This window comes from Phalacrocorax aristotelis, chromosome W (genome assembly GCF_949628215.1).
Source record: "Phalacrocorax aristotelis chromosome W, bGulAri2.1, whole genome shotgun sequence".
NCBI lineage: Eukaryota > Metazoa > Chordata > Aves > Suliformes > Phalacrocoracidae > Phalacrocorax > Phalacrocorax aristotelis.
In genome coordinates, this window is record NC_134310.1 from 31,228,217 (window position 1) to 31,296,825 (window position 68,609).

At 56.8% G+C, this 68,609-nt stretch overlaps 3 long non-coding RNA genes across 5 annotated transcripts; all 3 read left to right on the top strand.

Moving 5' to 3' along the window:
* The first annotated feature begins 17,027 nt into the window (after positions 1-17,027).
* LOC142049420 (uncharacterized) lies at positions 17,028-31,093 on the top strand. Of its 2 annotated transcripts, XR_012657712.1 has the most exons (10): positions 17,028-17,189; positions 17,569-17,678; positions 22,185-22,376; positions 22,641-22,750; positions 23,283-23,375; positions 23,626-23,744; positions 23,835-23,938; positions 26,442-26,548; positions 29,816-30,120; positions 30,235-31,093. It is a non-coding gene; the product is annotated as an uncharacterized LOC142049420 (long non-coding RNA). The 2 variants fall into 2 exon arrangements; XR_012657711.1 differs by having other exon boundaries at positions 29,816-31,093.
* A 4,766-nt stretch (positions 31,094-35,859) lies between these two features.
* On the top strand, positions 35,860-39,501 carry LOC142049421 (uncharacterized). The gene is made up of 3 exons (XR_012657713.1): positions 35,860-36,445; positions 36,718-38,338; positions 38,949-39,501. It is a non-coding gene; the product is annotated as an uncharacterized LOC142049421 (long non-coding RNA).
* An 8,608-nt stretch (positions 39,502-48,109) lies between these two features.
* On the top strand, positions 48,110-55,464 carry LOC142049570 (uncharacterized). Of its 2 annotated transcripts, none has more exons than XR_012657759.1 (3): positions 48,110-48,183; positions 52,633-53,016; positions 54,864-55,464. It is a non-coding gene; the product is annotated as an uncharacterized LOC142049570 (long non-coding RNA). The 2 variants fall into 2 exon arrangements; XR_012657758.1 differs by lacking the exon at positions 48,110-48,183 and adding an exon at positions 51,637-52,360.
* Positions 55,465-68,609: the final 13,145 nt, after the last annotated feature.

A 68,609-nucleotide genomic window follows, 5' to 3' on the forward strand; every position in this document is an offset into this window, starting at 1 on the left:
CAGCCGCCAGCCTGCGGACAGGGGCTGGGGGGGCTGCAGCTGTTTGGGGGGCTGCCCCACCTTTTAGATTTTAGCAGAGCTCCCCCTTTTCTGGGGGGTGTGGGAGGGGTGTGCGTGTACCTTTGTAAATGGCACTATTAAAGTAATGAGCTGCAGGTTGGAGCAGGTTCCCTTGTTTAGTGCCCTTCTTGGGGGTGAATAAAATTGGGGGAGTCCTGGGGGGGGTGTGATGATGTCATGTGGGGTGCCCCGGTGTCACTGGGGGAGCTGATAATGCGTCAGAGGAACAGGTGAGTGGGGGCGTCATGTAGGGGTTCCCCCCCAAAAAGGGGGGTTACAGCCCCAAAATGCCTGAAAATTCAGGGGGGCTATTACAAAAACCTCTTATATATATTGACATGTGTAATATTAATTTATAGATGCATAAAGGGATTTTGAGATAAGAACTTATCTCTCCTATATTATATAACGGATTTCGGGATACAAAAATTCTGCATCGAGATGCAGGGTTTTAAAACACAAAAGTAACTCGACCGTCTATATATCTAGATCAAAAAATAAAGGAGTTTAAAGTGAAAAGGATAGATGAAGGAATTCAAAGCAGAAGAAAGTCTGACTAGAGCGAGCATCTACGCTTAGTGTGTGTTACATAGTCTAAGTAGATGTGTAATCTAAATAGAGGTTATATAGGGTGAAATAAGCCGAGGTATAACTGTAAGTAGAGGTCTAAATAGAGAAGTCGAAAAAGATTGAAGTGTCAAAGGGTAAGTAAGCAGATAGCTAGCCTAAATAGCTGTTTTATGTACGTGTTAATATGGAAGTCTAAACAGGTATGTGTAAAGAGATATTCTGTGTAAGTGTAAATAGCCTAAATAGGTGTAAGTGTAAATATAATAGCTAAGTCTAAACAGATGTTGTATGTAAATGTAAAACAGATAGTATATATAAAATATAGATGTACTCCGTAAGGATGTGTAAGTAGACACATAGTGCAAATGTCTATGCTATGTAAGGTTTTAAAATGCAAAGAAACCACGTTGATAGAGATGTTTATAGAGAAGATTTAAAAATTAGACACACAGCCCACCCCCCAATCAACTGAAGGCACAAAAGCGCTTTCAAATGCTGCCCCTTCCCCGTTCTCCTTCTCCCATCCCGATTTGGGGCCGATTCCCCCAAATGGGGACTTTCCCCTCTGGGGCTGCGTAGGCAGCCTGGGAGCTGCTGCCAGGGCAGACACACACTCCAAAGCCCCTGAGTCTGGGTCTGCAATGGGGGGTGAAAAACCCCAAACAGGTTTGGGGGAAAGAAAACAATTCGGGGCTCTTGGGAAAGCCCACTCCTGCTGGGTTTGTGCAGTTGGAAAGGAGGGGGGTAAAAAAAGCGGGGGTGGGGGGGCGGAACCCTGCTAACCATTCTCATGCACAAAAGCAAAAAATCGCCAATTTCAATGTTGTGGAAAGGGTGAAAAAAACCCGGAAGTGAACCGTTTGGAAAAGCAATCCCAACTTTTACCTTATGGAAAAGCAAAAAAAACCCCAAACGGACAAAACCAAAGTAACCCGAACAACAACAAAAAAAGCCAAACCATCCAACCGGAAATCACCAAAACTAAATAAACCCACCGAAAACCCTAAACTGGGAAAAATTTGGGGTGAAACACCGGCAGTTTGAGGGGCATTGCTGGGGCTTATCTGGAATGGATTCGCCGGAGCGGGTCAGTTATCTGGAGCGGATCATCTGCTGCAGGTTAGCCCAGGTGAGTTGCCCGTTGTGGATTATCCTGGGGGGACCCCCTGGTGTCAGTCATCCCCATGCATGTTCCCCGTGGCGTGTCTGCCCAGACATGCCCCTGTCCAGCGGTGTCCGCCTCCTCCCCCGCCCTCCCTCTGCGTGTGTCTGTGCCCTCCCAAACGCTTTCCCCTGACATGGCCCCCCCGCATGACTCTTTTTTTCCCCGGTGACGTCCTCCCTCTCCCTGGCCTCCTGTTCTGTGCTCGCTGAAGCCTTATGCTTACGCAGGATGAGCAGAGCAGGGTGCTGGCAGTGCAGAGGCGAGGCGAGGCGCTGCCAAGCCAACGAAGCCCAAGGCTCAGCAGCGCACAAGTCCTTTGCAGGTCAGCCACTGGCACCTGGTCTGCCTGGCTGCCCCGTGCCCTGACGCACAGCTGCCCCCCTCACCCCAGGCAGCCTGCCTTCGGAAGGGCAGCTGTGTTCCCCTGATTGATTTTCTTCTTTAACCCTCTAGGACCTGTTGACTTGCTGCTCTCCCTGTCACAGCCCTGATGCCGCAGGCCTACAGCAACTGATGGGGCTCACTCCGGGGGGGTGGGGGGTGGGAAAGGGGACCTTTCTCCCCAGGTCGTTTGTGCTGCTTCTCCTCCCTAGGGCGTGGGGTGGGGGTGAGTGGGGCAGGAGGGAGGACGGTAACGGCCACCTGATTTTTAAAGCAGTCGAGACGGAAGGACTAAAATGCCTCGAGGAGGCAACGACTGACACTGCTGGGGCTGCGGGAGTGGGGAAGGTGCAGAGAAACATGAGCTCTGCGCACGCAGTAACAGTTCCGTTATCCCGGCGAACGTGACCCAGAGCCGGCGCGGGTCTTGCCCCAGAGAAGAGTCACGGACGTCGTGCCGCTGCCGCCGTGCTGTGCTACGGCAGCCGGGAATCGCGCATGCGGAGTGGCGATGGTGGACCCTGCTGACACCGTGCGGCCAAAGTGCGGTACCGCACCCGGAACAGACGCATGCGCAGTGGCGACGATGTGTCACTGCTCGCTGCTGCCACCGAGCGACCGAACCGCGGAACAGCGGGGGCCAGCTGCGCTACCCTGCTCGCGGCAGTCACCGAGCGCTCAAAACCGGGTACTGCAGACGGGCAGCCGCCCGTTCCCGACGGTGAAGTTTTTCCGCTGGTCGCTGCTGCCACCGTGCAAGCAGATTCCGGTACTGCAGCCAGGCAGTTCCGTATGCACAGTGGCGCTTTACTTTCTGCCCCTGCTTCCACCGACCGCCCAAACGCTCGCAGTGCAGGTGGGCAGCCGCGCATGCGCAGTGGCGCCTTTTTGTGCTCGCTGCTGCCACCGAGCGATCAAACCGCGGTACTGCAGGTGGGCAGCCGCGCATGCGCACTGGCGCCTTTTTGTGCTCGCTGCTGCCACCGAGCGACCGAACCACGGAACAGCACGGGGGGAGCTGCGCTACCCTGCTCGCGGCAGTCACCGAGCGATCAAAACCGGGCACTGCAGACGGGCAGCCGCCCGTTCCCGAGGGTGAAGTTTTTCCGCTGGTCGCTGCTGCCACCGTGCAAGCAGATTCCGGTACTGCAGCCAGGCAGTTCCGTATGCACAGTGGCGCTTTCTGCCCCTGCTTCCACCGACCGCCCAAACGCTCGCAGTGCAGGTGGGCAGCCGCGCATGCGCAGTGGCGTCTTTTCTGCTCTCTGCTGCCACCGTGCGACCAAAGAGCGGTACTGCAGGTGGGCGGCCGCGCATGCGCAGTGGGCCTTTTTGCTCTCTGCTGCCACCGTGCGACCAAACCGCGGTACTGCAGGTGGGCAGCCGCGCATGCGCAGTGGCGCCTCTTTCTGCTCTCTGCTGCCACCGTGCGATCAGACCGCGGTACTGCAGGTGAGCAGCCGCGCATGCGCAGTGGCGCCTTTTTGTGCTCGCTGCTGCCACCGTGCGATCAAACCGCGGTACTGCAGGTGGGCAGCCGCGCATGCGCAGTGACGCCTTTTCTTCTCTCTGCTGCCACCTTGCGATCAGACCGCGGTACTGCAGGTGGGCAGCCGCGCATGCGCAGTGGCGCCTTTTGGTGCTCGCTGCTGCCACCTTGCGATCAAACCGGGGTACTGCAGGTGGGCAGCCGCGCATGCGCAGTGGCGCCTTTGTGCTCTCTGCTACCACCGTGCGACCAGACCGGGGTACTGCAGGTGGGCAGCCGCGCATGCGCACTGGCGCCTTTTTGTGCTCGCTGCTGCCACCGAGCGACCGAACCGCGGAACAGCACGGGGGGGAGCTGCGCTACCCTGCTCGCGGCAGTCACCGAGCGATCAAAACCGGGTACTGCAGACGGGCAGCCGCCCGTTCCCGACGGTGAAGGTTTTCCGCTGGTCGCTGCTGCCACCGTGCAAGCAGATGCCGGTACTGCAGCCAGGCAGTTCTGTATGCACTGTGGCGCTTTACTTTCTGCCCCTACTTCCACCGACCGCCCAAGCCCTCGTAGTGCAGGTGGGCAGCCGCGCATGCGCAGTGGCGCCTTTTCTACTCTCTGCTGCCACCGTGCGATCAAGCCCGGGTACTGCAGGTGGGCAGCCGCGCATGCGCTGTGGCACCTTTTCTGCTGGTCGCTGCTGCCACCGTGCGATCAAGCCCGGGTACTGCAGGTGGGCAGCCGCGCATGCGCAGTGGCGCCTCTTTCTGCTCTCTGCTGCCACCGTGCGACCAAACTGCGGTACTGCAGCCAGCAGCCGTGCACGGGCTGTAGCGACATTTTGCCGCGCTCACTTCTCCACGCCACTTAGTGACCCCCCGCACGCTACGTGGTGACGTCACCGTGGGGGCCGGAACCGTGTAGGCACAGCCCCTAGCGACAGGTGTTGACCCCTTGCGATAGCCCGTTGAGGGCGGTCCTGATACCCCTCGCCACGCTCTTAGCAACGGGCCCTGCCCCCGGCGATGGGCAGGCGGGCCGTCTGATGTCCGACCCACCTGGCCCCACCCACCCACTTTGGTGCTGTGTGGTGCACTTTGCTCTCTGCTGCCACCCTGCGAGCCTTCATCCCTCGGGGGGGCTCGGCCCGCCCCTTTTGCGGGGCGCTGTGGGAAGGGCGGGGGCGGGGCCCGGGGGTCGAAGAGCCCCAGCCGGGGCTCGGGCAGCTCTTGCTGCCCCTGGGCTTCTCTGCCGTCGGTGCTCCCGTGTTCCCTCGGGCGGTCGCAGCTTTGGGGCTGTCTCAGCCCCCCGGGCAGGCGTGCTCTGGCGTTTAGAGAAGCGGAGGCGTTGCCTGAGGTAAGGATTCCAGAGCTTGGCACTCTTTGGCAGCATCTGTACTAGAAAGGTCCCTTGTGGCCTGCTTTGCTTTTTTTCTCCCGGGATGTTGTTTCGGGCGCTGAGGGGGCGGTGAGACGGTTTAGTGGTATGGTGTTCTGTTTGGGGTTTGTTTTTTGCTTTGCTGGTTTTCTTCCCCCTTGTGAGATCATTTCATTCATTTATCATTTCATATTATCATTTACCCCGCGCCATTTCCGTCCCCTTTGGGCAGCAGCGGATCTGCTGCCGCTTCAGGCGGCCGCTTTCTCGAGGGCGAGGAGCTGGGACGACAACGGGCCGCTGCAGCCTCTGGTCAGGGTAAGAGGCTGTTCCCTGGGGAGCCGGCGCAGGGGGAGCGGAGGTACGCACGGGCACTTGTCGGTGCCCCTGGCCGGTAAAGGGAAGGTTAAATTGTTAGAGTGCAAATAAATACATTTTATTTAGGGAGGAGTCGTGACTAAATTTAATCGCACCTATTACTGAGCAAACCAGGCAGTCATTATTCCTAATCTGTAATTAAAAAAAAAATAAAGGCAGTCCTTTTTTATGCCATAAATAGAGTTGCGAGTCATTAATAGCTCAATCTAAATACAGCCGTTATTACATCAACTGCAGGCATTAATGACTCCTGATCAGAAACAAAATAAGGACAGTTTTAGAATCTACAATGAAAATTGAACTGGAAAGCTAAATTGGGAGTGGGTAATACTGAAATTGTAACAGGGCTGTTAGAAAGTTCAGAGGCAGCGACAGCTCCTGCTTCCAACCCAAGCAGTAAACGAAGCTTTAGATTCTTAAATGAACAGAAATAAAGGTGAGCTGTTAAACAGTGGCTGGGTTCAAGCGTAGGCATTAAGAAAATTTGCAGGTGCGGGTGATTCCTGACGAGAACTAACAATTCCAGAAGATTTAGATTTAAAATGACAAAGCTAATGGAGTGCCACAACCGCCCGGATGTAACTGCAGCCGCTTTGGGGGAATGCCCCAGCCCTCCCCAACCACCGCTATTAATTACTGCCAAGGAGAGCGAAAGTGAAAGTAGAAGCAGTGCAGGTGAAATGCGAGCAGTACGCTTTTCCTAAGTCATCTCTTCGTGTCAGGAGAGGAAAGAAAATGGAAAGAAGATGTTTGCAGGGGGTCTGTGCTGGGTTGCCTGCGCGTCTCTTCCGTGCGTCCTTGAGGAGACATTTAGCTCCTGTTGGGCGCTCGCAGGTGGAGACAGGGCGAGCTGGAGGCGGGATCGGTGCCGGCCCTGAAAAAGGGATGGGCAACGAGCTGAGAGAAGAGGGGGCAAGGGCTGAAAAAGGGTCTCCAGTTCTGCAGGGAAGGCAGCGGGATGTGACTCGGCAACCGCTCTGAGGAGTGCAGGGTCATTCGCTGCGATGAAGTCAGGGTCTGCGGCTGGCCCGGAGAGGCAGCAGAAATCCCAAACTCTTTGCAGGGGTACCGGCCAGATTAGGGCAACACCTGAACAGTAAAACCATTTAGGGGAAGCAGAGCTGGGCTGCACCGCGTGGCCAACCTCCCTCTTCTCCGTGAGTCCCAAAGGGGCAGCTCCAAGAATGTGCTGAGAATTCATCCCTTGCGCTAAAAATGAGACGTAAGTAGCACCCACCCGTGAATTTTATTTTCTCTCTCGCTCTGCGGCTCCTGCCTGCTTGTCTCTCCTCAGTGCTCACCTGCACCCGTGCTCGGATGGGGCAGCTGAGGGAAGGTGCTGCCATCTCCCCAGCCCCGGCGGACCGCCCCTCAGCTGTGTCCTCTGTCAGGGAGCGTCGTCATCTCTCCTGCCTCCCAGAGCGTGTCCTGTAGTGGCAGACGCGCGGGCTTTTCCCTGCACGCGCATACGGGAAGGGAAGCGCAGTGAGAGCTGGGCTTGTCAAAGAGTAACGGGGGTGGTGGGAAGCGTAGCTAGAACCGGAGAGCTACAGCGCAAAAGCAAAGCAGACGGGACACAAAAGTAAAATGGTGCACAGGAATGCTGAGGCGAGAACTCCCGCAGCACACAGGAAATCAGTGTCGGAATCTATTTTCTTCTGACTGCCAAATTAAAAATAATGGCACGCTTTGCAACGCTAAGCTCGCTCTGATCGTCTGAACTGTTTCTTTCCAACTCCCCACCGCCCCCAGCACACCGTTCAGCCTCCTCAGCCTGAAATGCCTTGTTTTCCTTCTTTTTTTTTTTTTTTTTTTTTATGACAGGGCAACTTCTGTTCCCGAGGTGGTGCCCACAGTACAGCTATCTCTTCGAAGGCAGTTTGGTTTAGGTCAGAGAATGTTTAGCCTGGACTGAATCAGCCTCTGTTTCTATTTCTGGAAATCATCGGTCCTGTGCATAAAGCCCGGAAAAAAGGAAATATGAACCAAAGGACGTGGGGCCTGCAGGGGTAGGAAAATATTTGAGAAGAGGTTCAGTGGGGAAATGACTGTTTGTCTGTGGGGCGTCCAGGCAAGCAACCCAGCTGCTAGAAAGCGGCGCTGTCCCCAGGATGGCCTCAGCGGTCCCGTCGGAGTCGGGGGAACAAGGACAAGGCAGGGTGAAGCATCTGACCTGCCGTGTGGAACGTGACTGTACAAAGCACGTGTGATGCACTGCAAGTTCATTTGTTTAAACTGTGAGTTAAAGAAGGTGTGCAGTTGCTTTGTAAACAGCCGACGCTCTAAAGCTACACCCGTCTAACTGCTAGCTGTATTAAATCTATCGTATTGCTGTTTCTGCATTAAAAAAAGTAACAAACCAACACACCTATGTAAGCACGTCTAAGTACAATGGAAAACCACTGTTTAACGCGTGGCATGTGTGGGTTGTTTTTTTGGGGTGGGAGGGTGGGGTGTATGACAAAAACCTGCGAGAGACACACGCGCATATGCACATGTCATGTTTAGCGCTCACCTAAACCCAAAAAAGAAAATCCACTCTTTATTTTGCAGCATTAGCATTAGCTTCCAGCGCACAGCCTGAGCGCGTACCTCTGCTCTCACCATCTGCTCCCTCTTCAACCGTGTGTGGCTGTCATCATCAGCTTGCACAGGCTTTCCTCGTGCAAGTTTCCGCGACAGCTTACGAGAAGGCAGGGAAACAAACCCAGCAAGACGCGTAGTGCCTTCCTCTATGGGCTCCGTCCAGCCTTTGTTAAAATGAGCAGAAAAGAAATCTGCTGCTGCCTTTACCCTGACTCGCTCTTACAGAGAGCATCTGACTTGACCCGCAGCAAAGCGATGCCCCAGGCAGCAGCACGTATTGGCGCGCGCCGCGGTTTCACCCACCTGTTTTACTGCGCCGGTCCTTTCCCACGGCCGATGCCGCAGATGTGGCGCGCCCCACCCCCAAACCTCTTTACGAGGGTTCCCTGGGCTCTGCAAGTCGCCTGCTGGACGTGTTGCTGATTCAGGCACGGGCAAAGTCAGCTTCTTCGCTGGCCTCGGGCCAGGGCAGCCACGTACTCGAGGGAAACTGAGAATATCTCCAGCGAGATCTCACCGGGAGGCTGGGACCTCGTCAGTAGGGGAGAAAGCCAAGCGACTGACACTGAAAGGGAGCTCTTTGCTAGGCTGTAGATCGTAAAGTTAAAAAAGAAAACAAACCTGCCTTTTTAAAAATGCCCTCTTTTGAGTCTGCCACGTTTGATACAGATTTTTAAAATTGCAGGGTATATCTCCTACAGGCCTCATGCAAAGGGAAGTGAGTACCTCTGGCTCTCAGGACAAGGGGGTCCCTCAGGAGCCCAGGCGCTCACGCCAGCCGGCATCTGGCACAGCACAGGGCAGGAGCTTTGGCAGTAGTACGTGAGCTGAGAATGAGAGTCAGGCAGCACTGCACGCTTCTCCTGTGAGCCGCCGAGGCTCGCGCGCTGTACCTTCCACAAATAAAAGGCCAGAAGAGTCAGCATTTCTGCTAGTTCCAGCCTCATCCGTACCCTCGTTAGTGTAACTGTAAGCGAGCGTCCCGTAGCGACTGGGAGCGTGGCAGCTGGGCTTCCTGCGCTGCCTTAGGTTGTGCCCTTGGAGAGACCCTTCTCCGAGCCCCGGGCTGGGTGGGCTGCGGTGCCGTTCAACGCTGAATAGGCACGAAGGCCTATAAACAAAATGTATTTATATTGCACCCATACCCGGCAGCCAACCGCCGCTTTATTTACGTATTCTGCACCTCCTGCCGACGCTTTTAAACTTAGCCGATATTGCCGCAGTTTTCTCTGACGGGGCAGGGGACTGCCACGCAGCAGGGGGAGTTTCTGGGTGCCTCCCACGGACACAGACGTCCTCAGCTGGGTAGGGACAGGGTGAGAGCTGGAACAACTCTGCTGACATGTAAGGGCCGTCCCAGGGCAAGGCTCCTCGGTCTGGGGGCTGAAAGGCGAGCCGCGCTGGGTGGTTGGTGTGGGAGTTGTGGAGCAAGTAGGGGAAAAAAAAAACAACAAGAAAAAACCATCCAAATGTTTCACAGCAGGTAGAAAGCTTGGCAGAAAGCAAACTGAATGCTGTAAAGACAAAAGCCGAAAGCCGGCTATGGACTGTACGAAAAGAGTCAGTGCCACGGAAAGAGGTTATTTCTTCAACTGACCATAGGAGGCTTTTTGTGAGATAACACAACACCTCTTCTTTCTGCTACAGCGCGGCACCGCAGCAGTAATGGGCCAGAGCGTGCGAGCGCCTTTGGCAGGATCGGTAACGGCCGGGGCACGGCCGACCGGCCAGCCCACCTTCCGCACAAGGAAAACACCATTCCCCTGGAACGCCACGCAGACCCAGGACGGGTAAGGCGGAGGCCGAGCCCAGGCGCCCCCATTGCCAAGGACCACCTTGGCCTTGCAGCGTCTCACGCTTCGGGGTGTTCTGCTGGCCGTGGCTAAGCTCAGGCCCTCTGCTCGTGGCTGCCCCCGGTCCCCCGGCGCCGGTCGGGCCCCAGCCCCCAGCGCGGTGCGGCGCAGGGCAGTGACCCAGCAGGGCGGCCCCACGGGCCCCAGCCCCCCACCCCCCGCCGTGCCTGCGGCCAGGGCCCCGCGGCCGCCGGCCCCTTCCTCCTCTGCCCGCTCCCGTCGCGGACGGCTCGGTATGTGTCACGAGGGGCAGCCCCGTTGAGCAGCTCTCGGAGGGCGCGCGGCTCTGCCCGGCCGTGACCGGGGCCCGCAGGGGTTTCCCGCTCGCTCGCTCGCCCCGAAAGGAGCTGGCCCCGAGCCGGCGCGTCCCCCCCCGCCCGGCCCACGGCGCCCTCGCGAGCTGAGCGCGGCCCGGCCAGCAGGGGGCGCTGGCGCTCAACGGCTGGGCGCGGGGGGCGGTCCGGCGCGGGGGAGGGGCCGGTGGGGGCCGGTCCTTCCGGCCGCCCTCTAAGGGCCGCCCCGCGGGGCTCCGGCTTTCCGGTGGCGCAGCGCGGCGGAGCGGAGGTGGGAGCGGTGCGTGGGGCGGCTGCGCCGCGAGGTGTCTCTTTGCGGTGCCGGGGCCCCTCTGCGGCCCGGCGTGGGAAGCCCGTGGCCGGCGGAGACTGCTCGGAGCTGGGCGGGGAGCGCCGCGGCAGTCCGACCGCAGGCAGCCATCCCCTGCGGTGGCCGCCAGCTCCTCAGGACTCCTGGAGGCCTGGCAGCGCCCGACCCTCGCCTGCGGCAGCCGCCTGGGAGAGCAGCGCGGCCGTGGCCAGGGGCCGGAGAGCGCTGGTGAGTGAGTTCGGGCAGCGGTGGAGGCTCCGTGCCGGGCCCGGGCCCGGGCCGGGGTGGGGGGGGGGGGCGGCTCCGTGCCGGGCCCGGGCCCGGGCCGGGGTGGGGGGGGGGGGCGGCTCCGTGCCGGGCCCGGGCCCGGGCCGGGGTGGGGGGGGCGGCGGCTCCGTGCCGGGCCCGGGCCCGGGCCGGGGTGGGGGGGGGGGGCGGCTCCGTGCCGGGCCCGGGCCCGGGCCGGGGTGGGGGGGGCGGCGGCTCCGTGCCGGGCCCGGGCCCGGGCCGGGGTGGGGGGAGCGGCGGCTCCGTGCCGGGCCCGGGCCCGGGGCGGGGGGCGGCTCCCTGCCGGGCCCGGGCCCGGGGCGGGGTGGGGGGGGGCGGCGGCTCCCTGCCGGGCCCGGGCCCGGGCCGGGGTGGGGGGGGCGGCGGCTCCGTGCCGGGCCCGGGCCCGGGCCGGGGTGGGGGGGGGCGGCGGCTCCGTGCCGGGCCCGGGCCGGGGTGGGGGGGGCGGCGGCTCCGTGCCGGGCCCGGGCCCGGGCCGGGGTGGGGGGGGGCGGCGGCTCCGTGCCGGGCCCGGGCCCGGGCCGGGGTGGGGGGGGCGGCGGCTCCGTGCCGGGCCCGGGCCCGGGCCGGGGTGGGGGGGGCGGCGGCTCCCTGCCGGGCCCGGGCCGGGGTGGGGGTGGGGCGGCGGCTCCCTGCCGGGCCCGGGCCCGACCCCGCGGTGGGGGGGGGCGGCTCCGTGCCGGGCCCGGGCCCGGGCCCGACCCCGCGGTGGGGGGGGGCGGCTCCGGGCCGGGCCCGGGCCCGGGCCGGGGTGGGGGTGGGGCGGCGGCTCCCTGCCGGGCCCGGGCCCGACCCCGCGGTGGGGGGGGGCGGCTCCGTGCCGGGCCCGGGCCCGGGCCCGACCCCGCGGTGGGGGGGGGCGGCTCCGTGCCGGGCCCGGGCCCGGGCCCGACCCCGCGGTGGGGGGGGGCGGCTCCCTGCCGGGCCCGGGCCCGGGCCCGACCCCGCGGTGGGGGGGGGCGGCTCCGTGCCGGGCCCGGGCCCGGGCCCGACCCCGCGGTGGGGGGGGGGCGGCTCCGTGCCGGGCCCGGGCCCGGGCCCGACCCCGCGGTGGGGGGGGGCGGCTCCGTGCCGGGCCCGGGCCCGGGCCCGACCCCGCGGTGGGGGGGGGCGGCTCCGTGCCGGGCCCGGGCCCGGGCCCGACCCCGCGGTGGGGGGGGGCGGCTCCGTGCCGGGCCCGGGCCCCGCAGAGAAGCCCTGGTCGGGCATCGTTCGCTTTTGCACAATGTAGGGCTTTCCCCGTCTATTTTCTGTGTACTGTGTTTTGGGCCACCTGAAACCCTTTGGCCGGGTAGGTTTGGTGCGGGGAGATGGCAGGTCTGGAGCCTGAAAGATCTCGGGTGGGGGGCGGGGGAGGTATTTTTGCCTTAAAACTCTGAGCCCACCTCGTGTGTCATGTCGTGTTATCACGTCGTGAGTCTGGTGACTGTGGCAAATGGCTCAGTTGGGCGTTTTCTGATAACTAACTTCTGAACGTGTGCGTGTGTAGGCACGGGGAGATTTGTGCAGGGTGACAGAGCCCCTTGTGCTTCTGTGCTAATGTCTACCTGTTCTAGACCTCCAGTGTTGGAAAGCCTTTGTTTAGTGCCTAGTTGTGCCTGCGTAACAAATGTTTTAGCTGCTGATGTGTTATACCTCTGCTGTGAACTTTTTCCTGGGTGGCTTGATTGTTTCTGGTTGTCCGTGTAAATCTAGGCAGATATTTTCTGCCCGGTGGTGAAGCCTATCGCTTTGGATAACAAAGGGCAGGAGAGCAATAAAGAAAAAGGTGATTCGTCTGCTGCAGCTCCTTGGAAACGATTCGTTCCTTATTTTCTGCCGTTGGGGAGGTGTTGTGCTTTCCAGATAATGCAGCCTCTCCTGTGCCTGTCCACGCCGTGCATTTTTGTCCTGCCCTTGCTTGAAAAGGCTCTCCTTGCCTTCTTCCTCTGTGCTGCAGTTGGCTTAATCTCTCGCTGCTGCTGCTGGAAGAGGGATAAAGGGAGTGTTGTTGATCGGGTTGTTAAAAGCTTTTTCGCGGGCTGTAACGCGCGGGAAGGGGTGGGCGGGGGGGGGGGCGACTCAGTACGGGGGAGGGGGAGGATCAGGCTGCGGGGAAAATGGGAAACCAACATCACCCTTCCCTCCTACGGCGCAGCCCGGCTGCACGGCTCCCCGGGGATGCCCCTGCCCCGCGGGTGTACCGTGTGTGCGCCCCCCGCGTGGGGCGGGGGGGGACGACACACCCCCACACAGTCGGCGGCACTGGGGCAACCCCTGCCCCAGGGCTCCGCGCTCGTACCCGGCTCTCCCCGCTCCGGCACGGCACGGGGCTGGACGCACCGAGGAGACCCCGGGGCGGCTTCTCGCGGCTGGGCGAGAACAGGGCCTGGCCCCGAGCAGCCGAGCGGGCACCGCCGGTAGCTCGGAGGAGCGGGGCCGGCTCGGCTCGAGGCGTCAGAGCGAAAAGGGACGAGAACCGTCCCGGAGCGTTGGGGGGGCGGCGGATGGTCCGGTGGCCGGGTTCGGCTCCGTGCCGGGCCGTGGGGCAGCCGGAGCCGCGCCGGGGGGCAGGTGAGGAGCCGCGTGGCCGGGCGCGCTGTGGGTCGGCGGGTTTCGGCTGTGGGGTCTCCCGGTCCGCGGAGTCCCCGGGGGGGGGTTGCGGGCAGCAGTGGCCCCGGGCCGAGCGCTTTCGTGGGTCGGTGGTTGTGTTTTGGGGCCGAGCCCGTGCCCGGCCGTGGGGAAGTAGGGGCAGCCCCACCCGGCTCTCGGCTGCTCCTCGTCGGGGTCGGGCGGCGGCGGCGGCGACCCCGGCGGGGGCTCCTGTGGTGCCGGGCGGGTCCCCCCTTGCCCGCGAGGCAGGCAGGGACCCTGGCTGCTGCCGCCGCGGTTTGCTGGAGGCGGGCTGGGCCCGGCCCCCTGTGGGGTTGGGGTGCGGGCCCGGCGCTGCCGGGGAAACGAGGCCTGCGAGAGCAGGAAGAAAGCGCTGCCGGGCCGGCGCTGGGCTGCCCCGCCGGGGTGCGGGGCCGGGCCCGCGCAGTTCAGTTCCCAAGGCCTCCCCGACAGTGCGCGCGTGGGCCGTGGGGGTGCAGGGCTGTGGGGTGGCTGCGCTCTCCGCGCCCCTGAGCGTTGCCCGTGGGGACTGCGGAGGGGGCCGGGACGCAGCCAGGCTCAGCTGGTTTGGTCCCTGAACGGGGAGAGCACAGCTCTTCTGTTCCTGGGCCTTGAGAGCAGGCTCCTGTGGCTGATGCCGGGGCCCTGAAACAGATCGAGTCGTGCGTTTTGAGGGCCTGAGCGAGGGGACTAAGTCGTGTGGTTTTGGGCTGAGGAGCAGAGGTCAAGTGCTGCATTTTTGGGACTTGAGAACAGGCTCAGCAGCTGGGCTTTTTGGCTCAGAACCGGTCCCAAAGTGAGCTGGTTTGGGGGCCAAAAGCAGCAGCCGGTTTGGCTGCTTGTGCAGGCTGGGGGGTGGGGGCATTGGGGGCTGCAGGGGAAAGCAGGGGTTGGGCAGGGTACGAGGACCCTCCCCGGAGGTGGGGGTCCGGTCACATCGGACCCCGAAGTTCGGGAGGCCGGCATGCACCAGAGCGAACTCGCCACCTGAGGCGGGTCTCTGGAGGAAGGGTGCTTTTTGGATCCAGCGCAGCGCACCCTCTTTGGGTCCAGCTCTTCTTTCTGCGCTGCTTAGAATAGTTATTAACCAATTAATTAATCATACAAACTAAGTCACAACAGCTCTGTCGGCTCCATCGTGGTTTGGAGCTCTGAATCGGTTTCATTTGGTGTCTAACACATTTTTTCCCCGAGGAGAGGCTAAGTTTCAAAGTTAATTAGTTTTCTCATAAGTGTGTCAGTCAATAAAATTGAGTTACGATTGTTAAAACCACAAAGGTGACAGGAGTCTCACGGATCTGGTCTATTTCTGAAAATGTATTCATCCCATGCAAATGTCATCGGGATACAGATCATCTGCACTTCATGCTCTGACAAGACAAGATGCTGAGACAGGGATGAGCTCCAAAAGGACTACTGAAAAGAAAAAAAACGCATTCCACAGTCATGGGGTTTTTTTGTTTGCGTTTGGGGGGGCGGGGTGGCTTTAACAAAAGAGTGCAGTGTTGGCCGGCAGCAGCCTGCAGAGCACTTTTGCTGCCTGATCTCTCCTTTTCTTCTCTTCCACTCCTCTTTCAGGGCTGTAATTGTCATTTGGATAGTTTTAGAAGAGCAGTTAAGTTGCTCGCCTGTGTCAATGTGCTGGTAATACCAGGAAGGTGAATGCTTGAACCGGTCGGGCGGGTAGGAATGAATAACTTGGCTGCAGGTAGAACTTCTGAGGGAAGACCAGCAAAACCAGGAAGCAAATAGCAAGTTCCCAAAAAATGTGCGGGTGTCAAACACATAAAAGTTTCATTGCCGAATGTTTTTGGGAATATGTTCCCAATGGCTATTTTTAGTAAACATAAATTTTCAGGAGATTCAGGGTTGTGCGTGGCAAAACATGTCCCTCTGTTTTTGTGTCCTGCCGCACAAACGGCCGGCGGCAGGGCTCTTGTTCCCTGCTCTCGCTATTGCCACAGCAGGGCTGCGATATTTAGACCTAAGAGATGGGTTTAGGAATGGAAGGAGAGAGAACGCCTGTGTTCTGTAAGGGCTATGAATGCTGACCCTTTGTCTCCGTCTGCCGCTTTTCCTGTGCGGGTGATGAAGCTGTTTTACTTTTCTCTGTTGTTCCAGGTCTAAATAGCTGCGAAGCTGTCGCCGCTGTGGGTGCGCAATTTGTGTTGCTGTGTTTCTGTGGAGTTCTAGCTACGGCTCGCTTCTAGTGTGGCCAAGCGTCAAGGTAGGGCTTTCAGTTTAAAGCTTCAGAAGCGCTGCGCGCCGAGATGGGTGTAGGTGAAACTGCTGTTGCGCCTGCAGCTGTGCTCGCAGGGATGCTGGGTGGCTCCGCATCAAACCAGCGAGGTGCGCGTGGACCTCCGTCGGGCTGCGCCCTGGGTGCGCGAGCGTGCGGTGTTTTTGCTGTTCCGGCTTGCACGTGCGAGGGCTTAACGTTTGATTTAATGCATTTCCTTTAACGGCAGGCTGTAGTTGGGCTCTAGACGGTATTCCTGCGTGGGCACAAGAGCTGTGGAATGGTTAAGCTGTTGCTGTGCCTCCAGGTGACTTGTTCAGTAACGCTGTTTTTCCAGGTGCAGATGGATGAGTCGTGCAGGGCAACGGAGGAGGGCCCAGGGGAGCGCTGTAAGAAGGTGAGTCTGTGTAGTACTGGAGGGAAGATGTGACTGATGGCTATAGGGCTCCATTATGGGTTTTACTCTTTTTTTTTTTTTGTGATCCGAGGGTGCTAAGCGATGAGCCGAGCGTGATCTGGGCCCTGGAGGTGAGTCAGGCAAGGTGACCGGTGCTTGGTGGGCTGGAGTAGGTGTTCTTTTTCAGGTTATTCAGGGTTTTTTCTCCTTCTCTTCACTTTCCCATCCCAATTTGGGGCCGATTCCCTCAAACGGGGACTTCCCCCTGTGGGGCTGCTTATGCAGCCTGGGAGCTGCTGCCTGGGCACAAAAATACCTCAAACCCCTTACTCTGGGTCTGCAATGGGGGGTGAAAAAACAGAAAGAATTCTGGTGGAAAGAAAACAACTTGGGGCTTCTGGGAAAGCCAACTCCAGCTGGATTTGTGCAGCTGGAAAGGAAAAAAAGGGTGGTGGTGGGGAAGGAACAACCACCTAAAAGCACCCACCAACCATTCTCATGCACAAAACCGAAAGTGAAAATGACCATTTTTTGTAGGGTAAAAGCACAAAAAGTCCCCACAGAACTCAGTAGTTTGGAAAAGCAACCCCAATTATTACATTATGTAAAGAAGGCGGGGAAAAAAAGAAAACCAAAACAAAACCCTATCACAACCCTGATGCCACATGCCTACCAGCAGTTCCTGGGGCTTATTCTGCGGGGGTGGGGAACCCAACCTTGTTCCCCAGGTTTGCTGTGCTGCTTCTCCTCCCTCGGGCATGCGGGGGGCAGTGGCATGGACAGTAGCAAGCACCAGACGTTTTTAAGCGGTCGAGAGGAAAGGACAAATGCTCGAGACGCTTTGCTGTTTGGTGCAGAGGCAATGAATGGTGCTGCTGGGGCTGCGAGGGGGAAAGGTGCAGAGGAATAGAAGCTCTGTGGATGCAGCCAAGTTATGGTTTCTGGATGGTATTAATCGAGAAGAGTAATTCAGATAATGCTGCTGCCCAGCGACCAGAATTGGGTACTGAGCCCGGGAGCCGCGCACGCGCGGTGGCGTCCCTGTGATCCCCATTGCTCTCTCCGCAGGTAACAGCCCTGCGATGCTGCGGTGCCTGCGAGGTGATGCCGCCGTGCTCGTTGCTGCTTCCTGGTAAGGAAAGGCCTCCTCCGCTCCTGCTGCAGCGTGGTGGTGTGTCGGACACGATTCCCTGTGTCGGGTGAGGCCTAGGGCTGCCGGCGAGGTGAGCGAGCGCCTTTGGTGGGTGCAGGGGTGTCTCCTTGTGTGCCTGCACTACTGGGGCTGGTGGGATGGGAAGCTTCAAACGACCCGCCGAGGCAGGCTTCTGGTATGCTAAAGGCGAGTGGGTGAGGGCAGCCCTAGGAGTTACTCGGGAGCTGATAGAAGGGAAGAGGGAAAGGAGGAGGAGGATGATGACCTTTTCCCCCTGCCCAGGGTGCAGAAGATGGCCGACTCTCCAGCTCACCAGAGCTCCCCCTCAGCCTCCCCTGGCCCCCCTTGCCCAGTGCGCCTGCTCCCAGCTCCAGCACGAGCGAGCTAGGCTACGTGCCGAGGAAGCCTCATCTCGTAAGAGCTGTAAGACACCCATGTGTTCTCTTCAGGTGGAGGACGGCCTAGAGTCTGGAGCTGCAGAAGAGGCAGGGAGGAGAGAAGGGGAAAGAAGCATCTGAACGGCTAAATTGTGCCAGCAGCGCTGAGAGCGAGAGTCGCGGTGAGTCCTGGGCCAGTGGGGCCCCGTTGCCTCTCTTGTGCGTCCTGGGCCCTCCCTGTCTCTCCCCCGGCCCCCTCTCTTTCCTTACCTGCTGCAAAATTTTATTTTTTCTTTTGGGCCCCCCCCGCACCTTCTTTCTCCATCTCGCTCTGAGTGGCTCCCTGCCTCCCCGTCTTTTTCAGTCCTCCCTTTCTCTGTCCTGTAGCCTGTGGCTCCTTTTTCTATCTCCGCCTCTCTCTGCCTGGCTCTGGCTCCGTTTTTTTATTCCTCCTGCTCTGTCCTGTAGCCTGTCGGTATTTTGTCTTTCTCTGGCCCTCTTGGTCTGACTCCCTGTGTTACCGAAAAACGCGGTAAAATCGGAAACGACTCCTCAACGCCAATTTAGTATTAAAGAGCAGGCATTCTTTATTCACGGCGCCGGATGCATGGGGGATCGCTCCTCCTGGCGTGCGTACCTCACACACCTTTCCCGTACAATTTGTAGATCAAAATTTTACGTATTCATATATATTCATTATTGCCCTGTCTGCTGATCGGTACAAACTTGCTCGTTCCGTATGTAAATCGCTACGCAGGCTCGGTTGTCCTCTTCCGTTGTTCTCTTCTGAGTAGGTGGTATTACTTGGGTCGGTGGTGGTCTGTGAGTCGGTGGTCGTGATCTCCCCCTGCCGGAATTACCTTTTTACCTTCTTGGCTAGTTTTCTCAGTCCGCTCCACGAAACCGCGTTTTGTCGTCCTTTTCTGACAGAAGCACGTTGTCTGTTGTTCTGCTGACGTTAACGATCGCCTAGTGACTAAAATGCAGATCAACAGGTGCGCTGATTCGTACGCTCCACGTTCCCGTAATGGAACACCGTCTCTGGTTGGTTGATTTCATCGCTTTGGTTACACCTGTTCCTGTTGTTCAGTTTCTTCTTTTTTGGCTTTGTTTGATTCTCTCTGTGATTCTGTTTTTCTCTGCCTCGCTTTTCCCAGCTCCCCGTCCCTCACTTTGAATGCCCGTTATCCTTCAGCAGCTCACTCTCCCTTGGTTGCCATCCCCGTTTCTGAATTCCTCCTGCTTTGCCACGTAGCCCGTGGCTTTTTTCTTAATCTCTCTGTCTGCCTCAACGCTCCCGCCGCGCTTTTTAATTCGTCTGCTCTGTACCCTGCTACTGTTCTTGCCTTTCTGAGTTCTTCTCTGTCCAGCTCCCTTTCCCTGTTCATGAATTCGTGTTCTTCCTACACCCGCCGCTGTTCCCTGTGATCTCCGTCTCTCTCTGTCCAGCTCCCTGTCCCTAGGTTTTAATTCCTGCCTCTGCCCGCTGTAGCCCGTCTAGATTTTTCTCTCGGCCTCTCTCTCTGTCCGGCTCCCTCTCTCTGTGTTCTAATTCCACGTTCTCTGTCACGTAGACCCGTGCTATTTGTTTGTCCTCATCTCTCTCTGTCCAGCTCCTTGCTGCTATGTTTTCTTTCTTCCCTCTCTCTCTGTCTTTGTAGCCCATTGCTGTTGTTGTGTTTTTGGTTTTTGTTTTTTTTTTCCCACTTGTTTCTTCGTTTGTCTCTGTCTGCCTCCCAGTGCCTGATCTTTAATTCCTCCTTCCCCGTTGGGCCGCTGTTCCTTTTTTCCATTCTACGTTGTGTTCTCTTTGGTCTCCTGTTCTTATTCATCGGTTCCCTCCTCGCCGCCCTGTGGCTTGTCCCCATTTTAGTGTTGCCTCTCTTTCCCTCTCTCTGGCTTCTTGCCCCTGTTTTTAAAATTCCTCCCTCTCTTCTCTCTTCCCTGTTGGCCGTGTGATCGTCAGCCTTTCTCCACCTCTTTCTGCCCAGCTCTCTGTGTCTATCCATTAATTCTTCCCTCTCTGCCCTGTAGCCTGTAGCTTTTGTCCTTTCTCCATCTTGCTGTCTCTGGCTTCCCCGTGACCCTCTTTTAGAATTGTTTCTCTCTTCTTTCTGTACGCATTGCGATTCCTTTTGCTCCCCATCTCCCTTTGTTTTGGGTGTTGTTTTGTTGTTGTTTTTCTGGCTCCCTGTCCCTAATTCTTAATTCTCTGCCTTCTCGTGCTCTGTACCACGTAGCCCCGTGGTTTGTTTTGTGGTGTTCCCTCCCCGGCCCCTTCCCTCCGTCGTTGGCTGTCTCGGCTCCCTGTCCCCGTGGCTTCATTCTTCCCTTTCTGCCCTGTTCTTGTCACTTATCTTGTCTTTCTCCATCGCGCTCGGTCCAGCTTCCTGCCCCTATTCTTCTTTCCTCCCTCGCTGTCGTGCTGCCTGCCCCAGGTTCTTTGTGCGTCTCCAGCCTGCTCCTCTTCCTTCTTTGTTGGTCTGTGTCCTGCTCTTCCCTCTTTCTGCTGCCTCTCTTCCCCTCTCTCTGCTGCTTTTATCTCCACCTCCGTCAGGCTCCCTGTCCTTCTCTGGCCGTCCTGTTCCCTGCCTCGTGCCTTCTCACTACACGCACACACGTCCCCCCCGCCCCGTCCAGCCGGATGCCGCTCTTCTCTTCTCTCTTCCTACTGTCCCGTGCCCTGCTCCTCACCTTTGGTGGCCTCCCCCTCTGCCCAGCAGCCCGTCGCCCCAGGAGCCAGGCGACGGACGGTCCGTTCCCTGCCAAACCGGGACAAGCGCGTGCCGTGGCTTAGCCCCAGCTGGCTATTCTGCACCAGGGAGCTGCTTGCTCGCTCCACCCTCAGTGGGCTGGGGGAGAGAGCTGGAAGGGTAAGAGTGAGAAAAATCATGGGTTGAGATCAAGGCTGTTTAATAGGTAAAGCAAAAGCTGTGCGTGGAAGCAAAGCAAGGAATTAATTCGCTCCTCCTTTTCGGCGGGCAGGTGTTGAGCCACCTCTGGGAAAGCAGGGCTCTGTCATGTGTAACGGTTACTTAGGGAGAGAAATGCCGTAGCCCCCGCCCCCCCCCCCCCCCCCCCAAGGACTCCCCCTTCTTCCCCCAGCTGCGTGTGCTGAGCATGATGTCAAATGGTATGGAATATCCCTTTGGTCAGTTAGCTGGGAAAGCTTTCCCAGCTGTGTCCTCTCCCAGCCTACCTGCTGGTGGGGCACTGAGAGAACCAGAAGAGGCCCTGACTGTGGAAGCAGTGCTCAGCAAGAACCAAAACATCTCTACATTATTAACGGTGTTTTGAGCATAAATCCAAAACGTATCCCTTCCTAGCTACTGTGGAGAAAATGAGCACTATCGCAGCCAACACCAGCTCCGTGCGGCTGCGGCAACGGCGGCCGAGGTGGCCTTGGGGCAGGGGGGGAGCGTTGGGGACCCTGACCCACGAATGGCTCCTGGGACTTGTTACGTGCGCGCCTGCACAAACACCTGCCCTCTCCTTTGCCCTCAGGGCTGCGTTTGCGCTGCCTTTGCGTGGGGCAAGGGGCTGTGATGGAGCCCAGGGGAGGAGGTGGTGCACTGTGGGGGTGAGGGGAGGGGGCCCCCCGTTGCTGCTGCGCCTCAGCTGATGGCGGGGTCTGGATGGAGGAGCCCCAGGTGCGGGCGGTGGGGCTGACGGTGCCGGCTCCTCCCTGGAAAAGGGGTGGTGCCCGGCTCCGGGGGGCCAGTGTGAGCCGAGGGCGGAGCGGAGCTGTGGCGGAGCGTCAGCGGGCTGCGACTGTAGCGAGGGAGGAGGTGAGCGGGGGCTGGGTGGTGGAGCGCTGCGTCCCGGGTCAAGCCCCGAGGAGGGCTGCGGCGGGGCAGCGCCGGGTCGGAGCCGGAGCGGGCGGTGGGGAGAGCGAGGCTGTGCTGAGGGCTCGGTGGGGCTTCCGGGTGCATCGGCGGCCGGGACGGTGGCCCGCAGGGTCCGAGAGCGGGGAGGGCGGGCTGGTGGCGTGCCGGGAGCTGTGGTGGTGCGCCTGCCGGGTGGCCGTGCGGCCGTGTTGTGGCGCAGAGCGTGCCGGGAGGTGTAGTCCTTGCGGCGCGCAGCTGCCGGGCGGCCGTGTTGTGGCGCAGAGCTTGCCGGGAGGTGTAGTCCTGGCGCAGTGGCTGCCGGCGCTGTCACGTGGTTCGCCGGGGCGTGGCGGGAGGCGCGGTCTTCCGGCGCTCGGGTGCCGGGCGGCCGTGGCGCGTACGGTAGGCGCGGTGTATTTTTGGGGTTGGATTCGTGTTGATTTCTGGGGGCTTGCGGGTGCGGCCGCTCCCCGAGAAGCGGTGAGTTCCCCGGGAGCTGACAGAAGGGAAGAGGGAAAGGAGGAGGACCTTTTCCCCCTGCCCAGGGCGCAGATGATGGCCGCCTCCCCGGCTCGCCGGAGCTCCCGCTCAGCCTCCCCTGGCCCCCCCTTGCCCCGTGCGCCTGCCCCCAGCCCCGGCACCTCCCCTGAAGCGTGCTGCGTAGCCCTTGGCCGCCCCCAGGCCCTGTCGTGAAGGCAGCGAGCCGGCCCTCAAGCGCACTGGATTCCCCCTCGGCGCAGGGGCCCTTAGCAGTAGCGCGGGGAAGGGGCGCTGTGTCCGGAAGCCCCTGCGCAAGGAGAGGCTTTGGTCAGGGTCGATCGACGGTAATGACGGTCGCTGTTTCTTCTTTCCCTCTCCCAGAGACCGTGCTGAGGACGTGGTTGTCTGTCCTTCCCCCGGGGACGCCGTCGACTGCGGCCGTCTCAGGCTTGCGTGGCTTCTCTCTGCCCGGCTTTGCCATCCTCGCGGCGCCGGGGCGAAAAGGGACACACAGAGCCCTTCCTGGCTGTGGACAGGAGCTGCCTCGGCTGAAGCTGGAGACGCCAACGAAAGGTAAAGCAGAAGAAACTGAAGGCGCTCTGGCTGCCAGCTGCCTTCCTGCTGCAGGCAAGAGAGAGCCTGTCCCTGCAGGTGAGGGAGGAAGGATCCCCCTTCATAGCCCGCAGCGGGCCGGGCCAGGCCACCAACGTGCACCGCAGGGTCCGTACGCGGTAACCCGGAGTTGGGTACGGGCGTGTAGTGCACGAGCGAGCTAGGCTACGTGCCGAGGAAGCCTCATCTCGTAAGAGCGGTAAGACACCCCCGTGTTCTCTTCAGGTGGAGGTCGGCCTAGAGTCTGGAGCTGCAGAAGAGGCAGGGAGGAGAGGAGGGGAAAGAAGCATCTGAACGGCTAAATTGTGCCAGCAGCGCTGAGAGCGAGAGTCGCGGTGAGTCCTGGGCCAGTGGGGCCCCGTTGCCTCTCTTGTGCGTCCTGGGCCCTCCCTGTCTCTCCCCCGGCCCCGTCTCTTTCCTTACCTGCTGCAAAATTTTTTTTTGTTTGGTTTTTTTTTTTTTTGCGCCCCCCCGCACCTTCTTTCTCCATCTCGCTCTGAGTGGCTCCCTGCCTCCCTGTCTTTTCAGTCCTCCCTCTCTCTGTCCTGTAGCCTGTGGCTACTTTTCTCTGCCTCTCTCTGCCTGCACTGGATTCCCCCTCGGCGCAGGGGCCCGTAGCAGTAGCGCGGGGAAGGAGCAGTGTGTCCAGAAGCCCCTGTGGAAGGAGGCTTTGGTCAGGGTTGATCTGCGGTAATAACGGTTGCTGTTTCCTCTTTCCCTCTCCCAGAGGCTGTGCTCAGGATGGGGTTGTCTGTCCTTCCTGTTCGTCTCTTCCTCTCTCTATTCCTTTGCGCTGGTCCCTCTCCCTATTGTTTATTGTTTTGCTTCTCTGAACCTTTTTTTATTCCCAGCGTTTTCCCGTGACAGGAGCAGCAAAGAAGGGAGCGGAGCATCGGGGTATCCATGGAGAGAGCATTGGGCGTTCTCCTGTCTTTGTGGGGCTGACCCTGAGGAAGTGTGGTACGTGGGTCGGTAACATGAATATATATATTTTGTGGGTGCACAAACCCGTTTCAGAGTGTCAGAGGGTAAGGGTTTTGTTCTGTTCAGTGTAAACATTGTTCTGTTTGGTGAATTTCTCGAAGATGAGAGTTCAGTGGGGGAGGAAGTCAGCTCTCTGGCTGGTTTGAGGGTAAGGTGGGCTGTACGTGTTTGTCGGTCATCTCTCACCTGCCAGATGTTTTGAACTAGTTGTATCTGGTTTTCGTAGGGAGTCACGAAGGGGTTTGGGGCTCCCCAGTGGCGGGTGCTGTGGCCAAAAGAGAAAGCAGGGTCACAGAGTGCTTCATTTACGGGGCTGGCCTCGGCCATCTACTGCACAAACTTCTGGTATGTAGCAATCGGGACTCGATTTCCTGAAGGAGGAGAGGATGATGGAGCTCGTTATAAGAGCATAATCGTTTTGTCTTCTTTTGGCAGTACGGGCACCCGAGGACCAGCTTGCTTTTGAGGAACGGCACGAGGATGTTGGTGTCGACGCTCAGCAGAGGAAGGAAGCTTCTTTTGGAGGCCAAGAAGATGAAGTAGACTGCTTATTTGTTGTGTTTGATTTTCATTGCGGGGATGGGGAGGGGTGGAACATGCAAAACGCGGTCCTGGGCAGGGGAGGTTTCTGATGTGGGAGGCCGTGAGAGAGATCATGGACGCTGCTGGACAGGCGTTAGAACCCGTTGCTCAGGTTGGACGGACCCAGCAGAACCACCGCACCATCTTAAGTAATGCCTGCTCACGTACTGAGATTTTAGTAGTTGCCCCCGCATCAGCTTTGGCTTTTCCTCGTCGAGCTTGTGTTTTGGCAAGAAGCGTCTTTCGTTAAGCGTTTGGGTCTAAGGGGTGTCCGTGAGGCTACGTGGTGCCCATCCCCATGAGATTTTGTGACCATCAAGTGATATTCAGCATCCATCTTATGCCCGTCTCCTGTAACTACTCTGCAGTTTTCGCTTAAGGCTTGATAGCGCAGCGTTAGCTGAGGGCGGCATTTCCCCCGCTGGCCCCTCCACGCCGACGGCGTTTCCCCTGCCGGCCGCTGTCCGTTCCCTGTAACTGTGACTCTTGTCCCGGCAGAACCTTTGCCAAAGCCACCTTTGTGCTCCACAGCAGTCTGTTTTCTGTCTCGAGTATGTTTCTTTTTGGTATCCGATACCCCAGAGCTGTGTACCGTTGGCTCAGGTCTCTTCTTGAGCTTCTGCGAGAAGAGAGAGCCTTCATCTGTTTTAATCCATGTGTCTCCTGGGGTGTTTTTTTGTTGTCCTTTACAATTTAGTTTTGCCCCAGCTACTGAGGTGTTAATTTAGCTGCTTCATACGGTTCCCGATACGCTTGTGTATTTCCACGTTTCTTTTCGTGTTTTTTGTCCTTTGAGACTGATCTAGTTCTGTTAAGGGACTGAGCGAGAGAGAGCGTTGAGGTGACTCCGAATGGTTGATGGCTTTACAATAAATGATTTACTTTATAACCAGAGATATTTTTTGAGAAGGGGTTCTTAAAAGATTTCGTTCTGCTTTGCCATTCCGCTGGGGTAGATGAGCCCCAGCCTTTTTTCAGGAGGCTCATTCTGCTCCTGGGCTTCTCTGGTACTGTTCCTTGAGTTGGTTGCAGGTTTTGAGCTGTCTAAGCTCTTTGGGTAGGTGTGTTTTGACATTCAGAGATGGGGAGGTTTCTGGTTGAGGTAAGAGATTAAGGAGCAGTCAAAGTTGAGCAGCAGATATATATTAGGAAGTACACTTGTACGAGCTTTTGTTTTCCCTTGGGTCAGTAAGTTTTTGTTGGGTGTTCAGGGGTAGCAAGATGGTCTAATAGTGTGTTTTGGATTATTTGGTTTTGGGGGGGTGTTATGGTTTTGTCGGGGTTTTTTTGTTTGTGGTTTGTTGGTTTTTTTTGTGTGTGGTAGGTTTTTTGTTTGTTTTGTCTTGTTTTCCAGGAATTTTGACTTGACTGAAGGTAGAACCTTATATTTTTTCCACCAGTTTTGCCTGTGTTGTGCAAGTTGTTGACGTTATCTCTCAATAGGACTGATGGTGAGATGCTGCGGTAGGGGTTAGGGTGAGTGTGTTGTACACATCTGTATATGGAGCTCTAGCCTTCCTTCAGAAAGCAGCAGGGACGTAACGCATAGTGTGTGTCGGTGTACGGGACTGCTCGTCGCCTTTCCCGATCGCCCGCAGAGTACCACGTTGTCCCGAGAACCTTTGCAGCTTGCGGCAGGTCCCTTGTAGATTATAAGCATCAGGGCTTCTGTTATTTTGTGGGCCTGTAGAGAGCACGGAGTCTGCGGGAAGCCGGAAGGTGGGAGGTGCTCGCAGAACGCGGGGCAGAGGTGGGAAGGGCGGCTCCCGAGGAGCGGCTGACAGAGGGGCTTTAGGGGTGCAAATACAGGGCAGGAGCTGTCGGGAAGGAGTGAGGTTCCTTCCCTGACAGTTCAGGAGGAGAGGAGGGGTTTTTGAAGTCTTGGTACCGGGGAATGGTTGGGAAAGGGGTGTTTAAGTGTTAGCTAATGGTCGTGTTCTGTGTGCAAGCAGCCTCCGGTAGCCCAGTCTCCTTCCCCGTATGTGTCAGCACGGCCACTCGAGCGTGCTGTCTGCCGAGAGGTTCTCCACGCGGCTGTTCATGGAGTCGCTCAGGAGTGAGTTACCTACAAAAGGAGAGTGTGTCGCTACACCAGCCACGCCTGTTTGCTTCCCGTATTGCTTTTGGCATTTGCCCTATCGGTGTCCGCCTGTGCTTGAGTCATCTGACACGAACTGTGATTTTTGTGTGTTGCGTGGTTTGACTTTTTCTTGCAGTTTAAGTAACAGGTCGAGGGTTAAGCAGGACAGTCGAGCGAGGCGTGACGGCAAAGGCGAGCAGATGGCGTCGTGTGCTGTGACGGGGCGGGCTGTGAGGTCACTCGTCTGGGATTTCTGCCTTTGGGGTCTCTGTGTTGCCGAACAAGTCGGTCAAAAGGATTTGTTAGTTTGTTTTGCGTGGTGAGCTCTTGCTTTTGGAAAGCAGTGTCCAACATCTGTGTGCCTCTCCGTATTTCCCCAGAAGTGGGCCCGGCATTGAAGGTGACGGTTCCCCAGCCATCGGGGACGGACCGAGAATGCGAGCAGGCACCTGACGTGGCCACTGACCCGGGAGGCACGGATTGGGAGGTGAGCGGAGCCGTGTTGGCACGGTAGGGGAAAGGATGAGTCTGGAATGTGGCTGTTGGTGCAGATGCGCGGTAGGGAGCCGGACACGGAAGGGAGGGGGCGAACAGAGCATCGTGAGAAGGTAGGTCAGCACGTGACAACGGAGGGGTCGTGCAGTGTGAGCACCTATGTGACTAGTTAATGAAGGGACTCACAAAACTATATGCAAAGCGGGATGTCTGCCCCGAGCTCGTTGGGCAAGGTGAGCGATGAACAGGGAGCCGTAGCAGCTGTTATTTTTGAGGTGTGGAATTGTTTGTGAGCGGGCGGCCGCTTTCAGGCGCAGGGGTCGCCTTGTCTCTCTGGTTCTCTAGGCACCGTAGGTGGTGGCGGCCACGACATCCAGCCTCATTAGAGCGTGGGGGAGCGGAAGTTCACGGCGCTTCCGAGGAGGCTGTTGTTGCGGAAGTGGCCGGCGTTGAGTGGTGCGATGCTGAGTGATGGCACCGCACGTTTGGAGATGAAGAGTATCCGTGTGACCGCAGCCCCATCCTACGTAGCCTGTGTGGCCTTTTTAAAGGACGGCTTTTGAGCCCCCAGATTTGGAAGGGAAGCTGAGGGGCCGATGCGGTCTTTGTGCGGGTGGCCGGTCGGTTGGGGGAAGCGCAGGTGGGGCAGGCAGGGGTTGTAAAATCAGCGGAGGGTACCGTTCAGAGACCGGACACGTTTGGGCCGAGAGAGGTTGTGGTGTCCTTTCTGCAAAACAGAAGCATCTGCCAGGCAGGGGAGTTCCTGCCTGTGCTTGTGCTGTTGTGTGGATTTTGTAGTCTGTCTTTGTTCCTTACTGTACTCGGGTCTCGATGTGTCTGTTGTTCTCCGTGCTGAGCAGGCACCTAGGTAGCAATATTGAGGGTTTTGCAAGCCCTGGCTCATCGGCATAATGGTAACCGAGAGCTTCCTTTCTCGCATTTTAAGTCTACTGCATAGATTTGTCTTGTGTCTGAAATATTAGACCTTTATAGAAGGTCATCTTTTTGCAGCGGTGATTAAGGCGGCCTCGATACTGCTGCTGAGGAGCAGTCTGAATACGCAGAGCCCTTTTCTGGGACCTGTTCCCTGCACCTGAACGTTCTGAGGTCTTTAAGAGTGGCTTGTCGCTCGTACGTCGTCCTAGTTGTGGGTATATGGTTTTATTGCAGGTGATGATGGTAGGTGACTTCTCTGCGGATGCTATAGCTTCTTCCTCGCTGCCGTATAGATCTTCTCGCCCGGTGGCATCTCTGGGCCGGAAGTCCGTCGTCTCGGTGAGAGTTTTCTTAGGTGCCTCGATCGCGTCGCTTGTAGTATTTGTGAGCGGTGTCGGTCCGTGCATGTCGATGCCTGTGTCAGAGCTGCTCCGCCTGGGGGTGTAGCAATGGTAGAGCGGAGGAAAGAATAGCAATAAGAGTATATGGTTAATGTTAATATGCATAGACTGTTTTGGCAACGCCCGTACAACCCTCGTCGGAGCGAGTGGCCGTTGGCAGCGGGCGAGGATGGTAATTTCCGGGGTGTTTTGTGGGTGCCGAGGGGATGACCGTAGCTGCCTGGGAGAGGCAGCTAGAGTGCTAGCTGAGCAGAGGGCACCTCTCAGCTGTTCAAGCTTGTACGTGCGTGGGGCTTAACATTTGATTGAAGGTATTTCCTTTAATGGCATGCAGTAGTTGGGCTCTAGATGGTATTCCTACGTGGAAGCAAGACCTGTGGAATGGTTAAGCTGTTGCTGTGCGTCCAGGTGACTTGTTCTATCATGCTGTTCTTGCAGAGGATGAAGATGGAGCTGTGCAGGGTGATGGAGCAGAGCTGAGTAGAGCACACTAAGGCAGCGGGTCCGTGTGCGGGATTAAAGGGAAGATGCGACCGAAGGCTATTTGAGGAGCATTTCAGGCGAGCTGGGTCGCAGTGAGGGGGCGCATGGGGCTGGTGACTTTGTTCTCTTTGCTCTCAGGAGCACAGCGCTATCCCTAGGGGCTGGCAAGGTTCTAATTGTGGGGCCGGCGCCCATCGGGTGCTTCTTTTTGCGTTACAGTTTAAAGCGTGGATCGCTCTGATGTTTGAGGAGTTTCTGGGCAGTTGTCGTCTGCGGCGTCGTTCCCAGATGCGTGAACAGCTCTGCTCTGTCGCTGTCTGTTTTCAGGGAGCGTGATTTCTTCCCTGCATCCTTACGTTCTTAGGTCTTGTAGCTGGGCTTCTTGTGCCTCCTCCCTCTCAGTTTTGAGAGGAACTTCTTGTCACGGGCCCTGACGCTCTTCTAATCATTTTGGATCTCGTTAGGGCCTCCTTGCATCCCTGTCAGGGTTCTGCAGGTCTTGTTGCTGGACGAGCTCTTCCGTCCAGTTGTCTCTGTGTTTGCCGAGAGCGTTCTCTCGTCTTGGAGGCGCGCAGTTTGTAGTGTTTCTCATAGCGTTGGTGTGTGCGTTTTGTGAGTTTGGCTCGGAGCCGCCTTGCTGGCCGTGTAGAGTCGGGTAGGTGGCACAGCGATGAGAGCTTAGGGTTCATCTGTTGCTGTGCTAAGGCTGTTGGGGGAAAGGTGGTACCGTCATCTCGGATGGAGTGGCCCTCCTCAGCAGGCAAGGACCGTAATCACCGTGACGTTTTGTGGGCTCGGAGGCCGTGACCGTGGCTATCTGGGAGAGGCAGCTAGAGTTCAGCTGAGCAGATTACCTCTGCAGGGTGTTCAAGCTTGTACGTGCGTAGGGCTTCATGTTTGATGTCATATGTTTGTTTTTAATGGCAGGTTATAGTCGGTGTTCAGGAACAGTTAAGGTACTGCTGTGCAACCAGGCGACTTGTTTCGTATTGGTTTTGGAGATGCCGAGGGACGAGTCGTGCAGGGCGACGGAGGGGAACTGAGGGGACCGATGTAAGCGGGTGAGTCGGTGCGTGGTGTATATAGAGGGAAGATGTGACCGATGCCTCTATGACTCCATTGCTCCTTGCGTTTGTCTTTTGTTTTGGTTTTGAAGTAGCGTAGCAATGAGCAAAGGAGGCAAGTCGAGCAAGGCGAGTGGTGATTGGTGGGCTGAAGTAGCAGCTCTTTTCTGAGGTGTTGTGTTGCTGGTGAAGTTATAAGCAACGCGTGTCGTTTGGGTGTTACGGACGGCGGGCGAGGTGCCGTGTTCAGCTGCAAGTGACGTAGGCCGGGTGGGAGGCTGTCGAGGGAAAGGGGTGCGAGACGGGGATCGGTGCGGGCAGGCTGTGGCATCGGGCAGCATCTCAGGAGGTGCCTTTTCGCTTGGCTTTTTGCAGGTGCCGCTGGCAGGCTCGGAGTGCTGCTGCCGCACGCCTATGAGAGGTCTGAGAAGGTGGGGCAGCGGCCAGCATCTAAGACCAGAGAATGCTGTGGTCCGTCGTCGAGCTCTTCAGTTTTGTAGGTAACACGTGGGCCGTCTTTGGAACGGCGTATGAGCATTAGAAGTGAGCTGGGTAGTAATGAGGAAGTCACGGGGCGGTGATTTCTCACGAGCGTAACGGTAGTTTACTGTGTGTTGATACGTTTGGTGCCACAAGCGATGACGGAAGCGGGGTGTGATGCTGGAATCTGTGCAGAGCAGGTGAGCCGATGGGCATGTTCGTTTTGATGAGGGGGGTGCTCTGGAAGAGATCTGTGTTGACCTGTGTGATACTTATTGCTGGCTCTGGGTTTTTTCCTTTTTTACATGATGAAGAGGCACCTGGCCACTGCAAGAATATCCTGGTTAGCTGGTGTGTTTCTTGTTGTGAAAGGATGCATAATCTGACCCATCTGAAAGCCCCACAGTGTGACTTTTGTTAGGAAGAGATTTTGAAAAATTGAGATATTTCTTATTCAGTGAGGTTGCATTCTATGAACTTGCCATCAGAGTGCATCTTAGAGACAGTGTCTTTGTCAGCAGAACTCATCAGCACAAGACTTGCAAAGTATTGCTTTTTTTTAAAGACAAAAAAATCCATGGTCCTTGCGGAGATCCAAGCGCAGCACATACTCCAAAGGTTGATGGCATTGGTAGTGCTTGGGTTCTCAGTTGTAACAGTCGAGATACCATAAAATGCGGTTCGCCTGCATGCTTCGGTACAGCCGAACGCATTAGCAGGTCTGCCGGTCCTTCTTGGTAGCCCCGTGTATTGCAACACTGGGGATTTGATTTGTGTGGTTTTTTGTTGTGGTATTATTTTTTTCCCCCCCAAAAAAGTAAAACTGTATCGGGGATCTCTTCACTCACTGATTCTTCTGTCATAAATGAAAGTTTAAAAAAAAGCTAACATCGTCTGATTTACGACGTGACTTGCGCTCTTTCAGCTGTAACTGCCAAGCAGATGTAGGGTACGATGTGTTAGGTGTACTTAAGCAGGTAGGTATTTGTGGTAAATATTTAATGAGGGGCGACTGAATGTTGTGGGGGGGTGTTTCCTGCCGGTATTTTGAGGGAGCGCTCTTAAGTACTTTATTTCAGTCTCGCTTTCGACGCGCGTTTCCCTGGCAGTTCAGCAGCATCTCTTGGGCGGGGCAGCCGGGCGGACGTCCCTCCCGACTCCGTAACACGCCAAAACCCCCCAGTCACGTTGCTGCTGTGTATTTTGGAGATAGCCGTTCACGCCCGCCATAAGATTATCTGTGCGAGTTGAATGAACGCAGAAGGAAAATGGAAAGCTTTTAGAGCCTAGACGCTCATATTGGATGTGCGTAAACACGCGCCCGCCTTCTCAGCACAAAGTGAATTACTGAGATTTATTCTTAATTTTTTACGTTACTCTTTCAAGTTTGACACGCTTCACTTCAGGCTTCGTGGAGCCAGGCAGCAAGACGTGCGGCGGCAGGGCGAGGGCTGTAGCTGCTGCGGTGGGCCTGTAAGCGGAGGTTCCGGTTCCGGTACAACTTTGCCCCGCAGCCTCACGGGGTTATCTCCCCGCAGCGGTGCCGTAAGGAAGGGATGAGACGTTTTCCAGCACCAGCCAGAGCGTTCAGTGTTACGCGAAGGATCTGTTCAAAATGGTATCGGTTAGTCTTAATACCGTTTTCAAGCGTTCCAATCACTCTAGCTTTTAAAGGATGTGTTGTGTTTTGACGTGACCCGTTTGCCTGGAATCTTGCTGCGGCTCAATTTCCTTCCTACCCCTTATGCTGACTGAGCTCCTCCATTTTCTTCTGTGCTATTTTATTAACGTGCTGAAATATAGTTTGGGATTTCTGTTTTTCAGATGTCGTCTAAGTGTCTCGTGATGCTCAAGAGATGCCTGCCGGTCGTTAAGCGTGGTGAAGGTAAGGGGCCATCCCTCGGCCTGGAGGCTCCTGGCTCTGTCTCCAGCGGGTGCCCCGCAGGTGCGGCCGCGAGGGCTGCCCGGTGGGGAGAGTCGGGGCCCCCAGGGACCGGGGCTGTTTGTCACCCCGGGGAGCCCGTCCCAGTGCGGGAACATGTCCGAGCGGAGCCCGAGAGAGACGTGACACCGTCCTCTGGCACGCTCCTGCTCTGCCGTGGGGCAGCCGCCAGCCTGCGGACAGGGGCTGGGGGGGCTGCAGCTGTTTGGGGGGCTGCCCCACCTTTTAGATTTTAGCAGAGCTCCCCCTTTTCTGGGGGGTGTGGGAGGGGTGTGCGTGTACCTTTGTAAATGGCACTATTAAAGTAACGAGCTGCAGGTTGGAGCAGGTTCCCTTGTTTAGTGCCCTTCTTGGGGGTGAATAAAATTGGGGGAGTCCTGGGGGGGGTGTGATGATGTCATGTGGGGTGCCCCGGTGTCACTGGGGGAGCTGATAATGCGTCAGAGGAACAGGTGAGTGGGGGCATCATGTAGGGGTTCCCCCCCAAAAAGGGGGGTTGCAGCCTCAAAATGCCTGAAAATTCAGGGGGGCTATTACAAAAACCTCTTATTTTATACATATTGAAATGTAATATTAATTTATAGATGTATAAAGGGATTTTAAAATAAGAACTTATCTCTCCTATATTATATAACGGATTTCAGGATACAAAAATTCTACATCGAGATACAGGGTTTTAAAACACAAAAGTAACTCGACTGTCTATATATCTAAATTAAAAAATAAAGGAGTTTAAAATGAAGAAAAAGGATAGATGAAGGAATTCAAAGCAGAAGAAAGTCTGACTAGAGCGAGCATCTACGCTTAGTGTGTGTTACATAGTCTAAGTAGATGTGTAATCTAAATAGAGGTTATATAGAGTGAAATAAGCCGAGGTATAACTGTAAGTAGATGTCTAAATAGAGAAGTCGAAAAAGATTGAAGTGTCAAAGGGTAAGTAAGCAGATAGCTAGCCTAAATAGCTGTTTTATGTACGTGTTAATATGGAAGTCTAAACAGGTATGTGTAAATAGATATTCTGTGTAAGTGTAAATAGCCTAAATAGGTGTAAGTGTAAATATAATAGCTAAGTCTAAACAGATGTTGTATGTAAATGTAAAACAGATAGTATATATAAAATATAGATGTACTCCGTAAGGATGTGTAAGTAGACACATAGTGCAAATGTCTATGCTATGTAAGGTTTTAAAATGCAAAGAAACCACGTTGATAGAGATGTTTATAGAGAAGATTTAAAAATTAGACACACAGCCCACCCCCCAATCAACTGAAGGCACAAAAGCGCTTTCAAATGCTGCCCCTTCCCCGTTCTCCTTCTCCCATCCCGATTTGGGGCCGATTCCCCCAAATGGGGACTTTCCCCTCTGGGGCTGCGTAGGCAGCCTGGGAGCTGCTGCCAGGGCAGACACACACTCCAAAGCCCCTGAGTCTGGGTCTGCAATGGGGGGTGAAAAACCCCAAACAGGTTTGGGGGAAAGAAAACAATTCGGGGCTCTTGGGAAAGCCCACTCCTGCTGGGTTTGTGCAGTTGGAAAGGAGGGGGGTAAAAAAAGCGGGGGTGGGGGGGCGGAACCCTGCTAACCATTCTCATGCACAAAAGCAAAAAATCGCCAATTTCAATGTTGTGGAAAGGGTGAAAAAAACCCGGAAGTGAACCGTTTGGAAAAGCAATCCCAACTTTTACCTTATGGAAAAGCAAAAAAAAAAAAAACCCCAAACGGACAAAACCAAAGTAACCCGAACAACAACAAAAAAAGCCAAACCATCCAACCGGAAATCACCAAAACTAAATAAACCCACCGAAAACCCTAAACTGGGGAAAATTTGGGGTGAAACACCGGCAGTTTGAGGGGCATTGCTGGGGCTTCTCTGGAATGGATTCGCCGGAGCGGGTCAGTTATCTGGAGCGGATCATCTGCTGCAGGTTAGCCCAGGTGAGTTGCCCGTTGTGGATTATCCTGGGGGGACCCCCTGGTGTCAGTCATCCCCATGCATGTTCCCCGTGGCGTGTCTGCCCAGACATGCCCCTGTCCAGCGGTGTCCGCCTCCTCCCCCGCCCTCCCTCTGCGTGTGTCTGTGCCCTCCCAAACGCTTTCCCCTGACATGGCCCCCCCGCATGACTTTTTTTTCCCCGGTGACGTCCTCCCTCTCCCTGGCCTCCTGTTCTGTGCTCGCTGAAGCCTTGTGCTTACGCAGGATGAGCAGAGCAGGGTCCTGGCAGTGCAGAGGCGAGGCGAGGCGCTGCCAAGCCAACGAAGCCCAAGGCTCAGCAGCGCACAAGTCCTTTGCAGGTCAGCCACTGGCACCTGGTCTGCCTGGCTGCCCCGTGCCCTGACGCACAGCTGCCCCCCTCACCCCAGGCAGCCTGCCTTCGGAAGGGCAGCTGTGTTCCCCTGATTGATTTTCTTCTTTAACCCTCTAGGACCTGTTGACTTGCTGCTCTCCCTGTCACAGCCCTGATGCCGCAGGCCTACAGCAACTGATGGGGCTCACTCCGGGGGGGTGGGGGGTGGGAAAGGGGACCTTTCTCCCCAGGTCGTTTGTGCTGCTTCTCCTCCCTAGGGCGTGGGGTGGGGGTGAGTGGGGCAGGAGGGAGGACGGTAACGGCCACCTGATTTTTAAAGCAGTCGAGACGGAAGGACTAAAATGCTCGAGGCACTTTGGTGGTGGGCGGTGCGGAGGCAACGACTGACACTGCTGGGGCTGCGGGAGTGGGGAAGGTGCAGAGAAACATGAGCTCTGCGCACGCAGTAACAGTTCCGTTATCCCGGCGAACGTGACCCAGAGCCGGCGCGGGTCTTGCCCCAGAGAAGAGTGACGGACGTCGTGCCGCTGCCGCCGTGCTGTGCTACGGCAGCCGGGAATCGCGCATGCGGAGTGGCGATGGTGGACCCTGCTGACACCGTGCGGCCAAAGTGCGGTACCGCACCCGGAACAGACGCATGCGCAGTGGCGACGTTGTGTCCCTGCTCGCTGCTGCCACCGAACGACCGAGCTCTGGTACTGCAAGCGGGGCAGGCGCAGGCACACTGGCGACCTTTTCTGTGCTCGCTGCTGCCACCGAGCGACCAAACCGCGGTACTGCAGGTGGGCGGCCGCGCATGCGCAGTGGCGCCTTTTCTGCTCTGCTGCCACCGTGCGACCAAACCGCGGTACTGCAGGTGGGCAGCCGCGCATGCGCAGTGGCCACCTCTTGTTTTCTGCTCGCTGCTTCCACCGAGCGACCGAACCCCGGGACTGCAGGCGGGAGCTGCGCTACCCTGGTAGAGATTTCCACCCGCCCCTTATCCGATCGCGGCAGTCACCGGTCGATCAAAACCGGGTACTGCAGACGGGAAGCCTCCCGTTCCCGAGGGTGAAGTTTTCCTCTGGTCGCTGCTACCACCGTGCAAGCAGATGCCGGTACTGCAGCCAGGCAGTTCCGTATGCGCGGTGGCGCTTTATTTTCTGCCCCTACTTCCACCGAGCGTCCAAACCCTCGTACCGCAGGTGGGCAGCCGCGCATGCGCAGTGGCGACCTTTTAGCTCTCTGCTGCCACCGTGCGACCAAACTGCGGTACTGCAGCCAGCAGCCGTGCACGGGCTGTAGCGACATTTTGCCGCGCGCGCGCACACACACACACACACACACACCCACACCCACACCCACACCCACACACACACCCACACCCCCACCCCCACCCCCCCCCACACACCCCCACACACACACACACCCCCCGCTACCTGGTGACGGCTCCGTGGGGGCCGGAACCGTGTAGGCACAGCCCTTAGCGACAGGTGTTGACCCCTTGCGATAGCCCGGTGAGGGTGGTGCTGATACCCCTCGCCACGCTCTTAGCAACAGGCCCCACCCCCGGCGATGGGCGGGCAGACGGTCTGATGTCTGACCCACCTGGCCCCACCCACCTTTGCGACAGGCCCCGCCCCCTGGCGAGGGCCTGGTGGGGTGGGGCCGTGCTCGTGTGCTCCCCAGCATCCCCAGTTAGCAACAGGTCCCACCCCCTGGTGACAGCCTTGGGGTGTTGCTGGTGCTGCCTGGCCCCACCCTCCATAGCAACAGGCCCTGCCCTTGGTGATGGCTCCAGGGGCATTGCCAGCGTCCCTTTGGACACACCCCCTTAGCGACAGGCCCCACCCCCCGGCAACGGCCCGGGGGGCGGTGCCGGCTCTCTCCCCTTAGCGACAGGCCCCACCCCCCGGCAACGGCCCGGGGGGCGGTGCCGGCTCTCTCCCCTTAGCGACAGGCCCCACCCCCCGGCAACGGCCCGAGCCTGTGTTTGCTCCGCTCGGGGGGCTCGGTTTGGGTGTTTTCTCTCCCCCCTCCCTCCCGTGCCGGGAACTCCAGGCGGCTCTCGTCCGGCTCCCGGGGCCTTCACCCCCCGGGGGGCTCGGCCCGCCCCTTTCGCGGGGCGCTGTGGGAAGGGCGGGGGCGGGGCCCGGGGGTGGAAGAGCCCCGGCTCTGGCCCTGGGCTTCTCTGGCGTCGGTGCTCCCGTGTTCCCTCGGGCGGTCGCAGCTTTGGGGCTGTCTCAGCCCCCCGGGCAGGCGTGCTCTGGCGTTTAGAGAAGCGGAGGCGTTGCCTGAGGTAAGGATTCCAGAGCTTGGCACTCTTTGGCGGCATCTGTACTAGAAAGGTCCCTTGTGGCCTGCTTTGCTTTTTTTCTCCCAGGATGCTGTTTTGGGCGCTGAGGGGGCGGTGAGACGGGTTAGTGGTATGGGGTTCTGTTTGGGGTTTGGTTTTTGCTTTGCTGTTTTTTTTCCCCTCGTGAGATCATTTTATTGTGCTGCTGCAATTCCTGTCTTTACTGAACCCGGAACCTTGGGGGTTTTCACTAGTTGTGCCGTTCACTGTTTCAGGTGTTGCCTTGGCCTCTCAACAGCCGTGGCACAACCTGCAGCGATGCTGCCTCTCCAGGCCCCCGCAGGCCCCGCTTTCTTGTCCAGCCAGGCGGGAAAGCGTGGTTGTTGCAGAAACAGCTACGCCCTGCGACTCCTCCTCAGGTTGTTGGCTCGGCCCCAACAGCGTACAGGCTGCTGAGGTCACCGCCTCCGCGCGGGACGCAGGCGGCCCGGAGAGCTTTACCCCGCGCCATTTCCGTCCCCTCTGGGCAGCAGCGGAGCTGCCGCCGCTTCAGGCGGCCGCTTTCTCGAGGGCGAGGAGCTGGGATGACAACGGGCCGCTGCAGGCTCTGGTCAGGGTAAGAGGCTGTTCCCTGGGGAGCCGGCGCAGGGGGAGCGGAGGTACGCACGGGCACTTGTCGGTGCCCCTGGCCGGTAAAGGGAAGGTTAAATTGTTAGAGTGCAAATAAATACATATTATTTAGGGAGGAGTCGTGACTAAATTTAATCACACCTATTACTGAACAAACCAGGCAGTCATTATTCCTAATCTGTAGTTAAAAAAAATAAAGGCAGTCCTTTTTTATGCCATAAATAGAGTTGCGAGTCATTAATAGCTCAATCTAAATACAGCCGTTACTAAATCAACTGCAGGCATTAATGACTCCTGATCAGAAACAAAATAAGGAAATTTTCGAATCTAGAATGAAAATCGACCCGGAAAGCTAAATTGGGAGCGGGTAGTACTGAAATTGTAACAGGGCTGTTAGAAAGTTCAGAGGCAGCGACAGCTCCTGCTTCCAACCCAAGCAGTAAACGAAGCTTTAGGTTCTTAAATGAAGAGAAATAAAGGTGAGCTGTTAAACAGTGGCTGGGGTCAAGCGTAGCTATTAAGAAAATTTGCAGGTACGGGTGATTCCTGAGCAGAACTAACAATTCCAGAAGATTTAGATTTAAAAACTACAGAGCTAATGGAGTGCCACAACCGCCCGGATGTAACTGCAGCCGCTTTGGGGGAATGCCCCAGCCCCCCCAGCCACCGCTATTAATTACTGCCAAGGAGAGCGAAAGTGAAAGTAGAAGCAGTGCAGGTGAAGTGTGAGCAGTACGCTTTTTCCTAAGTCATCTCTTCGTGTCAGGAGAGGAAAGAAAATGGAAAGAAGATGTTTGCAGGGGGTCTGTGCTGGGTTACCTGCGCGTCTCTTCCGTGCGTCCTTGAGGAGACATTTAGCTCCTGTTGGGCGCTCGCAGGTGGAGACAGGGCGAGCTGGAGGCAGGATCGGTGCCGGCACTGATAAAGGGATGGGCAACGAGCGGAGAGAAGAGGGGGCAAGGGCTGAAAAAGGGTCACCGGTTCTGCAGGGAAGGCAGCGGGATGTGACTCGGCAACCGCTCTGACGAGCGCAGGGTCATTCGCTGCGATGAAGTCAGGGTCTGCGGCTGGCCCGGAGAGGCAGCAGAAATCCCAAACTCTTTGCAGGGGTACCGGCCAGATTAGGGCAACACCTGAACAGTAAAACCATTTAGGGGAAGCAGAGCTGGGCTGCACCGCGTGGCCAACCTCCCTCTTCTCCGTGAGTCCCAAAGGGGCAGCTCCAAGAATGTGCTGAGAATTCATCCCTTGCGCTAAAAATGAGACGTAAGTAGCACCCACCCGTGAATTTTATTTTCTCTCTCGCTCTGCGGCTCCTGCCTGCTTGTCTCTCCTCAGTGCTCACCTGCACCTGTGCTCGGATGGGGCAGCTGAGGGAAGGTGCTGCCATCTCCCCAGCCCCGGCGGACCGCCCCTCAGCTGTGTCCTCTGTCAGGGAGCGTCGTCATCTCTCCTGCCTCCCAGAGCGTGTCCTGTAGTGGCAGACGCGCGGGCTTTTCCCTGCACGCGCATACGGGAAGGGAAGGGAAGGGAAGGGAAGCACAGTGAGAGCTGGGCTTGTCAAAGAGTAATGGGGGTGGTGGGAAGCGTAGCTAGAACCGGAGAGCTACAGCGCAAAAGCGAAGCGGACGGGACACAAAAGTAAAATGGTGCACAGGAATGCTGAGGAGAGAACTCCCGCAGCACACAGGAAATCAGTGTCAGAATCTATTGTCTTCTGACTGCCAAATTAAAAATAATGGCACGCTTTGCAACGCTAAGCTCGCTCTGATCGTCTGAACTGTTTCTTTCCAACCCCCACCGCCCCCAGCACACCGCTCAGCCTCCTCAGCCTGAAATGCCTTGTTTTCCTTCTTTTTTTTTTTTTTTATGACAGGGCAACTTCTGTTCCCGAGGTGGTGCCTACGGTACAGCTATCTCTTCGAAGACAGTTTGGTTTAGGTCAGAGAATGTTGAGCCTGGACTGAATCAGCCTCTGTTTCTATTTCTGGAAATCGTCGGTCCTGTGCATCAAGCCCGGAAAAAAGGAAATATGAACCAAAGGACGTGGGGCCTGCAGGGCTAGGAAATTATTTGAGAAGAGGTTCAGTGGGGAAATGACTCTTTGTCTGTGGGGCGTCCAGGCAAGCAACCCAGCTGCTAGAAAGCGGCGCTGTCCCCAGGATGGCCTCGGCGGTCCCGTTGGAGTCGGGGCAACAAGGACAAGGCAGGGTGAAGCATCTGGCCTGCCGTGTGGAACGTGACTGTACAAAGCACGTGTGATGCACTGCAAGTTTACTTGTTTAAACTGTGAGTTAAAGAAGGTGTGCAGTTGCTTTGTAAACAGCCGACGCTCTAAAGCTACACCCATCTAATTGCTAGCTGTATTAAATCTATCGTATTGCTGTTTCTGCATTAAAAAATAAAAAAGAAAAAAACCAACACACCTATGTAAGCACTTCTAAGTACAATGGAAAAGCACTGTTTAACGCGTGGCATGTGTGGGTTGTTTTTTTGGGGTGGGAGGGTGGGGTGTATGACAAAAACCTGCGAGAGACACACGCACATATGCACATGTCATGTTTAGCGCTCACCTAAACCCAAAAAAGAAAATCCACTCTTTATTTTGCAGCATTGGCATTAGCTTCCAGCGCACAGCCTGAGCGCGCACCTCTGCTCTCACCGTCTGCTCCCTCTTCAACCGTGTGTGGCTGTCATCAGCTTGCACAGGCTTTCCTCGTGCAAGTTTCCGCGACAGCTTACGAGAAGGCAGGGAAACCAACCCAGCAAGACGCGTAGTGCCTTCCTCTATGGGCTCCGTCCAGCCTTTGTTAAAATGAGCAGAAAAGAAATCTGCTGCTGCCTTTACCCTGACTGACTCTTACAGAGAGCATCTGACTTGACCCGCAGCAAAGCGATGCCCCAGGCAGCAGCACGTATTGGCGCGGACCGCGGTTTCACCCACCTGTTTTACTGCGCCGGTCCTTTCCCACGGCCGATGCCGCAGATGTGGCGCGCCCCACCCCCAAACCTCTTTACGAGGGTTCCCTGGGCTCTGCAAGTCGCCTGCTGGACGTGTTGCTGATTCAGGCACGGGCAAAGTCAGCTTCTTCGCTGGCCTCGGGCCAGGGCAGCCACGTACTCGAGGGAAACTCAGAATATCTCCAGCGAGATCTCACCGGGAGGCTGGGACCTCGTCAGTAGGGGAGAAAGCCAAGCGACTGACACTGGAAGGGAGCTCTTTGCTAGGCTGTAGATCGTAAAGTTAACAAAGAAAACAAACCTGCCTTTTTAAAAATGCCCTCTTTTGAGTCTGCCACATTTGATACGGATTTTTTAAATTGCAGGGTATATCTCCTACAGGCCTCATGCAAAGGGAAGTGAGTACCTCTGGCTCTCAGGACAAGGGGGTCCCTCAGGAGCCCAGGTGCTCACGCCAGCCGGCATCTGGCACAGCACAGGGCAGGAGCTTTGGCAGTAGTACGTGAGCTGAGAATGAGAGTTAGGCAGCACTGCGCGCTTCTCCTGTGAGCCGCCGAGGCTCGCGCGCTGTACCTTCCACAAATAAAAGGCCAGAAGAGTCAGCATTTCTGCTAGTTCCAGCCTCATCCGTACCCTCGTCGGTGTAGCTGTAAGCAAGCGTCCCGTAGCGACTGGGAGCGTGGCAGCTGGGCTTCCTGCGCTGCCTTAGGTTGTGCCCTTGGAGAGACCCTTCTCCGAGCCCCGGGCTGGGTGGGCTGCGGTGCCGTTCAACGCTGAATAGGCACGAAGGCCTGTAAACAAAATGTATTTATATCGCACCCATACCCGGCAGCCAACCGCCGCTTTATTTACGTATTCTGCACCTCCTGCTGACGCTTTTAAACTTAGCCGATATTGCCGCAGTTTTCTCTGACGGGGCAGGGGGCTGCCACGCAGCAGGGGGAGTTTCTGGGTGCCTCCCACGGACACAGACGTCCTCAGCTGGGTAGGGACAGGGTGAGAGCTGGAACAACTCTGCTGACATGTAAGGGCCGTCCCAGGGCAAGGCTCCTCGGTCTGGGGGCTGAAAGGCGAGCCGCGCTGGGTGGTTGGTGTGGGAGTTGTGGAGCAAGTAGGGGGAAAAAAAAACAACAAGAAAAAACCATCCAAATGTTTCACAGCAGGTAGAAAGCTAGGCAGAAAGCAAACTGAATGCTGTAAAGACAAAAGCCGAAAGCCGGCTATGGACTGTACAAAAAGAGTCAGTGCCACGGAAGGAGGTTATTTCTTCAACTGACCATAGGAGGCTTTTTGTGAGAAAACACAACACCTTTCTGCTACGGCGCGGCACCGCAGCAGTAATGGGCCAGAGCGTGCGAGCGCCTTTGGCAGGATCGGTAACGGCCGGGGCACGGCCGACCGGCCAGCCCACCTTCCGCACAAGGAAAACACCATTCCCCTGGAACGCCACGCAGACCCAGGACGGGTAAGGCGGAGGCCGAGCCCAGGCGCCCCCATTGCCAAGGACCACCTTGGCCTTGCAGCGTCTCACGCTTCGGGGTGTTTTGCAGGCCGTGGCTAAGCTCAGGCCCCCTGCTAGTGGCTGCCCCCGGTCGCCCGGCGCCGGTCGGGCCCCAGCCCCCAGCGCGGTGCGACGCGGGGCAGTGACCCAGCAGGGCGGCCCCCCGGGCCCCAGCCCCCCCCCCCCGCCTGCGGCCAGGCCCCGCGGCCGCCGGCCCCTTCCTCCTCTGCCCGCTCCCGTCGCAGACGGCTCGGTATGTGTCACGAGCGGCAGCCCCGTTCAGCAGCTCTCGGAGGGCGCGCGGCTGTGCCCGGCCGTGACCGGGGCCCGCAGGGGTTTCCCGCTCGCCCCGAGAAGGCGCTGGCCCCGAGCCGGCGCGTCCCGCCCCGCCCGGCCCTCGGCGCCCTCGCGAGCTGAGCGCGGCCCGGCCAGCAGGGGGCGCTGGCGCTCACCGGCTGGGCGCGGGGGGCGGTCCGGCGCGGGGGCGGGGCCGGTGGGGGCCGGTCCTTCCGGCCGCCCTTTAAGGGCCGCCCCGCGGGGCTCGGGCTTCCGGTGGCGCGTGCGCGGCGCGGCGGAGCGGGGCCGGGAGCGGTGCGTGTGGCGGCCGGGTCGCGAGGCGTCCCTGTGCGGTGCCGGGGCCCCTCTGCGGCCCGGCGTGGGAAGCCCGCGGCCGGCGGAGCCTGCTGGGAGCTGGGCGGGGAGCGCCGCGGCGGTCCGGCCGCCGGCAGCCATCCCCTGCGGTGGCCGGCAGCCCCTCGGGACGCCTGGAGGCCTGGCGGTGGCCGAGCCTCGCCTGCGGCAGCCGCCTGAGAGAGCAGCGCGGCCGTGTCCGGGGGCCGGAGAGCGCTGGTGGGTGAGTTCGGGCAGCGGGTGGGTCTCCGTGTGAGGTGAGGCCTGGCGCGGGCCGGGGGGTATCTCCGTGCGGGTCGGGCCGGGGGCGGGGCGGGGCGGGGGCCGGGCCCCGCAGAGAAGCCCCGGTCGGGCATCGTTCGCTTTTCCACAATGTAGGGCTCTCCCCGGTTATTTTTTGTGTACTGTGTTTTGGGTCACCTGAAACCCTTTGGCCGGTTACGTTTGGTGCGGGGAGATGGCAGGTCTGGAGCCTGAAAGATCTCTGGTGGGGGGTGGGGGAGGTATTTCTTGCCTTAAAACTCTGAGCCCACCTCGTGTGTCATGTCGTGAGTCTCGTGACTGTGGCAAATGGCTGAGTCGGGCGTTTTCTGATAACTAACTTCTGAACGTGTGCGTGTGTAGGCACGGGGAGATTTGTGCAGTGTGACGGAGCCCCTTGTGCTTCTGTGCTAATGTCTACCTGTTCTAGACCTCCAGAGTTGGAAAGCCTTTGTTTAGTGCCTAGTTGTGCCTGCGTAACAAATGTTTTAGCTGCTGATGGGTTATACCTCTGCTGCGAACTTCTTGCTGGGTGGCTTGATTGTTTCTGGTTGTCCGTGTAAATCTAGGCAGCTATTTTCTGCCCGGTGGTGAAGCCTATCGCTTTGGATAACAAAGGGCAGGAGTGCAATAAAGAAAAAGGTGATTTGTCTGCTGCAGCTCCTTGGAAACAATTCGTTCCTTATTTTCTGCCCTTGGGCAGGCGTTGTGCTTTCCAGATAATGCAGCCTCTCCTGTGCCTGTCCACGCCGTGCATTTTGTCCTGCCCTTGCTTGAAAAGGCTCTCCTTGCCTTCCTCCCCTCTGCTGCAGTTGCCTTAATCTCTCGCTGCTGCTGCTGCTGCTGCTGGAAGAGGGATAAAGGGAGTGTTGTCGATCGGGTTGTTAAAAGCTTTTTCGCGGGCTGTAACGCGCGGGAAAGGGGGGCCGGGGGGGAGGATCAGTTTGCGGGGAAAATGGGAAACCAGCATCACCTTCCCCTCCTACGGCGCAGCCCGGCCGCACGGCTCCCCGGGGATGCCCCTGCCCGCGGGTGTACCGTGTGTGCGCCCCCCGCGTGGGGCGGGGGACGACGACACCCCCCCACACACCGTCGGCGGCACTGGGGCAACCCCTGCCCCAGGGCTCCGCGCTCGTACCCGGCTCTCCCCGCTCCGGCACGGCACGGGGCTGGACGCACCGAGGAGACCCCGGGGCAGCTTCTCGCGTCCGGGCGAGAACAGGGCCCGGCCCCGAGCAGCAGAGCGGGCACCGCCGGTAGCTCGGAGGAGCGGGGCCGGCTCGGCTCGAGGCGTCAGAGCGAAAAGGGACGAGAACCGTCCCGGAGCGTCCGGGGGTTGGGGGGGTCGGCGGATGGTCCGGTGGCCGGGTTCGGCTCCGTGCCGGGCCGTGGGGCAGCCGGAGCCGCGCCGGGGGGCAGGTGAGGAGCCGCATGGCCGGGCGCGCTGTGGGTCGGCGGGTTTGGGCTGTGGGGTCTCCCGGTCCGCGGAGCCCCCGGGGGGGCGGCGGGGTGCGGGCAGCAGCGGCCCCGGGCCGAGCGCTGTCGTGGGTCGGTGGTTGGGTTTTGGGGCCGAGCCCGTGCCCGTCCCCGGGGAGTAGGGGCAGCCCCACCCGGCTCTCGACTGCTCCTCGTCGGGGTCGGGCGGCGGCGGCGGCGACCCCGGCGGGGGCTCCTGCGGTGCCGGGCGGGTCCCCCCTTGCCCGCGAGGCAGGCAGGGACCCCGGCTGCTGCCGCCGCGGTTTGCTGGAGGCGGGCTGGGCCCGGCCCCCTGTGGGGTTGGGGTGCGGGCCCGGCGCTGCCGGGGAAACGAGGCCTGCGAGAGCAGGAAGAAAGCGCTGCCGGGCCGGTGCTGGGCTGCCCCGCCGGGGTGCGGGGCCGGGCCCGCGCAGTTCAGTTCCCAAGGCCTCCCCGACAGTGCCCGCGTGGGCCGTGGGGGTGCAGGGCTGCGGGGTGGCTGCGCTCTCCGCGGCCCTGAGCGTTGCCCGTGGGGACTGCGGAGGGGGCCGGGACGCAGCCAGGTTCAGCTGGTTTGGTCCCTGAGCGTGGAGAGCACAGCTCTTCTGTTCCTGGGCCTTGAGAGCAGGCTCCTGTGGCTGACGCCGGGGCCCTGAAACAGATCGAGTCGTGCGTTTTGAGGGCCTGAGCGAGGGGACTAAGTGGTGTGGTTTTGGGCTGAGGAGCAGAGGTCAAGTGCTGCGCTTTTGGGACTTGAGAACAGGCTCAGCAGCTGGGCTTTTTGGCTCAGAACCGGTCCCAAAGTGAGCTGGTTTGGGGGCCAAAAGCAGAAGCCGGTTTGGCTGCTTGTGGGGGTGGCGTGGGGGCATCGGGTGCTGCAGGGGAAAGCAAGGGTTGGGCAGGGTACGAGGACCCTCCCCGGAGGTGGGGGTCCGGTCACATCGGACCCCGAAGTTCGGGAGGCCGGCATGCACCAGAGCGAACTCGCCACCTGAGGCGGGTCTCTGGAGGAAGGGTGCTTTTTGGATCCAGCGCAGCGCACCCTCTTTGGGTCCAGCTCTTCATTCTGCGCTGCTTAGAAGAGTTATTAACCAATTAATTAAACATACAAACTAAGTCACAACAGCTCTATCGGCTCCATCGTGGTTTGGAGCTCTGAATCGGTTTCATTTGGTGTCTAACACATTTTTTCCCCGAGGAGAGGCTACGTTTCAAGTTAATTAGTTTTCTCACAAGTGTGTCAGTCGATAAAATTGAGTTACGATTATTAAAACCACAAAGGTGACAGGAGTCTCACGGATCGGGTCTATTTCTGAAAATGTATTCATCCCATGCAAATGTCATCGGGATACAGATCATCTGCACTTCATGCTCTGACAAGACAAGATGCTGAGACAGGGATGAGCTCCAAAAGGACTGCTGAAAAGAAAAAAAAAAAACCAAAAAACGCACTCCACGAAGTCATGGGGTTTTTTTGTTTGCATTTGGGGGGGGCGGGGTGGCTTTAACAAAAGAGTGCAGTGTTGGCCGGCAGCAGCCTGCAGAGCACTTTTGCTGCCTGATCTCTCCTGTTCTTCTCTTCCACTCCTCTTTCAGGGCTGTAATTGTCATTTGGATAGTTTTAGAAGAGCAGTTAAGTTCCTCGCCTGTGTCTCAATGTGCTGGTAATACCAGGAAGGTGAATGCTTGAACCGGTCGGGCGGGTGGGAATAACTTGGCTGCAGGTAGAACTTCTGAGGGAAGACCAGCAAAACCAGGAAGCAAATAGCAAGTTCCCAAAAAATGTGCGGGTGTCAAACACATACAAGTGTTATTGCCGAATGTTTTGTTTTTGGCAATATGTTCCAAATGCCTATTTTTGGTAAACATAACTTTTCAGGAGATTCAGGGTTGTGTGTGGCAAAACATGTCCCTCTGTTTTTGTGTCCTGCTGCACAAACGGCCGGCGGCAGGGCTCTCGTTCCCCGCTCTCGCTATTGCCACAGCAGGGCTGCGATATTTAGACCTAAGGGATGGGTTTAGGAATGGAAGGAGAGAGAACGCCTGTGTTCTGTAAGGGCTATGAATGCTGACCCTTTGCCTCCGTCTGCCGCTTTTCCTGTGCGGGTGATGAAGCCGTTTTACTTTCCTCTGTTGTTCCTGGTCTAAGTAGTTGCAAGGCTGTCGACGCTGTGGGTGTGCAATTTGTGTTGCTGTGTTTCTGTGGAGTCCTAGCTACGGCTCGCTTCTAGTGTGGCCAAGCGTCAAGGTAGGGCTTTCAGCTTAAAGCTTCAGAAGCGCTGCGTGCCGAGATGGGTGTAGGTGAAACTGCTGTTGCGCCTGCAGCTGTGCTCGCAGGGATGCTGGGTGGCTCTGCATCAAACCGGCGAGGTGCGCGTGGACCTCCGTCGGGCTGCGCCCTGGGTGCGCGAGCGTGCCGTGTTTTTGCTGTTCCGGCTTGTATGTGCGAGGGCTTAACGTTTGATTTAATGCATTTCCTTTAACGGCAGGCTGTAGTTGGGCTCTAGATGGTATTCCTACGTGGGCGCAGGAGCTGTGGAATGGTTAAGCTGTTGCTGTGCCTCCAGGTGACTTGTTCAGTAACACTGTTTTTCCAGGTGCAGATGGATGAGTCGTGCAGGGCAACGGAGGAGAGCCCAGGGGAGCGCTGTAAGAAGGTGAGTCTGTGTGTAGTACTGGAGGGAAGATGTGACTGATGGCTATAGGGCTCCATTATGGGTTTTACTCTTTTTTTTTTTTTTTTGTGATCCGAGGGTGCTAAGCGATGAGCCGAGCGTGATGTGGGCCCTGGAGGTGAGTCAGGCAAGGTGACCGGTGCTTGGTGGGCTGGAGTAGGTGTTCTTTTTCAGGTTATTCAGGGTTTTTTCTCCTTCTCTTCACTTTCCCATCCCAATTTGGGGCCGATTCCCTCAAACGGGGACTTCCCCCTGTGGGGCTGCTTATGCAGCCTGGGAGCTGCTGCCTGGGCACAAAAATACCTCAAACCCCTTGACTCTGGGCCTGCAATGAGGGGTGAAAATACAGGAAGAATTCTGGTGGAAAGAAAACAACTTGGGGCTTCTGGGAAAGCCAACTCCAGCTGGATTTGTGCGGCTGGAAAGGAAAAAAAAAAGGGGGTGGGGGGAAGGAACAACAACCTAAAAGCACCCACCAACCATTCTCATGCACAAAACCGAAAGTGAAAATGACCATTTTTTGTAGGGCAAAAGCACAAAAAATCCCCACAGAACTCAGTAGTTTGGAAAAGCAACCCCAATTATTACATTATGTAAAGAAGGCGGGGGAAAAAAAAAGAAAACCAAACCAAAACCCGATCACAACCCTGATGCCACATGCCTACAAGCAGTTCCTGGGGCTTATTCTGCGGGGGTGGGAACCCAACCTTGTTCCCCAGGTTTGCTGTGCTGCTTCTCCTCCCTCGAGACACTTTGCTGTTTGGTGCAGAGGCAATGAATGGCGCTGCTGGGGCTGCGAGGGGGAAAGGTGCAGAGGAATAGAAGCTCTGTGGATGCAGCCAAGTTACGGTTTCTGGATGGTATTAATCGAGAAGAGTAATTCAGATAATGCTGCTGCCCAGCGACCAGAATTGGGTACTGAGCCCGGGAGCCGCGCACGCGCGGTGGCGTCCCTGTGATCCCCATTGCTCTCTCCGCAGGTAACAGCCCTGCGATGCTGCAGTGCCTGCGAGGTGATGCCGCCGTGCTCGTTGCTGCTTCCTGGTAAGGAAAGGCCTCCTCCGCTCCTGCTGCAGCGTGGTGGTGTGTCGGACACGATTCCCTGTGTCGGGTGAGGCCTAGGGCTGCCGGCGAGGTGAGCGAGCGCCTTTGGTGGGTGCAGGGGTGTCTCCTTGTGTGCCTGCACTACTGGGGCTGGTGGGATGGGAAGCTTCAAACGACCCGCCGAGGCAGGCTTCTGGTATGCTAAAGGCGAGCGGGTGAGGGCAGCCCTAGGAGTTACCTGGGAGCTGATAGAAGGGAAGAGGGAAAGGAGGAGGAGGATGATGACCTTTTCCCCCTGCAGCTTCTGGGTGCAGAAGATGGCCGACTCCCCAGCTCACCAGAGCTCCCCCTCAGCCTCCCCTGGCCCCCCTTGTCCCATGCGCCTGCACCCAGCTCCAGCACGGGCGAGCTAGGCTACGTGCCTAGGAAGCCTCATCTGGTAAGAGCTGTAAGACACCCACGTATTCTCGTCAGGTGGAGGACGGCCTAGAGTCTGGAGCTGCAGAAGAAGCAGGGAGGAGAGGAGGGGAAAGAAGCATCTGAATGGCTAAATTGTGCCAGCAGCGCTGAGAGCGAGAGTCGCGGTGAGTCCTGGGCCACTGGGGCCCCGTTGCCTCTCTTGTGCGTCCTGGGCCCTCCCTGTCTCTCCCCCGGCCCCCTCTCTTTCCTTACCTGCTGCAAAATTTACTTTTTTGCGCCCCCCCCCCCCCCCCCGCACCTTCTCTCTCCATCTCGCTCTGAGTGTCTCCCTGCCTCCCCGTCTTTTCAGTCCTCCCTCTCTCTGTCCTGTAGCCTGTGGCTCCTTTTTCTTTCTCCGCCTCTCTCTGCCTGGCTCTGGCTCCGTTTTTTTTTTTTTATTCCTCCTGCTCTGTCCTGTAGCCTGTCGGTGTTTTGTTGTTCTCTGGCTCTCTTGATCTGACTCCCTGTGTTACCGAAAAACGCGTTAAAATCGGAAACGACTCCTCAACACCAATTTAGTATTAAAGAGCAGGCATTCTTTATTCGCGGCGCCGGATGCACGGGGGATCGCTCCTCCTGGCGTGCGTACCTCACGTACCTTTCCCGTACAATTTATAGATGAAAATTTCACATACTCATACATAGTCATTATTGTCTTGTCTAGTGATAGGGAACGAGCAAGTTTGTACCCATGTCAGTCACTGCGCAGGCTCGGTTGTCCTCCCAGTACAGTGCGGGGAACGGGGACGTACAGTGCGGGGAACGGGGACGTACCAGGATCTACTGGGTTGTACTGGGAGGGAACTGGGACGTACTGGGAGGCTCTACAATGTCCTGGGATGTCCTGGGATGTAGTGTGGAGGAACTAGGATGTACAGGCTTGTACTGGGTTGTACCGGGTGGAACTGGCAGGAATTTGGGATGTACCAGGATGTACTGGGATGTACTGGGAGGTAACTGTTATGTACTGGGAAGGAACTGGTAGGGAACTGGGATGTACTGGTATGTACTGGGAGGGAAGTGTTATGTACTGAGGGGAACTGTGAAGTACTGGGATGTGCTGGGAGGGAACTGTGAAGTACTGGGATGTACGGGGAGGGCACTGGAATGTACTGGGATGTACGGGGAGGGCACTGGAATGTACTGGGATGTACGGGGAGGGCACTGGAATGTACTGGGATGTACGGGGAGGGCACTGGAATGTACTGGGATGTACTGGGAGGGAACTGGGATGTACTGGGAGGCACTACAATGTGCGGGGATGCCCTGGGATGTACTGTGGAGGAACAAGGATGTACAGGCTTGTACTGGGTTGTACCGGGTGGAACTGGCAGGGATTTGGGATGTACCAGGATCTACTGGGATGTACTGGGAGGTAACTGTTATGTACTGGGAAGGAACAGGGAGGGAACTGGGATGTACTTAGAGGGAACTGGGATGTACTGGGAGGGAACTGGGACGTACTGTGAGGACACTGGGATGTACTGGTATGTACTGGGAGGGAAGTGTTATGTACTGAGGGGAACTGGGACGTACTGGGATGTACTGGGAGGGAACTGTGAAGTACTGGGATGTACTGGGAGTGAACTGGGAGGGAACTGGTATGTAGTAGGATGTACTGGGAGGGAACTGGTATGTCCTGGGAGGGAACTGGGATGTACTGGGATGTAGTGGGAGGGAACTGGGAGGGAACTGGTATGTACTGGGAGGGAACTGGTATGTACTGGGAGGGAACTGGGGTGTAGTGGGACATACTGGGAGGGAACTGGGATGTACTGGGACATACTGGCAGGGAACTGGGATGTACTGGGAGGGGATTGGGACGGACTGGGAGGGAACTGGGATGTACTGGGCTGCACTGGTAGGGAACTGGGATGTACTGGGAGGAAACTGGAATGTCCCAGTTGACACCCACTTCCCTCCCAGTTTCCTCCCAGTATATCCCAGTTTCCTCCCAGTATATCCCAGTTTCCTCCCAGTACATCCCAGTAAATCCCAGTTTGCTCCCAGTACATCGCAGTACATTCCAGTTCTGTTCCTGTACATCCCAATACATCCCCGTTCCATGCCAGTACATCCCAGTTTCCTACCAGTTCATCCCCGTACACCCCAATTCCCTCCCGGTTCACTACCACTTCTTTCCCAGTGCCTCCCAATACATCCCATTTCCGTCCCATTACATCCCAGTACATCCCAGTTCCCTGCCAGTATGTCCCAGTATCTACAGTATGTCCTAGTATCTACTAGGATGTACTGGGATGTACTGGGAGGTAACTGTTGTGTACTGGGAGTGAACTGGGAGGGAACTGTGAAGTACTGGGATGTACTTAGAGGGAACTGGGATGTACTGGGAGGGAACTGGGATGTACTGGGAGGCACTACAATGTGCGGGGATGCCCTGGGATGTACCGTGGAGGAACTAGGATGTACAGGCTTGTGCTGGGTTGTACCGGGTGGAACTGGCAGGGATTTGGGATGTACCAGGATCTACTGGGATGTACTGGGATGTACTGGGAGGTAACTGTTATGTACTGGGAAGGAACTGGTAGGGAACTGGGATGTACTGGTAGGGAACTGGGATGTACTGGTAGGGAACTGGGATGTACTGGTAGGGAACTGGGATGTACTGGTAGGGAACTGGGATGTACTGGTAGGGAACTGGGATGTACTGGGAGGGAACTGGGATGTACTGGTAGGGAACTGGGATGTACTGGGAGGGAACTGGGACGTACTGTGAGGACACTGGGATGTACTGTTATGTACTGGGAGGGAAGTGTTATGTACTGAGGGGAACTGGGACGTACTGGGATGTGCTGGGAGGGAACTGTGAAGTACTGGGATGTACTTAGAGGGAACTGGGATGTACTGGGAGGGAACTGTGAAGTACTGGGATGTACTGGGATGGAACTGGGATGGAACTGGGAGGGAACTGGTATGTAGTAGGATGTACTGGGTGGGGACTGGGATGTACCAGGATGTACTGGGATGTACTGGGAGGGAACTGGGATGTACTGGGATGTACTGGGAGGGAACTGGGATGTACTGGGAGGGAACTGGGATGTACTGGGACATACTGGCAGGGAACTGGGATGTACTGAGAGGGAATCGGGATGTAATGGGAGGGAACTGGGATGTATTGGGAGGGAAGTGTTATGTACCAAGGGGGAACTGGGACGTACTGGGATGTAGTGGGAGTGAACTGTGAAGTACTGGGATGTACTTAGAGGGAACTGGGATGTACTGGGAGGGAACTTTGAAGTACTGGGATGTACTTAGAGGAAACTGGGAGGCAACTGGCATGTACTGGGATGTACTGGAATGGAACTGGGAGTGAACTGTGTGTGAACTGTGAGGGAACTGGGATGTACTGTGAGGGAACTGGGATGTACTGGGACGGACTGGGACGGACTGGGAAGGAACTGGGACGGACTGGGAGGGATCTGGGATGTACTGGGCTGCACTGGTAGGGAACTGGGATGTACTGGGAGGGAACTGGGATGTACTGGGCGTCGCTGGGAGGGAGCTGGGATGTACTGGCATCCATACTGTGTGGCATGTTGGTCATTACTGGGACGCACTGGTCTATACGCGCGGGCTGATATCTGACCCCTCTGGCCCCACCCACCTTTGCGACAGGCCCCGCCCCCTGGCGAGGGCCTGGTGGGGTGGGGCCGTGCTCGTGTGCTCCCCAGCATCCCCAGTTAGCAACAGGTCCCACCCCCTGGTGACAGCCTGGGGGTGTTGCTGGTGCTGCCTGGCCCCACCCTCCATAGCAACAGGCCCTGCCCTTGGTGATGGCTCCAGGGGCATTGCCAGCGTCCCTTTGGACACACCCCCTTAGTGACAGGCCCCACCCCCCGGCAACGGCCCGGGGGTCGGTGCCGGCTCTCTCCCCTTAGCGACAGGCCCCACCCCCCGGCAACGGCCCGGGGGGCGGTGCCGGCTCTCTCCCCTTAGCGACAGGCCCCGCCCCCCGGCAACAGCCCGAGCCTGTGTTTGCTCCGCCCGGGGGGCTCGGTTTGGGTGTTTTCTCTCCCCCCTCCCTCCCGTGCCGGGAACTCCAGGCGGCTCTCGTCCGGCTCCCGGGGCCTTCACCCCCCGGGGGGCTCGGCCCGCCCCTTTCGCGGGGCGCTGTGGGAAGGGCGGGGGCGGGGCCCGGGGGTGGAAGAGCCCCGGCTCTGGCCCTGGGCTTCTCTGGCGTCGGTGCTCCCGTGTTCCCTCGGGCGGTCGCAGCTTTGGGGCTGTCTCAGCCCCCCGGGCAGGCGTGCTCTGGCGTTTAGAGAAGCGGAGGCGTTGCCTGAGGTAAGGATTCCAGAGCTTGGCACTCTTTGGCGGCATCTGTACTAGAAAGGTCCCTTGTGGCCTGCTTTGCTTTTTTTCTCCCAGGATGCTGTTTTGGGCGCTGAGGGGGCGGTGAGACGGGTTAGTGGTATGGGGTTCTGTTTGGGGTTTGGTTTTTGCTTTGCTGTTTTTTTTCCCCTCGTGAGATCATTTTATTGTGCTGCTGCAATTCCTGTCTTTACTGAACCCGGAACCTTGGGGGTTTTCACTAGTTGTGCCGTTCACTGTTTCAGGTGTTGCCTTGGCCTCTCAACAGCCGTGGCACAACCTGCAGCGATGCTGCCTCTCCAGGCCCCCGCAGGCCCCGCTTTCTTGTCCAGCCAGGCGGGAAAGCGTGGTTGTTGCAGAAACAGCTACGCCCTGCGACTCCTCCTCAGGTTGTTGGCTCGGCCCCAACAGCGTACAGGCTGCTGAGGTCACCGCCTCCGCGCGGGACGCAGGCGGCCCGGAGAGCTTTACCCCGCGCCATTTCCGTCCCCTCTGGGCAGCAGCGGAGCTGCCGCCGCTTCAGGCGGCCGCTTTCTCGAGGGCGAGGAGCTGGGACGACAATGGGCCGCTGCAGGCTCTGGTCAGGGTAAGAGGCTGTTCCCTGGGGAGCCGGCGCAGGGGGAGCGGAGGTACGCACGGGCACTTGTCGGTGCCCCTGGCCGGTAAAGGGAAGGTTAAATTGTTAGAGTGCAAATAAATACATATTATTTAGGGAGGAGTCGTGACTAAATTTAATCATACCTATTACTGAACAAACCAGGCAGTCATTATTCCTAATCTGTAGTTAAAAAAAATAAAGGCAGTCCTTTTTTATGCCATAAATAGAGTTGCGAGTCATTAATAGCTCAATCTAAATACAGCCGTTACTAAATCAACTGCAGGCATTAATGACTCCTGATCAGAAACAAAATAAGGAAATTTTCGAATCTAGAATGAAAATCGACCCGGAAAGCTAAATTGGGAGCGGGTAGTACTGAAATTGTAACAGGGCTGTTAGAAAGTTCAGAGGCAGCGACAGCTCCTGCTTCCAACCCAAGCAGTAAACGAAGCTTTAGGTTCTTAAATGAAGAGAAATAAAGGTGAGCTGTTAAACAGTGGCTGGGGTCAAGCGTAGCTATTAAGAAAATTTGCAGGTACGGGTGATTCCTGAGCAGAACTAACAATTCCAGAAGATTTAGATTTAAAAACTACAGAGCTAATGGAGTGCCACAACCGCCCGGATGTAACTGCAGCCGCTTTGGGGGAATGCCCCAGCCCCCCCAGCCACCGCTATTAATTACTGCCAAGGAGAGCGAAAGTGAAAGTAGAAGCAGTGCAGGTGAAGTGTGAGCAGTACGCTTTTTCCTAAGTCATCTCTTCGTGTCAGGAGAGGAAAGAAAATGGAAAGAAGATGTTTGCAGGGGGTCTGTGCTGGGTTACCTGCGCGTCTCTTCCGTGCGTCCTTGAGGAGACATTTAGCTCCTGTTGGGCGCTCGCAGGTGGAGACAGGGCGAGCTGGAGGCAGGATCGGTGCCGGCACTGATAAAGGGATGGGCAACGAGCGGAGAGAAGAGGGGGCAAGGGCTGAAAAAGGGTCACCGGTTCTGCAGGGAAGGCAGCGGGATGTGACTCGGCAACCGCTCTGACGAGCGCAGGGTCATTCGCTGCGATGAAGTCAGGGTCTGCGGCTGGCCCGGAGAGGCAGCAGAAATCCCAAACTCTTTGCAGGGGTACCGGCCAGATTAGGGCAACACCTGAACAGTAAAACCATTTAGGGGAAGCAGAGCTGGGCTGCACCGCGTGGCCAACCTCCCTCTTCTCCGTGAGTCCCAAAGGGGCAGCTCCAAGAATGTGCTGAGAATTCATCCCTTGCGCTAAAAATGAGACGCAAGTAGCACCCACCCGTGAATTTTATTTTCTCTCTCGCTCTGCGGCTCCTGCCTGCTTGTCTCTCCTCAGTGCTCACCTGCACCCGTGCTCGGATGGGGCAGCTGAGGGAAGGTGCTGCCATCTCCCCAGCCCCGGCGGACCGCCCCTCAGCTGTGTCCTCTGTCAGGGAGCGTCGTCATCTCTCCTGCCTCCCAGAGCGTGTCCTGTAGTGGCAGACGCGCGGGCTTTTCCCTGCACGCGCATACGGGAAGGGAAGGGAAGGGAAGGGAAGCACAGTGAGAGCTGGGCTTGTCAAAGAGTAATGGGGGTGGTGGGAAGCGTAGCTAGAACTGGAGAGCTACAGCGCAAAAGCGAAGCGGACGGGACACAAAAGTAAAATGGTGCACAGGAATGCTGAGGAGAGAACTCCCGCAGCACACAGGAAATCAGTGTCAGAATCTATTGTCTTCTGACTGCCAAATTAAAAATAATGGCATGCTTTGCAACGCTAAGCTCGCTCTAATCGTCTGAACTGTTTCTTTCCAACCCCCACCGCCCCCAGCACACCGCTCAGCCTCCTCAGCCTGAAATGCCTTGTTTTCCTTCTTTTTTTTTTTTTTTATGACAGGGCAACTTCTGTTCCCGAGGTGGTGCCTACGGTACAGCTATCTCTTCGAAGACAGTTTGGTTTAGGTCAGAGAATGTTGAGCCTGGACTGAATCAGCCTCTGTTTCTATTTCTGGAAATCGTCGGTCCTGTGCATCAAGCCCGGAAAAAAGGAAATATGAACCAAAGGACGTGGGGCCTGCAGGGCTAGGAAATTATTTGAGAAGAGGTTCAGTGGGGAAATGACTCTTTGTCTGTGGGGCGTCCAGGCAAGCAACCCAGCTGCTAGAAAGCGGCGCTGTCCCCAGGATGGCCTCGGCGGTCCCGTTGGAGTCGGGGCAACAAGGACAAGGCAGGGTGAAGCATCTGGCCTGCCGTGTGGAACGTGACTGTACAAAGCACGTGTGATGCACTGCAAGTTTACTTGTTTAAACTGTGAGTTAAAGAAGGTGTGCAGTTGCTTTGTAAACAGCCGACGCTCTAAAGCTACACCCATCTAATTGCTAGCTGTATTAAATCTATCGTATTGCTGTTTCTGCATTAAAAAATAAAAAAGAAAAAAACCAACACACCTATGTAAGCACTTCTAAGTACAACGGAAAACCACTGTTTAACGCGTGGCATGTGTGGGTTGTTTTTTTGGGGTGGGAGGGTGGGGTGTATGACAAAAACCTGCGAGAGACACACGCACATACGCACATGTCATGTTTAGCGCTCACCTAAACCCAAAAAAGAAAATCCACTCTTTATTTTGCAGCATTAGCATTAGCTTCCAGCGCACAGCCTGAGCGCGCACCTCTGCTCTCACCGTCTGCTCCCTCTTCAACCGTGTGTGGCTGTCATCAGCTTGCACAGGCTTTGCTCGTGCAAGTTTCCGCGACAGCTTACGAGAAGGCAGGGAAACCAACCCAGCAAGACGCGTAGTGCCTTCCTCTATGGGCTCCGTCCAGCCTTTGTTAAAATGAGCAGAAAAGAAATCTGCTGCTGCCTTTACCCTGACTGACTCTTACAGAGAGCATCTGACTTGACCCGCAGCAAAGCGATGCCCCAGGCAGCAGCACGTATTGGCACGGACCGCGGTTTCACCCACCTGTTTTACTGCGCCGGTCCTTTCCCACGGCCGATGCCGCAGATGTGGCGCGCCCCACCCCCAAACCTCTTTACGAGGGTTCCCTGGGCTCTGCAAGTCGCCTGCTGGACGTGTTGCTGATTCAGGCACGGGCAAAGTCAGCTTCTTCGCTGGCCTCGGGCCAGGGCAGCCACGTACTCGAGGGAAACTCAGAATATCTCCAGCGAGATCTCACCGGGAGGCTGGGACCTCGTCAGTAGGGGAGAAAGCCAAGCGACTGACACTGGAAGGGAGCTCTTTGCTAGGCTGTAGATCGTAAAGTTAACAAAGAAAACAAACCTGCCTTTTTAAAAATGCCCTCTTTTGAGTCTGCCACATTTGATACGGATTTTTTAAATTGCAGGGTATATCTCCTACAGGCCTCATGCAAAGGGAAGTGAGTACCTCTGGCTCTCAGGACAAGGGGGTCCCTCAGGAGCCCAGGTGCTCACGCCAGCCGGCATCTGGCACAGCACAGGGCAGGAGCTTTGGCAGTAGTACGTGAGCTGAGAATGAGAGTTAGGCAGCACTGCGCGCTTCTCCTGTGAGCCGCCGAGGCTCGCGCGCTGTACCTTCCACAAATAAAAGGCCAGAAGAGTCAGCATTTCTGCTAGTTCCAGCCTCATCCGTACCCTCGTCGGTGTAGCTGTAAGCAAGTGTCCCGTAGCGACTGGGAGCGTGGCAGCTGGGCTTCCTGCGCTGCCTTAGGTTGTGCCCTTGGAGAGACCCTTCTCCGAGCCCCGGGGTGGGTGGGCTGCGGTGCCGTTCAACGCTGAATAGGCACAAAGGCCTGTAAACAAAAGGTATTTATATCGCACCCATACCCGGCAGCCAACCGCCGCTTTATTTACGTATTCTGCACCTCCTGCCGACGCTTTTAAACTTAGCCGATATTGCCGCAGTTTTCACTGATGGGGCAGGGGGCTGCCACGCTGCAGGGGGAGTGTCTGGGTGTCTCCCACGGACACAGACGTCCTCAGCTGGGTAGGGACAGGGTGAGAGCTGGAACAACTCTGCTGACATGTAAGGGCCGTCCCAGGGCAAGGCTCCTGGGTCTGGGGGCTGAAAGGCGAGCCGCGCTGGGTGGTTGGTGTGGGAGTTGTGGAGCAAGTAGGGGGAAAAAAAAACAACAAGAAAAAACCATCCAAATGTTTCACAGCAGGTAGAAAGCTAGGCAGAAAGCAAACTGAATGCTGTAAAGACAAAAGCCGAAAGCCGGCTATGGACTGTACGAAGAGTCAGTGCCACGGAAGGAGGTTATTTCTTCAACTGACCATAGGAGGCTTTTTGTGAGAAAACACAACACCTTTCTGCTACGGCGCGGTACCGCAGCAGTAATGGGCCAGAGCGTGCGAGCGCCTTTGGCAGGATCGGTAACGGCCGGGGCACGGCCGACCGGCCAGCCCACCTTCCGCACAAGGAAAACACCATTCCCCTGGAACGCCACGCAGACCCAGGACAGGTAAGGCGGAGGCCGAGCCCAGGCGCCCCCATTGCCAAGGACCACCTTGGCCTTGCAGCGTCTCACGCTTCGGGGTGTTTTGCAGGCCGTGGCTAAGCTCAGGCCCCCTGCTAGTGGCTGCCCCCGGTCGCCCGGCGCCGGTCGGGCCCCAGCCCCCAGCGCGGTGCGGCGCAGGGCAGTGACCCAGCAGGGCGGCCCCCCGGGCCCCAGCCCCCCCCCCCCGCCTGCGGCCAGGCCCCGCGGCCGCCGGCCTCTTCCTCCTCTGCCCGCTCCCGTCGCAGACGGCTCGGTATGTGTCACGAGCGGCAGCCCCGTTCAGCAGCTCTCGGAGGGCGCGCGGCTCTGGCCGGCCGTGACCGGGGCCCGCAGGGGTTTCCCGCTCGCCCCGAGAAGGCGCTGGCCCCGAGCCGGCGCGTCCCGCCCCGCCCGGCCCTCGGCGCCCTCGCGAGCTGAGCGCGGCCCGGCCAGCAGGGGGCGCTGGCGCTCACCGGCTGGGCGCGGGGGCGGTCCGGCGCGGGGGCGGGGCCGGTGGGGGCCGTTCCTTCCGGCCGCCCTTTAAGGGCCGCCCCGCGGGGCTCGGGCTTCCGGTGGCGCGTGCGCGGCGCGTCGGAGCGGGGGCGGGAGCGGTGCGTGTGGAGGCCGAAGGGCCGGTGCGTGTGGCGGCCGGGTCGCGAGGCGTCCCTGTGCGGTGCCGGGGCCCCTCTGCGGCCCGGCGTGGGAAGCCCGCGGCCGGCGGAGCCTGCTCGGAGCTGGGCGGGGAGCGCCGCGGCGGTCCGGCCGCCGGCAGCCATCCCCTGCGGTGTCCGGCAGCCCCTCGGGACGCCTGGAGGCCTGGCGGTGCCCGAGCCTCGCCTGCGGCAGCCGCCTGAGAGAGCAGCGCGGCCGTGTCCGGGGGCCGGAGAGCGCTGGTGGGTGAGTTCGGGCAGCGGGTGGGTCTCCGTGTGAGGTGAGGCCTGGCGCGGGCCGGGGGGTATCTCCGTGCGGGTCGGGCCGGGGGCGGGGCGGGGGCCGGGCCCCGCAGAGAAGCCCCGGTCGGGCATCGTTCGCTTTTCCACAATGTAGGGCTCTCCCCGGTTATTTTTTGTGTACTGTGTTTTGGGTCACCTGAAACCCTTTGGCCGGTTACGTTTGGTGCGGGGAGATGGCAGGTCTGGAGCCTGAAAGATCTCTGGTGGGGGGTGGGGGAGGTATTTCTTGCCTTAAAACTCTGAGCCCACCTCGTGAGTCTCGTGACTGTGGCAAATGGCTGAGTCGGGCGTTTTCTGATAACTAACTTCTGAACGTGTGCGTGTGTAGGCACGGGGAGATTTGTGCAGTGTGACGGAGCCCCTTGTGCTTCTGTGCTAATGTCTACCTGTTCTAGACCTCCAGAGTTGGAAAGCCTTTGTTTAGTGCCTAGTTGTGCCTGCGTAACAAATGTTTTAGCTGCTGATGGGTTATACCTCTGCTGCGAACTTCTTGCTGGGTGGCTTGATTGTTTCTGGTTGTCCGTGTAAATCTAGGCAGCTATTTTCTGCCCGGTGGTGAAGCCTATCGCTTTGGATAACAAAGGGCAGGAGTGCAATAAAGAAAAAGGTGATTCGTCTGCTGCAGCTCCTTGGAAACAATTCGTTCCTTATTTTCTGCCCTTGGGCAGGCGTTGTGCTTTCCAGATAATGCAGCCTCTCCTGTGCCTGTCCACGCCGTGCATTTTGTCCTGCCCTTGCTTGAAAAGGCTCTCCTTGCCTTCCTCCCCTCTGCTGCAGTTGCCTTAATCTCTCGCTGCTGCTGCTGCTGCTGCTGGAAGAGGGATAAAGGGAGTGTTGTCGATCGGGTTGTTAAAAGCTTTTTCGCGGGCTGTAACGCGCGGGAAAGGGGGGCCGGGGGGGAGGATCAGTTTGCGGGGAAAATGGGAAACCAGCATCACCTTCCCCTCCTACGGCGCAGCCCGGCCGCACGGCTCCCCGGGGATGCCCCTGCCCGCGGGTGTACCGTGTGTGCGCCCCCCGCGTGGGGCGGGGGACGACGACACCCCCCCACACACCGTCGGCGGCACTGGGGCAACCCCTGCCCCAGGGCTCCGCGCTCGTACCCGGCTCTCCCCGCTCCGGCACGGCACGGGGCTGGACGCACCGAGGAGACCCCGGAGCGGCTTCTCGCGTCCGGGCGAGAACAGGGCCCGGCCCCGAGCAGCAGAGCGGGCACCGCCGGTAGCTCGGAGGAGCGGGGCCGGCTCGGCTCGAGGCGTCAGAGCGAAAAGGGACGAGAACCGTCCCGGAGCGTCCGGGGGTTGGGGGGGTCGGCGGATGGTCCGGTGGCCGGGTTCGGCTCCGCGCCGGGCCGTGGGGCAGCCGGAGCCGCGCCGGGGGGCAGGTGAGGAGCCGCATGGCCGGGCGCGCTGTGGGTCGGCGGGTTTGGGCTGTGGGGTCTCCCGGTCCGCGGAGCCCCCGGGGGGGCGGCGGGGTGCGGGCAGCAGCGGCCCCGGGCCGAGCGCTGTCGTGGGTCGGTGGTTGGGTTTTGGGGCCGAGCCCGTGCCCGTCCCCGGGGAGTAGGGGCAGCCCCACCCGGCTCTCGACTGCTCCTCGTCGGGGTCGGGCGGCGGCGGCGGCGACCCCGGCGGGGGCTCCTGTGGTGCCGGGCGGGTCCCCCCTTGCCCGCGAGGCAGGCAGGGACCCCGGCTGCTGCCGCCGCGGTTTGCTGGAGGCGGGCCGGGCCCGGCCCCCTGTGGGGTTGGGGTGCGGGCCCGGCGCTGCCGGGGAAACGAGGCCTGCGAGAGCAGGAAGAAAGCGCTGCCGGGCTGGCGCTGGGCTGCCCCGCCGGGGTGCGGGGCCGGGCCCGCGCAGTTCAGTTCCCAAGGCCTCCCCGACAGTGCCCGCGTGGGCCGTGGGGATGCAGGGCTGTGGGGTGGCTGCGCTCTCCGCGGCCCTGAGCGTTGCCCGTGGGGACTGCGGAGGGGGCCGGGACGCAGCCAGGCTCAGCTGGTTTGGTCCCTGAGCGTGGAGAGCACAGCTCTTCTGTTCCTGGGCCTTGAGAGCAGGCTCCTGTGGCTGACGCCGGGGCCCTGAAACAGATCGAGTCGTGCGTTTTGAAGGCCTGAGCGAGGGGACTAAGTGGTGTGGTTTTGGGCTGAGGAGCAGAGGTCAAGTGCTGCGCTTTTGGGACTTGAGAACAGGCTCAGCAGCTGGGCTTTTTGGCTCAGAACCGGTCCCAAAGTGAGCTGGTTTGGGGGCCAAAAGCAGAAGCCGGTTTGGCTGCTTGTGGGGGTGGCGTGGGGGCATCGGGTGCTGCAGGGGAAAGCAAGGGTTGGGCAGGGTACGAGGACCCTCCCCGGAGGTGGGGGTCCGGTCACATCGGACCCCGAAGTTCGGGAGGCCGGCATGCACCAGAGCGAACTCGCCACCTGAGGCGGGTCTCTGGAGGAAGGGTGCTTTTTGGATCCAGTGCAGCGCACCCTCTTTGGGTCCAGCTCTTCATTCTGCGCTGCTTAGAAGAGTTATTAACCAATTAATTAAACATACAAACTAAGTCACAACAGCTCTATCGGCTCCATCGTGGTTTGGAGCTCTGAATCGGTTTCATTTGGTGTCTAACACATTTTTTCCCCGAGGAGAGGCTACGTTTCAAGTTAATTAGTTTTCTCACAAGTGTGTCAGTCGATAAAATTGAGTTACGATTATTAAAACCACAAAGGTGACAGGAGTCTCACGGATCGGGTCTATTTCTGAAAATGTATTCATCCCATGCAAATGTCATCGGGATACAGATCATCTGCACTTCATGCTCTGACAAGACAAGATGCTGAGACAGGGATGAGCTCCAAAAGGACTACTGAAAAGAAAAAAAACCCACGCACTTCATGAAGTCATGGGGGGTTTTTTTGTTTGCATTTGGGGGGGCGGGGTGGCTTTAACAAAAGAGTGCAGTGTTGGCTGGCAGCAGCCTGCAGAGCATTTTTGCTGCCTGATCTCTCCTGTTCTTCTCTTCCACTCCTCTTTCAGGGCTGTAATTGTCATTTGGATAGTTTTAGAAGAGCAGTTAAGTTCCTCGCCTGTGTCTCAATGTGCTGGTAATACCAGGAAGGTGAATGCTTGAACCGGTCGGGCGGGTGGGAATAACTTGGCTGCAGGTAGAACTTCTGAGGGAAGACCAGCAAAACCAGGAAGCAAATAGCAAGTTCCCCAAAAATGTGCGGGTGTCAAACACATAAAAGTTTTATTGCCGAATGTTTTGTTTTTGGCAATATGTTCCAAATGCCTATTTTTGGTAAACATAACTTTTCAGGAGATTCAGGGTTGTGTGTGGCAAAACATGTCCCTCTGTTTTTGTGTCCTGCCGCACAAATGGCCGGCGGCAGGGCTCTCGTTCCCCGCTCTCGCTATTGCCACAGCAGGGCTGCGATATTTAGACCTAAGGGATGGGTTTAGGAATGGAAGGAGAGAGAACGCCTGTGTTCTGTAAGGGCTATGAATGCTGACCCTTTGCCTCCGTCTGCCGCTTTTCCTGTGCGGGTGATGAAGCCGTTTTACTTTCCTCTGTTGTTCCTGGTCTAAGTAGTTGCAAGGCTGTCGCCGCTGTGGGTGTGCAATTTGTGTTTCTGTGGAGTCCTAGCTACGGCTCGCTTCTAGTGTGGCCAAGCGTCAAGGTAGGGCTTTCAGCTTAAAGCTTCAGAAGCGCTGCGCGCCGAGATGGGTGTAGGTGAAACTGCTGTTGCGCCTGCAGCTGTGCTCGCAGGGATGCTGGGTGGCTCCGCATCAAACCGGCGAGGTGCGCGTGGACCTCCGTCGGGCTGCGCCCTGGGTGCGCGAGCGTGCCGTGTTTTTGCTGTTCCGGCTTGTATGTGCGAGGGCTTAACGTTTGATTTAATGCATTTCCTTTAACGGCAGGCTGTAGTTGGGCTCTAGATGGTATTCCTACGTGGGCACAAGAGCTGTGGAATGGTTAAGCTGTTGCTGTGCCTCCAGGTGACTTGTTCAGTAACACTGTTTTTCCAGGTGCAGATGGATGAGTCGTGCAGGGCAACGGAGGAGAGCCCAGGGGAGCGCTGTAAGAAGGTGAGTCTGTGTGTAGTACTGGAGGGAAGATGTGACTGATGGCTATAGGGCTCCATTATGGGTTTTACTCTTTTTTTTTTTTTTTTGTGATCTGAGGGTGCTAAGCGATGAGCCGAGCGTGATGTGGGCCCTGGAGGTGAGTCAGGCAAGGTGACCGGTGCTTGGTGGGCTGGAGTAGGTGTTCTTTTTCAGGTTATTCAGGGTTTTTTCTCCTTCTCTTCACTTTCCCATCCCAATTTGGGGCCGATTCCCTCAAACGGGGACTTCCCCCTGTGGGGCTGCTTATGCAGCCTGGGAGCTGCTGCCTGGGCACAAAAATACCTCAAACCCCTTACTCTGGGCCTGCAATGAGGGGTGAAAATACAGGAAGAATTCTGGTGGAAAGAAAACAACTTGGGGCTTCTGGGAAAGCCAACTCCAGCTGGATTTGTGCGGCTGGAAAGGAAAAAAAAAAGGGGGTGGGGGGAAGGAACAACAACCTAAAAGCACCCGCCAACCATTCTCATGCACAAAACCGAAAGTGAAAATGACCATTTTTTGTAGGGCAAAAGCACAAAAAATCCCCACAGAACTCAGTAGTTTGGAAAAGCAACCCCAATTATTACATTATGTAAAGAAGGCGGGGGAAAAAAAAAGAAAACCAAACCAAAACCCGATCACAACCCTGATGCCACATGCCTACAAGCAGTTCCTGGGGCTTATTCTGCGGGGGTGGGAACCCAACCTTGTTCCCCAGGTTTGCTGTGCTGCTTCTCCTCCCTCGAGACACTTTGCTGTTTGGTGCAGAGGCAATGAATGGCGCTGCTGGGGCTGCGAGGGGGAAAGGTGCAGAGGAATAGAAGCTCTGTGGATGCAGCCAAGTTACGGTTTCTGGATGGTATTAATCGAGAAGAGTAATTCAGATAATGCTGCTGCCCAGCGACCAGAATTGGGTACTGAGCCCGGGAGCCGCGCACGCGCGGTGGCGTCCCTGTGATCCCCATTGCTCTCTCCGCAGGTAACAGCCCTGCGATGCTGCAGTGCCTGCGAGGTGATGCCGCCGTGCTCGTTGCTGCTTCCTGGTAAGGAAAGGCCTCCTCTGCTCTTGCTGCAGCGTGGTGGTGTGTCGGACACGATTCCCTGTGTCGGGTGAGGCCTAGGGCTGCCGGCGAGGTGAGCGAGCCCCTTTGGTGGGTGCAGGGGTATCTCCTTGTGTGCCTGTACTACTGGGGCTGGTGGGATGGGAAGCTTCAAATGACCCGCCGAGGCAGGCTTCTGGTATGCTAAAGGCGAGCGGGTGAGGGCAGCCCTAGGAGTTACCCGGGAGCTGATAGAAGGGAAGAGGGAAAGGAGGAGGAGGATGATGACCTTTTCCCCCTGCAGCTTCTGGGTGCAGAAGATGGCCGACTCCCCAGCTCACCAGAGCTCCCCCTCAGCCTCCCCTGGCCCCCCTTGCCCCGTGCGCCTGCCCCCAGCTCCAGCACGGGCGAGCTAGGCTACGTGCCTAGGAAGCCTCATCTGGTAAGAGCTGTAAGACACCCACGTATTCTCTTCAGGTGGAGGACGGCCTAGAGTCTGGAGCTGCAGAAGAGGCAGGGAGGAGAGGAGGGGAAAGAAGCATCTGAACGGCTAAATTGTGCCAGCAGCGCTGAGAGCGAGAGTCGCGGTGAGTCCTGGGCCACTGGGGCCCCGTTGCCTCTCTTGTGCGTCCTGGGCCCTCCCTGTCTCTCCCCCGGCCCCCTCTCTTTCCTTACCTGCTGCAAAATTTACTTTTTTTTTTTGCGCCCCCCCCCCCCCCGCACCTTCTTTCTCCATCTCGCTCTGAGTGTCTCCCTGCCTCCCCATCTTTTCAGTCCTCCCTCTCTCTGTCCTGTAGCCTGTGGCTCCTTTTTCTTTCTCCGCCTCTCTCTGCCTGGCTCTGGCTCCGTTTTTTTTTTTTTTTTCCTCCTGCTCTGTCCTGTAGCCTGTCGGTGTTTTGTTGTTCTCTGGCTCTCTTGATCTGACTCCCTGTGTTACCGAAAAACGCGTTAAAATCGGAAACGACTCCTCAACACCAATTTAGTATTAAAGAGCAGGCATTCTTTATTCGCGGCGCCGGATGCACGGGGGATCGCTCCTCCTGGCGTGCGTACCTCACGCACCTTTCCCGTACAATTTGTAGATCAATGTTTTACGTATTCATACATATTCATTATTGTCCTGTCTGCTGATTGGTACAAACTTGGTCGTTCCGTATGTAAATCGCTGCGCAGGCTCGGTTGTCCTCTTCCGTTGTTCTCTTCTGTTACTTGGGTCGGTGGTGGTCTGTGAGTCGGTGGTCGCGATCTCCCCCTGCCGGAATTACCTTTTACCTTCTTGGCTCTTAATCTTGGCAGTCTTGGCTAGTTTTCTCAGTCCGCTAAGCGAAACCGCATTTTGTCATCCTTTTCTGACAGAAGCACGTTGTCTGTTGTTCTGCTGACATTAACGATCGCCTAGGGACTAAAATGCAGATCGACAGGTGCGCTGATTGGTACGCTCCATGTTCCCGTAATGGAACACCGTCTCTGGTTGATTTCATCACTTTGGTTACATTTCCCCTGTTTGGAAGTTCTGAAATAATAATTTTCTCAATACTTCCATCCTAGATCAATAACATTCCACTATGTCAGTTTAGTGTTTGCTTCATGTTCTGAAATTTTTCACTTGATTGTGGTCTCCAGGGTGTATGCAGGTCCCATTTTCTACCCAAAATTTTATTAATTTGTTGAAGTACCTCTGCAAAAAAATGTGGTGCTCTATCAGAGGACATTCCCGTTGGCACTCTAAATCTTGGTATTATTTCTTTCAGCAACGTTTTAACTACTACTCTAGCTTTGTCGGTGCAGCACGAGAAAGCTTCTGGCCATCTAGAAAATTTGTCAATCAGCACTGACAAATACTGCTCTATCTATTTTGTCTGGGTAACTCAGAGAACTTAATTTGCTAATAATTTCCGGGAGAATTTTTTGTTTTGTTACTCCTAAAGGTTGTTTCCTTTGGTTCAGGGGATTATTTCTAGGACAGATTGGACACTTAGCTACTATGGGTTTAACTATTCTTGTCATGCCTACACACGCTACAGATGTTTTTAAACTCAAAACCGTAGCGCCTACACCCTAATGTGTTTGCTCATGGTTTTCTTTTGCAAGTTCTGTCATAACTTGTGGGGTTGTTGTTGTTATTACTTGTTTTTCTGGTGTTACCTACCATCTCTCTGTGTTTTGTGATGCTTCCAATTGTTCTGCTAATTGCTCATCCAATTTATTATATCTCGGTTTCAACTTTGGAATTCTGATCTGTTTTACTGGTACTAGTGCAAGGATACCTTGCTCTGCAGTCCTCTTTGCAGCTTTATCGGTCAGTCGTTTGCTTATGTTTACAGCCGTCTGGCCAAATTGATGAGCTTTGCAACGCTTTACCGCCACTTCTTTTGGTTTCTGCACGTCTTCCGGAAGTTGGAGAATTTCTTCTTTATGCTGTATTGATGATTCTTGGGCTGATGGCAGTCCTTTCTCCTTCCCAATAGCTCCATGATCGTGGATCACACCAAATGCACGTTTGGAATCAGTCTAGATATTTATCCTTTGTCCTTCTGCCATTCGCAGAGCTCGCTTCAATGCTACCAATACTGCTTTCTGTGCTGAGGTGTTTGCAGGCAGCACCCCTGACTCCATTCCCTCGGCGGCGATAACGACAGCATATCCGGCCATTCGCTTCTCTTCTCGCCCAGAGCTTCTTCCATCTGTAAACAACTCCAGATCAGGATTTTCCCAGAGGTTTGTGTCTCAGGTCTGGTCTGCTGGAATAGACTTGTTCAATAGTTAGCAAGCGATCGTGTTCTAAATTGTCCGTAAGGTTTTCTGTTGTTAAAAACATAGCAGGATTCAGTATAGCAGTAGTCTTCGATTCCACATCGTCTTGTTCTAACAGAACAACTTGATATTTCAACATTCTGCTAAGGGATAGCCAACGACCCCCCTTTTGTTCTAAAACAGTCACCGCTATGTGCGGGACATATACTGTCGTCTTCTGTCCCATTGTTAACTTTGGGGCTTCCCGGATCGGCAGCGCTGTTGTTGCTACTGCCCGTAAACACCTAGGCCATCTTTTACTCGCGTGGTCAGGTTGTTTGGAGAAGTAGCCCACAGGTCTCTTCCAGGTTCCCAGTCGCTGTGTCAGCACTCCAAGGGCTAAATGTTGTCTTTCGTGGACAAACAACTGAAAAGGTTTAGCGAAATCAGGTAGGCCTAATGCAGGGGCCATCATCGAGGCTCTTTTCAGTTCTTTGAATGCCGTTTGGCATCCGGGCGTCCAGGTTAAATATTTATCCTTTTGAGTCTTTCAATGCCTCAAATAATGGTTTTACATACAGTCTATAGTTCAGAATCCAGAGCTGATGCTATTTCATTGTTTTCAGAAAAGCTCTCAGTTCCTTCGGGCTGCTAGGTTCGGGAATTTGACAAATAGTTTCTTTCTTTTCACTTTCTAATTGTCTTTGTCTTTGAGATATTTCAAATCCTAAATAAATGGCTGCTTCTTTTCCTATTTGGGTTTTGTTTCTGGAAACTCCGCATCTTCCTTGGCCCAGAAAATTTAAAAATTTCAAAACATTTTTCTTTACTTTGTGCCGCTATCAGAATGTCATCCGCATTCTGTAACAAGATGCCTCTCCCTGGGTTCTGTTTTTTCTATATCTCTAATTTTTTTTTGCCAGCTGAGTCTCAAGTATCGTAGGACTATTTTTAAATCCTTGTGGAAGTACGGTCCATGGTAGCTGTGTCTTTCATTCTGTGGTGGGGCTTTCCCATTGCAAAGCAAATAGGCTTTGACTTTTTATGCCTGGAGGTATGCAAAAGAAGGCGTCCTTCAAATCTAGTACAGTAAACCATTTATGCTCCTCCTTTAAAAGAGGTCAGTAAAGTGTATGGATTAGCTACTACCGGATGTATATCTTGGACCACCTGATTTATAGCCCTTAAATCGTGAACTAGCTAATACTCTTTGCCTCTAGATTTCTTTACTGGCGACACAGGAGTACTATATTCTGATTCACATTCCACTAAAAGCTCATATTCTGAAAAATTTTATAATTAACTTCTGTAATCCTTTTCGAGCCTCTCGCTTAATAGGGTATTGTTTTTGTCTTACGGGCTTGGCTCCAGGCTTTAAGGTTACTTTTACCGGCTCTGCCCACTTAGATCGCTCCGGAGCTCCGCTCGCTCAAACCAAAGGAATTACTACGTTTTCCACTTCCTCGGGAACCCGTTCCTCCCTGGAGGAATCCTGTAACATAAACGCTCTCGCCTCTGTGGCTTTTGATTCTGGTATTAGTGATTTAATCTCTCCATCTTTAAAAGTTACTTGAGCATCTAATTGACCTAATAGATCTCGTCATAACAGAGGCAGTGGACATTCAGGCATATGCAGAAACTGGTGAGTTGCCCATTGCTTCTCCAATTTAAACTTTAATGGCTCTGAGAGGGGCTAATTTTTCTTTGCCCTGTTGCGCTAGCAACATCTACTGATTTATGATCAAATTTCTCTTCACGTGTATTCAATACCAAATAAGTGGCTCCCGTATCTACCAAAAATTCTATTTCTTCATTCCGTAGCTTCAGTGTAACCAGGTGTTCAGCTAGGGTTGATTCCCCTGGTCTCCTTCATGCCAAGCTACTTCAAGCATTTAACCCAGATCTCTGGATTCAGGTTGTTCTAGTTTCTGAAGGTTGTTTTCTCTCCCCCCGCCCCCATCTGGGGCTGATTGTCTTATGAATATAGAGACCAGCTGAATTGCTTTTTCTGGTTTTTCTGGGTTCAAATGAGTATATTTTCTGGTGGTCACCTTCAGTCTTTCCATAAAGGCTGAAGGGGACTCACTTAATTCTTGTCTCACTTCATAAATTTTGACCAATTTATTGCTTTTGGCATTGCTTGTCTTACTCCAAATAAAATCTCTCTCTGACATCTAGTCAACATTCCCCTGGGTCCTGGCTGATTAGGGTCCCACTCGGGATTTGTAGATGGAAAATTCTTATTCATTGTTCTCTGTAAATTCCCGTTAGCATGTGCTCCCTGCACCTGCCTTCTGGCTGTATTCCATACTATTTTCTTGTCAGTTTCATCAAGCGAAGTATCCAGTATCACAAGTAGAGCAACACTCTTTCAAGT